Source organism: Oncorhynchus nerka, linkage group LG17, assembly GCF_034236695.1.
Source record: "Oncorhynchus nerka isolate Pitt River linkage group LG17, Oner_Uvic_2.0, whole genome shotgun sequence".
NCBI lineage: Eukaryota > Metazoa > Chordata > Actinopteri > Salmoniformes > Salmonidae > Oncorhynchus > Oncorhynchus nerka.
Genome location: NC_088412.1, coordinates 13,203,155 through 13,275,243, shown reverse-complemented (window position 1 = coordinate 13,275,243; position 72,089 = coordinate 13,203,155). Strand labels below are relative to the sequence as shown.

Here is a 72,089-nt window from a genome sequence, read left to right as displayed (position 1 = left end):
AAGTGGACAAGTTCACACTTAAACAGAAAGGAAAAATCATTGGGACACACCCCATGTGTACTGATAACTACTAGTAAAGCCCAGTATGGACTATCAATACAGATACTGTGTGTAGAACCATAGTAAAGCCCAGTATGGACTATCAATACAGATACTGTGTGTAGAACCATAGTAAAGCCCAGTATGGACTATCAATACAGATACTGTGTGTAGAACCACAGTAAAGCCCAGTATGGACTATCAATACAGATACTGCATGTAGAACCATAGTAAAGCCCAGTATGGACTATCAATACAGATACTGTATGTAGAACCATAGTAAAGCCCAGTATGGACTATCAATACAGATACTGTGTGTAGAACCATAGTAAAGCCCAGTATAGACTATCAATACAGATACTGCATGTAGAACCATAGCAAAGCCCAGTATGGACTATCAATACAGATGCTGCATGTAGAACCAGAGTAAAGCCCAGTATGGACTATCAATACAGATACTGCATGTAGAACCAGAGTAAAGCCCAGGATGGACTATCAATACAAAGTGACCCAGGCCCAGTTCAATGAGAGGATGTCTTAACAGAACTGGGGGATGACAGCAATGAAATGGGTGGGTGGAGATCTAATATTTTTTTTTGAGACAAAACACTAAAGCATGATATTGTAATACATCTACACACTATTCCCTATGTAGAACACTACTTTATACCTGGTCAGAAGCATCGTAGTGCACTTCGTAGGAACCATTTGGAACAGAGGCAGTATTTCCCCTGATTATCTTTCTCTTCCTCATCTGGTTTCTTTAACAGCCCTTCACTCCTCCCCTCTTCCTCCCCTCCTCCCTTTTCATTCTATTCTATCAGCCACACCACTAGCTCACATCCACACAATCCATTTAGAAGTTAAAGACACACCTTGGAATAAATAACAAAGGAAAACTATTACTAGATGAAGTTTAGTGTTGTATTTTTTATTTCCCATCACCATAAATCATATTTAATCACTGAACAGTAGCAGACCTAACTTCATCTGTTCCTGACTCTGGATCGTGGATTAAAAAGACCATCAATCTCCAATGATATTAAAGAACTATTCTGAACATAAACTGAGTGGCAAGTCAAGATATCTGCTAGTTTTATTGTTTGGTCAATACCACCACCTGCTGGACAGGTTTAATGTTGCTTCACTGAGCAGAATCGGAGGATGACAGATGCCAAATTTAGAGTCAGTTTCCTGGACATCAACATTGAACATTCTTTTTAGACCTACTCTGTGTCTGGGAAACTAGTCCATATAGTTTAGTTACTATCTGTTCCACTGAGGAAAAATACATAGAGACAGAGAACCAAACGAGAAAACATATCAATGGTTCTGAATGACAACCAATATACATCAACACCATGCATCATGATTCATGGAAATGTACAAGATTAAAACATAGCATTTCATTAAATATTATTACAAAGCATTTTAAATGGAGGAAATATCTAAAGATCAATTCAGTCAGAAAAACTGAATTGGAAAGAAAAACATCAGAATGAATCATCACATCTGAGGATGTTCACCACCAGCATGACTAGTATCTATGTGGACCCTACTACAGTTTAACCAGCTCAGCTATAGACTACACCAGCATGACTAGTATCTATGTGGACCCTTCTACAGTTTAACCAGCTCAGCTATAGACTACACCAGCATGACTAGTATCTATGTGGACCCTTCTACAGTTTAACCAGCTCAGCTATAGACTACACCAGCATGACTAGTATCTATGTGGACCCTTCTACAGGATAACCAGCTCAGCTATAGACTACACCAGCATGACTAGTATCTATGTGGACCCTTCTACAGTATAACCAGCTCAGCTATAGACTACACCAGCATGACTAGTATCTATGTGGACCCTTCTACAGGATAACCAGCTCAGCTATAGACTATAAAGGGTCCACATCAATGATGGTATCTGCTGGTGTAGTTTTGGTTATTATCTATGTGGACCCTACTACAGTTTAACCAGCTCATCTATAGACTACACCAGCATGACTAGTATCTATGTGGACCCTACTACAGTTTAACCAGATCAGCTATAGACTACACCAGCATGACTAGTATCTATGTGGACCCTACTACAGTTTAACCAGCTCAGCTATAGACCACACCAGCATGACTAGTATCTATGTGGACCCTACTACAGTTTAACCAGCTCAGCTATAGACTACACCAGCATGACTAGTATCTATGTGGACCCTACTACAGTTTAACCAGCTCAGCTATAGACTACACCAGCACGACTAGTATCTATGTGGACCCTACTACAGTTTAACCAGATCAGCTACAGACTATACCAGCATGACTAGTATCTATGTGGACCCTACTACAGTTTAACCAGCTCAGCTATAGACTACACCAGCATGACTAGTATCTATGTGGACCCTACTACAGTTGAACCAGATCAGCTATAGACTACACCAGCATGACTAGTATCTATGTGGACCCTACTACAGTTTAACCAGCTCAGCTATAGACTACACCAGCATGACTAGTATCTATGTGGACCCTACTACAGTTTAACCAGCTCAGCTATAGACTACACCAGCATGACTAGTATCTATGTGGACCCTACTACAGTTTAACCAGCTCAGCTATAGACTACACCAGCATGACTAGTATCTATGTGGACCATACTACAGTTTAACCAGATCAGCTATAGACTACACCAGCATGACTAGTATCTATGTGGACCCTACTACAGTTTAACCAGCTCAGCTATAGACTACACCAGCATGACTAGTATCTATGTGGACCCTACTACAGTTTAACCAGCTCAGCTATAGACTACACCAGCATGACTAGTATCTATGTGGACCCTCCTACAGTTTAACCAGCTCAGCTATAGACTACACCAGCATGACTAGTATCTATGTGGACCCTCCTACAGTTTAACCAGCTCAGCTATAGACTACACCAGCATGACTAGTATCTATGTGGACCCTACTACAGTTTAACCAGATCAGCTATAGACTACACCAGCATGACTAGTATCTATGTGGACCCTACTACAGTTTAACCAGCTCAGCTACAGACTACACCAGCATGACTAGTATCTATGTGGACCCTACTACAATTTAACCAGCTCAGCTATAGACTACACCAGCATGACTAGTATCTATGTGGACCCTACTACAGTTTAACCAGCTCAGCAGTACCACAGAGATGAAACCCAGGATAGAGGGGCTGAGTGAATGTGGTTTGGACTCTGTGGAGGAGGGTCATTGTGTCAGAGACACTGTAGAAGGACAGAGTACCTGCCTTGTGATCCAGGTACACTCCTACTCTGGAGGACTGAGGGCCAGATAGTTTAGTCTCAACATTATTGTGTCTGAACCAATAACCACCTCTATAGTATTGTAAACTCCAGGACTTGTCATTGTATCCAAATATATTATCTGTTTCTGTTCTGCTGATGTCTTTATATGAGACTGCTGTAATAACATAACTACTCCACTTCACCTCCCAGTAACAGCGTCCAGACAGACCCTCTCTACACAGAACCTGGTACTGGTTGGTGAATCTGTCTGGATGATCAGGGTATGGTTGGACTCGGCCTGTATAGGTCACCTTCCTGTTCCCTTCAGACAGAGAGAGATCTGTGTGTGCTGTGTTTGGGTCCAGTGTGAGCTGACAGGAATCTGGGAGAAGAGCAGAGCAGAGACCAATGAGGGGAGTTAAGTTAAGTCAGATACTGTATCTACCCTGTCTTTGATTAGAGCACAGCAGCAATCAAATCAGAGAAATATGAGGAGTCAGATAGATACCCAGTCTTTGATTTAGATCTACTATTGCTATATATTTCTAGAGGGATTGTTCGGAGTGTCAGTAAAAAGAGACTGTTAGTTACGTCACAAAAAGAGACTCACATTGTAACAACTGTTCTCTGGTCTTGGGCTCTGGAGGCAGTACAACATCCACTATCTTCACTACAGACACAGAAACACATTGACAGAGAGAAGGAATGTTATCATCATACCATATTCCACATGTATATGACTAGTAGGGAACTTTCAATGGTTGATGTTCTTATTATTTTCAACACACCTGTAGTGGAGATCTTGGTCCATTCTCCTTTAAGGAAGTCTTCTAGTTTCTCTCTCAGTTCAGACACAGTCTTACTCACATCTCTAAAGTACTGAAGAGGACGGACAACGATGCTGGGTAAGTCTGACGATACACTGATACTGGAGACAGACTGATAACTCTGGAGACAGAGAGAGAGGGACAGAGAGCGAGAGGAACAGAGAGAGGGACGGATAGAAAGATGGACGGACAGAGAGGGGGAGAGAGGGACGGGGGGAGAGAGGGATGGGGGGAGGGTGGAGGGACGACAGAGGAGGGGACAACATAATGATTGAGATGAATAGTTTCACATGAAGTTAATTTCATATCACATGTAACAAGGCAGTTTAGTTACCTGGAGGAAATGGATGTGATCCTCTATGTGTGAGAGCTGCTCCAGCTCAGTGCTTCTCTTCCTCAGCTCAGCTATCTCCTGCTTCAGTTGCTCCAGGAGTCCTTCAGCTTTACTCACTTGAGCCTTCTCTTGGGCTCTGATCAGCTCCTTCACCTCATAGCTCCTTTTCTCAATGTATTGGATCAGCTCAGTAAAGATCTGATCACTGTCCTCCACTGCTGACTGTGCAGAGTGCTGTTGAGAGAGAGAGAGGTACTGTAGCCTCAGAACCACTTTGATTCAGAACACTGCCACCCTGCTCTCCAGGTCCTGCAAGTGTTCTGCCTTGCAATAATAAAATAACTAATCACAAAAAAAAGTGCAAAATGCTTGGAGAGTATTTTGATTATTTTGTTACTATAATGGTATTTACTAACACATTATTACTAAAATAGTTTGTTCTAGGCTACCCTAGAATTAGGGTTCAGGCTAAAATAGTTTATATGTGGGGTTAGCGTTTCTGTATAGCAGTTTGTGACATCTGCTGATGTAAAAAGGGCTTTATAAATACATTTGATTGATTTGATTGTTAGGTTTAGGATATTTAAAGAGAAACTGTATGGGTTTATAGCTCTCTTGCTCCTCCCTGTGGCCTTCTGTGGGTACTACATACCTCATTCACTACACTTGATAGGCTCATAATCTGAGGGAGCAACTGCGTCAGAGCTACAAATCAATGAGCTACACCAGGGGTTCTTAAACTTTTTCAACCTGGGACCCAAATGAGAAATTCTGTGTTTTCCTGGGACCCAAGCTGAGGAACGTATGCAAATATACGTAAATATTGGTACATTTCATTGCCCTTATGCCTAAAACAAATGCAATATAGACAAACAAATAACAATTCAATTAAAATAGCTATTCATGTTTATTTTCCCCCATTTAAAACTGACATATCTGTCTTGGTTGGAACTGTTGCTGTTAAAATTCAATAAATAATTTTCATTCTGAACTGGAACAAATTGATTTATCACATCACACAGATGCATAACAGAACAGATATGCAGGCTTTTTGATAGTGCTAAGTAACTAAGTAACAGTACAGATGAAAATTATCAGGCCTACTGTACATCTTACTGTAGAAATTATTGTTGATAACAAGTCTAGTTCGGAGCTGCTGCTGTTAAAATAGCAGTCATAGTTTTAATTCTGAACTGGAATAAACTGATTGATCCAGGCCGTATCACATCCGGACGTGATCGGGAGTCCCATAGGGCGGCGCACAATTATCCCAGCGTCGTCCAGGTTTGGCCGGGGTAGGCAGTCAATGTAAATAAGAATTTGTTCTTAACTTACTTGCCTTGTTAAATAAAAGGTTCAATTTAAATAAAAAAAATATTTCAAAAAACAATCACACGGATGTAGACCAGAAAACACACAGTCCTAATGAGAGGTATGTGGCTGGTTGATGTTTTCAACAAGCATGTCTGTTCTGGGATCAGTTTGACAGTGCAACACTGCTCAGCATTGAGACTGTTTCTGTACTGTTTAAAAAGTAATCCAGAGTTGAGAATCCTGAATGACAGAGGTATGTGGTGCTAAACTGGACCAGGACATCTACTGCTTTCTCAGTTAGACAGGAGACCACTTCCTGCTGTAGATGAGCAACCCAGAACTGTGTGTGTTCTCAGTTAGGCAGGAGACCACTTCCTGCTGTAGATGAGCATCCCAGAACTGTGTGTGTTCTCAGTTAGGCAGGAGACCACTTCCTGCTGGAGATGACCAACCCAGAACTGTGTGTGTGTGTGTGTTTGGCTCAAAAAGTATCTCACTTTAATCAGTTTATCCCAGTTCAGAATAAAAATTATGACTTGTAATTTAACAGCAACGGTTCCAACCTAGACTTGTTTTCAACAATAATTTCTACAGTAAGATGTACATTAGACCTGATCATTTTTCATCTTCACCTGTACTGCTACTTAGGGTTGCACTCTCAGTAGCTAGCTAGCTTGCTTTGGCTAACGTTAGCTATAATCTGTGTACAAGGCCAGGGGATCGTTTTAAAGAGAAACTCACATCTACTACTGTGAGATAGTATTATTTCTTCTTATCATCACCTGTTATAAAATGACAATGCCTTGCTAGCAGACTTACTTCTCCACTGTGGAAGCACTGTTTCCTGAAGCATTCTGCCCTGTTCTAAAATAATTCCCTGAGTTTACCGTCATGCTGTGGATGTTTGGTCAGGACGTGTCGTTATATGAATTTGTTCATTTTGATTGACTCATTAATAACAAAGTACTTCCCCTCACAAAACACATTGAGGGATCTCCTCGTTATTTCTCACAGTTTGTATGGTTAGGTTAACGCGGGCTGGTCTCATTGATAACAACAGTGAAGCTGACATTGTGACACAGAACAATGGACTGGGAATAGAACTTTCAGAAGGTGAGTTGGTGTCACAGTTTTCAACACAACTAATAGGAGCTGGCAGGGCGAAAGGGGACCTTTTCGTGATTACTTCAAAACTACGGCAAACAGCTGGGAGATATGGTAATATTATATAACTGGGCTCCTTGGCGAATGCAATGAACTAGTTTTATCAGGAATTGTTGTTAAAAATGTCCAGCCTAGTCCTAGTCCCCGCTGGTAGCGCTTGTCTGCCCGAAACAAACCCTGTGTACCACCCCTCCCCCTGTTTTACTTTGAATCTTGTTAAGAAATAAACACTTGCCAATGAAAAGAGACACTTATCCGAGAGAACGAAACGAAAACCACTTGTAAATTTACCAAAACTAACCAACTCTTTACGGATCTGTTTGTACGTAATGTAACGACGGTTTATAAGCGTGGATATCGACTCTGCCGCACGGCATGCTTTTGCGGCACAGTCGATAGCGCGCTGGACATTGGGCTTGAAGGTCGAGGGTTCGAGGCCTGCTCCCTGCCAGTTCCATTACAGTAAGAAACGGAGGCAGATTAGCCAGCACTGCTCTTATCGAAACCAACACACTCCTCACAAAAATCCCACTGGTAACTAGCAGGGCAACAAGACTCACCTTTTTCATTACCACAACCACCTCCTTGTTCATTCTGGAAACAGAGTGTATATGTTCCGCTCCCACTTGCCCGACTAGCATCACCACACTGGATGGTTCCGACCTTGAATATGTGGACACCTATAAGTACCTAGGTGTCTGGCTAGACTGCAAACTCTCCTTCCAGACCCATATCAAACATCTCCAATTGAAAATCAAATCAAATCAACAACCAAACGAAAATAGAATAGTAACCCTCCTCACGAACCACAAAACCCCCACACGACCAACGTTAAAGGTGCATGGTGCAACCTACAATGCAAACTATTACAGACTATGAAGGGAAGCACAGCCGTGAGCTTCCCAGTGACACGAGCCTACCAGACGAGCTAAATCACTTCTATGCTTGCTTCGAGGCAAGCAACACTGAGGCATGCATGAGAGCACCAGCTGTTCCGGACGACTGTGTGATCACGCTGTCTGTAGCCGACGTGAGTAAGACCTTTTAACAAGTCAACATACACAAGGCTGCGGGGCCAGATGGATTACCAGGACGTGTGCTCTGGACAAGGCAGGTGTCTTCACTGACATTTTCAACATGTCCCTGATTGAGTCTGTAATACCAACATGTTTCAAGCAGACCACCATAGTCCCTGTGCCCAAGAACACAAAGGCAACCTGCATAAATGACTACAGATCCGCAGCACTCACGTCCGTAGCCATGAAGTGCTTTGAAAGGCTGGTAACGGCTCACATCAACACCATTATCCCAGAAAACCTAGACCCACTCCAATTTGCATACCGCACAAACAGATCCACAGATGATGAAATCTCTATTGAACTCCACACTGCCCTTTCCCACCTGGACAAAAGGAACACCTATGTGAGAATGCTATTCATTGACTACAGCTCAGCGTTCAATACCATAGTACCCTCAAAGCTCATCACTAAGCTAAGAAACCTGGGACTAAACACCTCCTTCTGCAACTGGGATCCTGGACATCCTGACGGGCCGCCCACAGGTGGTGAGGGTAGGTAGCAACACATCTGCCATGCTGATCCTAAACACTGGAGCTCCTCAGGGGTGCATGCTCAGTCCCCTCCTGTACTCCCTGTTCACCCACGACTGCATGGCCAGGCACGACTCCAACACCATTATTAAGTTTGCTGACGACACAACAGTGGTAGGCCTGATCACCGACAACGACGAGACAGCATATAGAGCGGAGGTCAGAGACCTGGCCGGGTGGTGCCAGAATAACAACCTATCCCTCAACTTAACCAAGACTAAGGAGATGATTGTGAACTACAGGAAAAGAAGCACCAAGCACGCCCCCATTCTCATCGACGGGGCTGTAGTGGAGCAGGTTGAGAGCTTCAAGTTCCTTGGTGTCCACATCAATAACAAACTAGAATGGTCCAAACACACTAAGACAGTCGTGAAGAGGGCACGACAAAGCCTATTCCCCCTCAGGAAACTAAAAGGATTTGGCATGGGTCCTGAGATCCTCAAAAGGTTCTACAGCTGCAACATCAAGAGCATCCTGACCGGTTGCATGACTGCCTGGTACGGCAATTACTCGGCCTTCGTCCGCAAGGCACTTCAGAGGGTAGTGCGTACGGCCCATTACATCACTGGGGCAAAGTTGCCTGCCATCCAGGACCTCTACACCAGGTGGTGGCAGAGGAAGGCCCTAAAAATTGTCAAAGACCCCAGCCACCCCAGTTTCTCAGACTGTTCTCTCTACTACCAAATGGCAAGCGGTACCAAGTGCCAAGACAAAAAGGCTTCTCAACAGTTTTTACCCCCAAGCCATAAGACTCCTGAACAGGTAACCACATGGTTACCAGGACTATTTGCATTGTGTGCCCCCCGCCAACCCCTACTTTTACGCTACTGCTATTCTCTGTTCGTCATATATGCATAGTCACTTTAACCATACCTACATGTACATTCTACCTCAACAAGCCTGACTAACCAGTGTCTGTATATAGCCTTGCTACTCTTATTTTCAAATGTCTTTTATTTTTTTACTTACCTACACACACACACACACACACACACACACACACACACACACACACACACACACACACACACACACACACACACACACACACACACACACACACACACACACACACACACACACACACACACACACACACACGGTCTACACCTGTTGTATTCGGCGCATGTGACATATAAACTTTGCAAATGTGTATGCCACCACCTACAGTGTTGGGGTGTTTAATCACGGTTTACAACATTTCTAAATCCTCCTACCTACCTCAGAACTTCTGAGAAGATAAAAAACAGCCCTACTAACTTCTAATAAACCCTCCCCCATCCCCAAAATCCCTTTCAATCCCCTCCAACCCCGTCCAACCTCAATGACCCTACACTTCAATCTTTCCCTCTCTTCAACATACTTACAACAATATAACAACACAAGCTCCAACGTTTCATTGACAAATACCCTCCAGACACAAACCATTCACATGCTGCCAACCAGATGTAAGGACCAGTTCAATGTACAAAGTCCTAAACACATTAGAGTAAACACCACCTCTTCCTTCCTAATCTGACCTTTGAATCTTGGTCCACCGACCTTTCTTTGGAGGGCATATAAATGTTGTCCCTTGTGCTCAGAGCCCCATCTCTTCTGCCACACATCTATCAAAATGGCTATGATCTTCTTCTCTGATCTTACATTTGGCCTCACCTCTACCCAGTGGAACATTAATATCAATTGCTGGGATCCAGCAGAATCTCACTACTACACCCAATCTCTCAATTCTCCATATTAACATCGATACCTCCAATAGAAGGTCACTCCTATTAGATAAACCAGATGATAAACTATTCAATATAGACAGAGAATCTGAGCATCCTATAATCCTAACAGGTTGTACGCCCTCCACCCACTGGAGGGCAACTACCAACAGATCAACTGTCAAGCAGTTTCCCTTCATCACTGACTTCTGACCAATCTTTCCTTTTCTCTACCAAGGTTAGATCAACAACAGGATCTGGGAGTAACCATGGAGGAACATCCCCTATCACCACAGAAGGGCCAACCTCCAACTCCCTCAAATCACTCTCATCAGCAAGCTTTCCAACTGTCCAACCAAAACCACTGCCTTGTCTACTAGTATATTCCCAACAGTCATCTAGAACAGTAGCAGTGGGATGCTCAACCTCACAGCCTTTCAACCCAATTAGCTAATGACAACTTATTACGCCGTATATCCAAAGGCATCTCACCTGCCTCCACTAGTAAGACACATACAGATGTTGATTTAAATGCACCAATACATATCCTTAAAGCTGTGTACTGGATTCTGTCCAGCTTCTGAACACAAGTCTGTGCTGCTGTTCCATAAACTATGCATCCGTAATCAACTGTTGTCCTGATCAGAACTCTATAAATATCCATCAATGATTGTCTGTCAGCACCCCATTCATAACCAGAGACCCACACAACCAACTACCATGAAAGTGATGGAACGAGAGAGACAAAGACATGTTACAACACTGTACACAGCCATAATACACTGCTCAAAAAAATAAAGTGAACACTTAAACAACACAATGTAACTCCAAGTCAATCACACTTCTGTGAAATCAAACTGTCCACTTAGGAAGCAACACTGATTGACAATAAATTTCACATGCTGTTGTGCAAATGGAATAGACAACATGTGTAAATTATAGGCAATTAGCAAGACACCCCCAATAAAGGAGTGGTTCTGCAGCTGGTGACCACAGACCACTTCTCAGTTCCTATGCTTCCTGGCTGATGTTTTGGTCACTTTTGAATGCTGGCAGTGCTTTCACTCTAGTGGTAGCATGAGACGGAGTCTACAACCCACACAAGTGGCTCAGGTAGTGCAGCTCATCCAGGATGGCACATCAATACGAAGGTTTTGTAAACATATGTTTCCCATGCCAATATAACCCATTTGACAGAGAGAGAGAGAGCTCCATGTTAATGTATAGGGGACATGAGTCAGTCATGGTTACTCAAGGTTATGTGATGAGGTAGCCATGCCTGCCACATCAAATTCAGCCCTCGGTCCAATAGGGAATGTGCTCTTGGTGTAACGGTCAAGATGTTGGTTTCTCCTGCAGTAGACCTGGGTTCATATCCTGTCAGTTACATTACATAGTCTATTCTCTGAAAGGGGTCCAGACAGCCTGTTCCCAACAGTGGGGTCAGTGGGATTGGAGAAGGGCCCCTCTCCCTCTCTCTGAATGGAGGAGAGAAGTGAAATGGTGTGTCTCCTCTGGTCAACAATACTCACCTTGAAAGACTCCACAGCCTGTTGGAGCTCCTTCAGCTCCTTCTCTCTCTCCTGGAATCTCTGCTGGACCTTCTGCTGACTCCTCCCCAGCTGCCTCTGTGGAGAATCACTCTTCAATGAGCTATCAAGCTTTATTTGTCCAGGAGATCAATAGTATAGTCATGTGACTATACATAGGGCCCGTAGAAGATATGTATTCAAATTGAGGATTTACTGTCTGAAATTATATTATAATGTTATGTGATTCTACTAGATTTTAGTCAACGCCACTCCGACGTTGCTCAATCTAAAATTTAAATATTTCTTAAATGCATTCTTTTACTTTAGATTTGTGTTTATTGCTGTGAATTGTTAGATATTACTGCACTGTTGGAGCTAGGAACACAAGCATTTCACTACACCACCAATAACATCTGCTAAATATGTGTGTGACCAATAACATGACATTTGATTTGATTTGAATTATTATAGTTTTGACAATACACAAATCAGGGGAGCTGATTGGGTGTTTGATAACAAATGATAATGGTGTTGGACTTTAGAAAATGGTGATACATTTGGAGAATCTGGGTTATCATATCTCCCGAGTGGCGCAGTGGTCTATGGCACTGTATCTCAGTGCTAGAAGCATCACTTCAGACCCTGGTTTGATTCCAGGCTGTATCACAACCGGCCGTGATTGGGCGTTCCCTAGGGTGGTGCACAATTGGCCCAGCGTTGTCGGAGTTAGGGTTTGGCCGATAGTAGGTCGTCATCGGGGTTGCAGGTAGCCTAGTGGTTAGAGTGTTGGGACAGTAACCAAACGGTTGCTGGATTGAATCCCCAAGCTAACAGGGTATAAATCTGTTGTTCTTCCCCTGAACAAGGCAGTTAACCAACTGTTGTTCATTGCAGGCCGTCATTGTAAATAAGAATGTGTTTTTAACCAACTTGCTTAGTTATTGAAAGGTAAAACATTTAATTGTATGAAATAATTTGTTTTTAACTGAATTGCCTAGTTAAATAAAGGATAAATAAAAATATATACTCAAGGTTTGTGTTCATATTTGTGCTGCTGTGGATCGATTTAATTTGAATGATCTCATATTCAAACAGTCTTAGTTTATACCTTATCTTTAATTATTTGTTTATCAGACAGTCACCAACAAGTTGTTCTAGTCTTACCTGTTTCTCAGTCCTCTCTGCTGCAGCTGACACTGTATCATGGCCATTATGTTCATCCATTGTACACAGCATACAGATACACTGCTGATCAGTACGACAGTAAACCTCCAGCAGTTTGTCATGATGAGAGCAGATCTTCTCCTGTAGTTGTGTGGTGGCTTTGACCAGCTTGTGCTTCTTGAAAGCAGGGGATTCATAGTGAGGTTGGAGGTGAGTCTCACAGTAAGAGGCCAGACACGCCAGACAGGACATGAGGGCTTTCTGTTTTCTGGTCCCAGTGCAGAAATCACACACCACATCTCCAGGTCCAGCATAGCACAGAGCAGGAGGTGAAGCAGCCTGGAGTCCTGTCTTCTTCAGTTTCTCCACCACTTCAGCCAGCACGATGTTTCTCTTCAGTACAGGCCTTGGGATAAAGGTCTCTCTGCACTGTGGACAGCTGTAGAAACCTTTCAGATCATCCTGATCCCAGCTTTCTTTAATACAGCCCATACAGTAACTGTGTCCACAGGCAGTAGTCACCGGATCCTTCAGTAGATCCAGACAGATGGAGCAACAGAACAGTTCCCGATTCTCTGCCATTTTGGTGCTCTCTCCCGTAGGTTAAGCAATGGCAGTGTCAAAGATGACTTTCTGTTCGGTGTCAAAGATTACTTTCTGTTTCATGGAACTCTACACCAGAGGACAGGGAGTGGCTTCCTACTGGGCTGAGTTTTCAGTATGTAGAGGGGGTGTGGTTTCTTTGATTAGGAAATATAACAGATTGTTGAGTAGTAGGCAGAGATGGTTATTATTTCTGTTACACGCATTTGAAACATGTATTTTAATTACTTCTGAGTATTTTGTCATTTGAATTACACTGGGCAGAACTACACTCCATTGCATGTTTTATTTTTAAAATACTAAATCGTTTTCTTTTCCATTTTTTTATAGTGTTCACATTTTGTGGCTGATATCTGCAATGATATCAGAAGTCTGATAGTACTATGGTGTGATAAGACTGTCTGCTAAATGACAACAATGATATCAGCAGTCTGATAGTACTATGGTGTGTCTGGTAAATGACAACATTGGTATCAACAGTCTGATAGTACTATGGTGTGTCTGCTAAATGACAACATTGGTATCAGCAGTATGATAGTACTATGGTGTGATAAGACTGTCTGGTAAATGACAACATTGGTATCAACAGTCTGATAGTACTATGGTGTGATAAGACTGTCTGGTAAATGACAACAATGATATCAGAAGTATGATAGTACTATGGTGTGATAAGACTGTCTGGTAAATGACAACAATGATATCAGAAGTATGATAGTACTATGGTGTGATAAGACTGTCTGGTAAATGACAACAATGATATCAGAAGTATGATAGTACTACAGTGTGTCTGCTAAATGACAACATTGGTATCAGCAGTCTGATAGTACTATGGTGTGTCTGCTAAATGACAACATTGGTATCAGCAGTATGATAGTACTATGGTATGATCAGTGTATGCTAAATGACAACATTGGTATCAACAGTCTGATAGTACTATGGTGTGATAAGACTGTCTGGTAAATGACAACAATGATATCAGAAGTATGATAGTACTATGGTGTGATAAGACTGTCTGGTAAATGACAACAATGATATCAGAAGTATGATAGTACTACAGTGTGTCTGCTAAATGACAACATTGGTATCAGCAGTCTGATAGTACTATGGTGTGTCTGCTAAATGACAACATTGGTATCAGCAGTATGATAGTACTATGGTATGATCAGTGTATGCTAAATGACAACATTGGTATCAGCAGTATGTGATAAGACTGTCTGCTAAATGAATTAAATATGAATGTACATGTAAAAATGTTGATAAATACTTTGTTGAGGTAAAATGTACTTGATACGATTGTAATATATTGTTGTCTCACCTAGCTGTCGTAAGATATACAGTGCCTTGCGAAAGTATTCGGCCCCCTTGAACTTTGCGACCTTTTGCCACATTTCAGGCTTCAAACATAGAGATATAAAACTGTATTTTTTTGTGAAGAATCAACAACAAGTGGGACACAATCATGAAGTGGAACGACATTTATTGGATATTTCAAACTTTTTTAACAAATCAAAAACTGAAAAATTGGGCGTGCAAAATTATTCAGCCCCTTTACTTTCAGTGCAGCAAACTCTCTCCAGAAGCTCAGTGAGGATCTCTGAATGATCCAATGTTGACCTAAATGACTAATGATGATAAATACAATCCACCTGTGTGTAATCAAGTCTCCGTATAAATGCACCTGCACTGTGATAGTCTCTGAGGTCCGTTAAAAGCGCAGAGAGCATCATGAAGAACAAGGAACACACCAGGCAGGTCCGAGATACTGTTGTGAAGAAGTTTATAGCCGGATTTGGATACAAAAAGATTTCCCAAGCTTTAAACATCCCAAGGAGCACTGTGCAAGCGATAATATTGAAATGGAAGGAGTATCAGACCACTGCAAATCTACCAAGACCTGGCCGTCCCTCTAAACTTTCAGCTCATACAAGGAGAAGACTGATCAGAGATGCAGCCAAGAGGCCCATGATCACTCTGGATGAACTGCAGAGATCTACAGCTGAGGTGGGAGACTCTGTCCATAGGACAACAATCAGTCGTATATTGCACAAATCTGGCCTTTATGGAAGAGTGGCAAGAAGAAAGCCATGTCTTAAAGATATCCATAAAAAGTGTTGTTTAAAGTTTGCCACAAGCCACCTGGGAGACACACCAAACATGTGGAAGAAGGTGCTCTGGTCAGATGAAACCAAAATTGAACTTTTTGGCAACAATGCAAAACGTTATGTTTGGCGTAAAAGCAACACAGCTCATCACCCTGAACACACCATCCCCACTGTCAAACATGGTGGTGGCAGCATCATGGTTTGGGCCTGCTTTTCTTCAGCAGGGACAGGGAAGATGGTTAAAATTGATGGGAAGATGGATGGAGCCAAATACAGGACCATTCTGGAAGAACACCTGATGGAGTCTGCAAAAGACCTGAGACTGGGACGGAGATTTGTCTTCCAACAAGACAATGATCCAAAACATAAAGCAAAATCTACAATGGAATGGTTAAAAAATAAACATATCCAGGTGTTAGAATGGCCAAGTCAAAGTCCAGACCTGAATCCAATCGAGAATCTGTGGAAAGAACTGAAAACTGCTGTTCACAAATGCTCTCCATCCAACCTCACTGAGCTCGAGCTGTTTTGCAAGGAGGAATGGGAAAAAATGTCAGTCTCTCGATGTGCAAAACTGATAGAGACATACCCCAAGCGACTTACAGCTGTAATCGCAGCAAAGTATTAACTTAAGGGGGCTGAATAATTTTGCATGCCCAATTTTTCAGTTTTTGATTTGTTAAAAAAGTTTGAAATATCCAATAAATGTCGTTCCACTTCATGATTGTGTCCCACTTGTTGTTGATTCTTCACAAAAAATACAGTTTTATATCTTTATGTTTGAAGCCTGAAATGTGGCAAAGGGTCGCAAAGTTCAAGGGGGCCGAATACTTTCGCAAGGCACTATACTAATGCACTAATTGAAAGTCTCTTTGGATAAGAGTGTCTGCTAAATGACTAAAATGTCAATGTAAAATGAATAAATGCAATCATTTCTACCCATCCCTAGTAGTAGAATACTGTCTGTAGGGTGTTTTCAGGGCCTGACCAGGACACTGGAGGCAAAGGACAGGTTTAAATAGGACAATGTCCTGGAGTTTTGTCAAAAATAGATGTTTCACAAAACACTTTCAAAAGGCATAATAAAATACATATCTCTCCTCAGAGCAGAATCCCTGGGCAATCACTTAACAACTCAGTTTAAAGGTTAAAGGGATACTTAGGATTTAGGCAATGAAGCTCTTAAACTACTGACCCAGAGTCAGATGAAGCCCTTAAACTACTGTCCCAGAGTCAGATGAAGCCCTTTATCTACTGACCCAGAGTCAGATAAACGGATGGATACCCTTTTTGTGTCTCTGCATCCAGTATGAAGGAAGTTAGAGGTAATTTTGGGAGACAGTGCCAACTAGTGTTAGAGCATACTACCATATGTAGTTAGAATGTCAATGGACACCCCATGTAGCTAGAATGTCAATGGACACCATATGTAGCTAGAATGTCAATGGACACCATATGTAGCTAGAATGTGGAGTGTTGGAACCAACTGCCATCATTGTGGACAGTATTCTGAACTCTGGAAGCTAGGGTTAGGATGACCCCTACTGGTGTATTAGAGACAGACAAGGGACATTTGAACCAAATTAATGCTTCTTTGTCTTCCCAGCCTTCCTCTCTTCTCTGTTCCAGGCTCTGTGATCTCCTTCCACCTGACACCCAGTCATATCAGAAGCATCTCCCTGCACTTCCTCACCCTGTCCTACGGAGGGGGCTGTTTCCTGGGAGCCCTCATCATCCAGCTGGTCTACCTACTCTCTGGAGGTAAAGACTTCACTAACAGATGCATTTTTTAATTTTTTTAAATTTTTTAAATGTATCCGTTATTTTACCAGGTAAGTTTACTGGGAACACGTTCTCATTTGCAGCAACGACCTGGGGAATAGTTACAGGGGAGAGGAGGGGGATGAATCAGCCAATTGTAAACTGGGGATCATCATTGTAACCATAGCAACTGAAGAGGAACACACATGCATGTTGGAATGGTTGATGGGGGTCTGCCTGCAATATGGTGATTCACTCCTATGGCCACTGATAGAACTGTTCTCCTGTCCAACTACAGGTAACTGGTACCCAAACACACTGCATGAAGGGATTCTGTTCTCCTGTCCAACTACAGGTAACTGGAACCCAAACACCCTGCATGAAGGGAATCTCTTCCCCTTTCCAACTACAGGTAACTGGAACCCAAACACACTGTATGAAGGGAATCTGTTCTCCTGTCCAACTACAGGTAACTGGAACCCAAACACACTGTATGAAGGGAATCTGTTCTCCTGTCCAACTACAGGTAACTGGTACCCAAACACCCAGCATGAAGGGATTCTGTTCTCCTGTCCAATTACAGGTAACTGGAACCCAAACACACAGCATGAAGGGAATCTGGAGCGTTTCTTCTTCTTAGCCATGTTGATGACCATAAACAATCTGGTGTTCTGCTGGATATCTGACAGGTACAGTATGAGAACCTCTCATGTATCAGTATAGTCATTACAGATGAGGCAAAGAACATGAGGAGGACAGAAGACACGAGGAGGACAGAAGACACGAGGAGGACAGAAGACACGAGGAGGACAGAAGACACGAGGAGGACAGAAGACACGAGGAGGACAGGAAGCCATTTTAGTTCTTTCAATCCTGGAATTTAATTGATACAAATTTGAGAATTTCCTTGAACTCGTGAGGTGACCTGAACAAAGTGTCAATATAGTCTGTGTAGATGAGACAGGTGACAGTATTGAGACAGGTGATATTTACATTTACATTTTACATTTAAGTCATTTAGCAGACGCTCTTATCCAGAGCGACTTACAAATTGGACAGGTGACAGTATTTAGACAGGTGACAGTACTGAGACAGGTGACAGTACTGAGACAGGTGACAGTACTGAGACAGGTGACAGTACTGAGACAGGTGGCAGTATTGAGACAGGTGACAGTACTGAGACATGTGACAGTATTTAGACAGGTGACAGTATTGAGACAGGTGACAGTATTGAGACAGATCCACCCAAGCAGTCTCCCCTGTGTCCCAGGTACCTAGAACTGAGTGTGGTGCAGAGTAGCCGAGTAGGAAGCAGCCTTCTGACAGAGAAGCTACTGCAGTAAAAGACCTGCCTGTGATTCTACCACACCATGGAACGCTCCTCCACAACGGTCTCCATAGAAACAGTGTTGTGACCTCTACACACCCTTTGTCCCCTGTAGAGCTGGAGTTCCTCTTGGTTTATTGATGTCTGTACTGTGGATTGTTTTCATTGACAGTCAGTTTTAGACAGTCACTTTAGATGATCGTTCCTTCCTACTGAAATATAATGTGGGAGTGTATTATGTACTGTCTATTAGTCTACATGGATATGATGTGGGAGTGTATTATGTACTGTCTATTAGTCTACAGGGATATGATGTGGGAGTGTATTATGTACTGTCTATTAGTCTACATGTATATGATGTGGGAGTGTATTATGTACTGTCTATTAGTCTACATGAATATGATGTGGGAGTGTATTATGTACTGTCTATTAGTCTACATGGATATGATGTGGGAGTGTATTATGTACTGTCTATTAGTCTACATGGATATGATGTGGGAGTGTATTATGTACTGTCTATTAGTCTACATGGATATGATGTGGGAGTGTATTATGTACTGTCTATTAGTCTACATGTATATGATGTGGGAGTGTATTATGTACTGTCTATTAGTCTACATGGATATGATGTGGGAGTGTATTATGTACTGTTTATTAGTCTACATGGATATGATGTGGGAGTGTATTATGTACTGTCTATTAGTCTACATGGATATGATGTGGGAGTGTATTATGTACTGTCTATTAGTCTACATGTATATGATGTGGGAGTGTATTATGTACTGTCTATTAGTCTACATGTATATGATGTGGGAGTGTATTATGTACTGTCTATTAGTCTACAGGGATATGATGTGGGAGTGTATTATGTACTGTCTATTAGTCTACATGTATATGATGTGGGAGTGTATTATGTACTGTCTATTAGTCTACATGAATATGATGTGGGAGTGTATTATGTACTGTCTATTAGTCTACATGTATATGATGTGGGAGTGTATTATGTACTGTCTATTAGTCTACATGGATATGATGTGGGAGTGTATTATGTACTGTCTATTAGTCTACATGGATATGATGTGGGAGTGTATTATGTACTGTCTATTAGTCTACATGGATATGATGTGGGAGTGTATTATGTACTGTCTATTAGTCTACATGGATATGATGTGGGAGTGTATTATGTACTGTCTATTAGTCTACAGGGATATGATGTGGGAGTGTATTATGTACTGTCTATTAGTCTACATGGATAGAATGTGGGAGTGTATTATGTACTGTCTATTAGTCTACATGGATAGAATGTGGGAGTGTATTTTGTGTCTATTATTCAACATGGATATACTGGTGCATTGATTATTGTAAATAACTGATTAATTGTGTCAATTCAATACTAGAGCATTTCTAATGTCATGATGACTTTTATTTTGAAAATCACATTGATTAACAAGGGCACTTACAAATCTGGGACCAGTCTAATTAGAATGTGCTGTCATGCCATCTGTTTATCAATAGCACTAACTGATCTGGGACCAGGCTAATTAGAATGTGCTGTCATGCCATCTGTTTATCAATAGCACTAACTGATCTGGGACCAGGCTAATTAGAATGTGCTCTCATGCCATCTGTTTATCAATAGCACTAACTGATCTGGGACCAGGCTAATTAGAATGTGCTGTCATGCCATCTGTTTATCAATGGCACTAACTGATCTGGGACCAGGCTAATTAGAATGTGCTGTCATGCCATCTGTTTATCAATAGCACTAACTGATCTGGGACCAGGCTAATTAGAATGTGCTGTCATGCCATCTGTTTATCAATGGCACTAACTGATCTGGGACCAGGCTAATTAGAATGAGCTGTCATGCCATCTGTTTATCAATAGCAATTACTGATCTGGGACCAGGCTAATTAGAATGTGCTGTCTAAACAACGATATTTCTGGTTTATTATCATTGTGCCAAAACCTACAATGGGGGGATAACACTCCTAAGTCCAGGAATGACTGGTACCTAGAAATGTACACTTTGGGCCTTTCCTTTTCCTCCTTTCCTTTTCCAGACAGGTCCTCTCTACCTCCCAGTATCAGACTCCAGACAGGTCCTCTCTACCTCCCAGTAGCAGACTCCAGACAGGTCCTCTCTACCTCCCAGTAGCAGACTCCAGACAGGTCCTCTCTACCTCCCAGTAGCAGACTCCAGACAGGTCCTCTCTACCTCCCAGTAGCAGACTCCAGACAGGTCCTCTCTACCTCCCAGTAGCAGACTCCAGACAGGTCCTCTCTACACAGCACCCCGTCTCCAGTAGGAACATCTCTGGTCAGGAGAGGGCTGAGCTTAATCAGTGGCTGTCACCTTCCTGTTTCCCTCAGACAGGCTGAGTTCTGGATCAGCTGTGTTCAGATCCAACGTCAGCTGGAGGACGTCTGACAGATGGTAAAAGAAAGAACATGTATGTTGTCTTTGAGAGGGTGTTTGAATATCTCTTACAGAGATACAACTCTTCTTTTGTCTTCAGCTCAGTAGACATTTGGAATTCTGTCACTGTTTAAAATCCAATGTAAATGAATATTAAGAGAAGAACGTGTTAGGAGGTTTTCACACTAAAACACAGTACACAATGAGCACAAATAGACAAGTGTTCAGCAATACACCTCAAATAAGTTGATTACATTCCATGATAAATATACCACATATTTTAATAGAGGATAAAAAACACATCTTGAGATCATATGTGTTAACTCCCTACCATTATTCACGTTGTCCAGTTGATTCTTTCAGTTCATTAGGAGAAAACATCATGCTGTCTAAAGGAGAGGTGTGAGATGACAGGCAGGATGAGAGAGGACACAGGCTCAGGAGGAGAAAACATCATTCTGTCTAAAGGAGAGGTGTGAGATGACAGGCAGGATGGGAGAGGACACAGGCTCAGGAGGAGAAAACATCCTGCTGTCTAAAGGAGAGGTGTGAGATGACAGGCAGGATGGGAGAGGACACAGGCTCAGGAGGAGAAAACATCCTGCTGTCTAAAGGAGAGGTGTGAGATGACAGGCAGGATGAGAGAGGACACAGGCTCAGGAGGAGAAAACATCATGCTGTCTAAAGGAGAGGTGTGAGATGACAGGCAGGATGAGAGAGGACACAGGCTCAGGAGGAGAAAACATCATTCTGTCTAAAGGAGAGGTGTGAGATGACAGGCAGGATGGGAGAGGACACAGGCTCAGGAGGAGAAAACATCCTGCTGTCTAAAGGAGAGGTGTGAGATGACAGGCAGGATGGGAGAGGACACAGGCTCAGGAGGAGAAAACATCCTGCTGTCTAAAGGAGAGGTGTGAGATGACAGGCAGGATGGGAGAGGACACAGGCTCAGGAGGAGAAAACATCATTCTGTCTAAAGGAGAGGTGTGAGATGACAGGCAGGATGGGAGAGGACACAGGCTCAGGAGGAGAAAACATCATGCTGTCTAAAGGAGAGGTGTGAGATGACAGGCAGGATGGGAGAGGACACAGGCTCAGGAGGAGAAAACATCATGCTGTCTAAAGGAGAGGTGTGAGATGACAGGCAGGATGGGAGAGGACACCGGCTCAGGAGGAGAAAACATCATTCTGTCTAAAGGAGAGGTGTGAGATGACAGGCAGGATGGGAGAGGACACAGGCTCAGGAGGAGAAAACATCCTGCTGTCTAAAGGAGAGGTGTGAGATGACAGGCAGGATGGGAGAGGACACAGGCTCAGGAGGAGAAAACATCATGCTGTCTAAAGGAGAGGTGTGAGATGACAGGCAGGATGGGAGAGGATACCGGCTCAGGAGGAGAAAACATCATTCTGTCTAAAGGAGAGGTGTGAGATGACAGGCAGGATGGGAGAGGACACAGGCTCAGGAGGAGAAAACATCCTGCTGTCTAAAGGAGAGGTGTGAGATGACAGGCAGGATGGGAGAGGACACAGGCTCAGGAGGAGAAAACATCATTCTGTCTAAAGGAGAGGTGTGAGATGACAGGCAGGATGGGGGAGGACACAGGCTCAGGAGGAGAAAACATCCTGCTGTCTAAAGGAGAGGTGTGAGATGACAGGCAGGATGGGAGAGGACACAGGCTCAGGAGGAGAAAACATCATTCTGTCTAAAGGAGAGGTGTGAGATGACAGGCAGGATGGGAGAGGACACCGGCTCAGGAGGAGAAAACATCATTCTGTCTAAAGGAGAGGTGTGAGATGACAGGCAGGATGGGAGAGGACACCGGCTCAGAAGGAGAAAACATCATTCTGTCTAAAGGAGAGGTGTGAGATGACAGGCAGGATTAGAGAGGACACAGGCTCAGGAGGAGAAAACATCATTCTGTCTAAAGGAGAGGTGTGAGATGACAGGCAGGATGGGAGAGGACACAGTGTTTGTGATGTCAAAGCGTTGACATGTGACCATGTTGTCTTCACCCAAACCAAGGGCTGGATTCCAATCATATCGCAGAAGTATCATGGAAGATCTGCATTAACATGTACAGGTCATCTACAACATATGCAACATTTACCATGAATGTCCAAGAACACTGGAACATTGCCTTTACAGTTAAATCTTTCATGTGGATCTTCCACGATACTTCTGCTGTACAGATTAAATCTCCATTTTTGATAAGTGAGTCCTGACAAGAACATCAGCTAATTAACCAAACGGACGGACAGGCAGACACACACAGACAGACACAGAATCAAATCAAATGTTATTGGTAACATACACATATTTAGCAGATGTTATTGTGGGTGTAGTGAAATGCTTGTGCTCCAAGCTCCAACAGTTAGGACACAGACGGACGGATAGACAGACACACACCACAGTAATATGATCACGGTGACCTCGCAGTAATCAGATCACGGTGACCCCACAGTAATCAGATCACGGTGACCCCACAGTAATCAGATCATGGTGACCCCACAGTAATCAGATCATGGTGACCCCACAGTAATCAGATCACGGTGACCCCACAGTAATCAGATCACGGTGACCCCACAGTAATCAGATCACGGTGACCCCACAGTAATCAGATCACGGTGACCCCACAGTAATCAGATCACAGTGACCCCACAGTAATCAGATCACGGTGATCCCACAGTGACCCCACAGTAATCAGATCACGGTGACCCCACAGTAATCAGATCACGGTGACCCCACAGTAATCAGATCACGGTGACCCCACAGTAATCAGATCACGGTGACCCCACAGTAATCAGATCACGGTGACCCCACAGTAATCAGATCACGGTGACCCCACAGTAATCAGATCATGGTGACCCCACAGTAATCAGATCATGGTGACCCCACAGTCCAGTATGGACTATCAACACAGGTACTGTATGTAGAACCATAGTAAAGCCTAGTATGGACTATCAACACAGGTACTGTATATAGAACCATAGTAAAGTCCAGTATGGACTATCAACACAGGTACTGTATGTAGAACCATAGTAAAGCCCAGTATGGACTATCAATACAGATACTGTATGTAGAACCATAGTAAAGCCCAGGATGGACTGTCAATACAGATACTGTATGTAGAACCATAGTAAAGACCAGTATGGACTATAAATACAGATACTGTATGGAGAACCATAGTAAAGTCCAGTATGGTTCTGCACAAAGTGACCATTTAGAATGAGGCCCAGTTCATTGAGAGGAGGTCTTAACAGAACTGGGAGATGACAGACATGAAGTGGGGGGGTGGAGATCTAATATTTTTTTGTGACAAACACTAAAGCATGATATTGTAATAAATCTACACCCTATTCCCTACGTAGAACACTACTTTAGACCTGGTCAGAAGCACTGTAGTGCACTATGCAGGGAATAGGGAACCATTTGGAACAGAAAAAGTAATTCCTCTTAACATCTTTCTCCTCCTCATCTGGTTTCTTTAACAGCCCTTCACTCCTCCCCTCTTCCTCTCTTTTCATTCTATTCAATCAGCCACACCACTAGCTCACCTCCACACAATCCATTTACAAGTTAAAGACACACCTTGGAATAAATAACAAAGGAAAACTATTACTAGATGAAGTTTAGTGTTGTATTTTTTATTTCCCATCACCATAAATCATATTTAATCACAGAACAGTAGCAGACCTAACTTCATCTGTTCCTGACTCTGGATAGTGGATTAAAAAGACCATCAATCTCCAAAGATATTAAAGTACTATTCTGAACATTACTGATATACTGAGTGGCAAGTCAAGATATCTGCTGGTTATATTGTTTGGTCAATACCACCACATGCTGGACAGGTTTAATGTTGCTTGACTGAGCAGTATGGGAGGATGAAAGAAGCCAAATTTAGAACTGGTTTCCAGGACATCTACATTGAACATACTTTTTGGTCCAGGACTAGGATTAATCTGTGTCTGTCTCATATAGTTTAGTTAATTAGATAGTGATACTACCTGTTCAATGCCACTGAGAAGAATTACAGAGAGACAGAGAACAGAAGACATTTCAATGGTTCTGAATGTCAACCAATATACATCAACACCACACATCATGATTCATGGAAATGTCAAGATTAAAACATTGTATTTGATAAAAATAAATATATTACATTTTAATTCAACTATACAGTCAGACAAATCATTGTACAGAAAAACAGCCTATTATATCTGGGCACCATCACCATCAGTTTAACCAGCTCAGCTATAGACTACACCAGCATGACTAGTATCTATGTGGACCATACTACAGTTTAACCAGCTCAGCTATAGACTACACCAGCATGACTAGTCTCTATGTGGACCCTACTACAGTTTAACCAGCTCAGCTATAGAATACACCAGCATGACTAGTATCTATGTGGACCCTACTACAGTTTAACCAGCTCAGCTATAGACTACACCAGCATGACTAGTATCTATGTGGACCCTACTACAGTTTAACCAGCTCAGCTATAGAATACACCAGCATGACTAGTATCTATGTGGACCCTACTACAGTTTAACCAGCTCAGCTATAGACTACACCAGCATGACAGCACCCTACTACAGTTTAACATGACTACACCAGCATGACTAGTCTCTATGTGGACCCTACTACAGTTTAACCAGCTCAGCTATAGACTACACCAGCATGACTAGTATCTATGTGGACCCTACTACAGTTTAACCAGCTCAGCTATAGACTACCAGCATGACTAGACCCTACTACAGTTTAACCAGCTCAGCTATAGACTACACCAGCATGACTAGTATCTATGTGGACCCTACTACAGTTTAACCAGCTCAGCTATAGACTACACCAGCATGACTAGTATCTATGTGGACCCTACTACAGTTTAACCAGCTCAGCTATAGACTACACCAGCATGACTAGTATCTATGTGGACCCTACTACAGTTTAACCAGCTCAGCTATAGACTACACCAGCATGACTAGTATCTATGTGGACCCTACTACAGTTTAACCAGCTCAGCTAACCACCAGCATGACTAGTATCTATGTGGACCCTACTAAGTTTAACACTCAGCTATAGACAGCATGACTAGTATCTATGACTAGTATCTATGTGGACCCTACTACAGTTTAACCAGCTCAGCTATATACACCAGCATGACTAGTATCTATGCCCTACTACAGTTTAACTACACCAGCATAACTAGTATCTATGTGGACCCTACTACAGTTTAACCAGCTCAGCTATATACTACACCAGCATGACTAGTATCTATGTGGACCATACTACAGTTTAACCAGCTCAGCTATAGACTACACCAGCATGACTAGTATCTATGTGGACCCTACTACAGTTTAACCAGCTCAGCTATAGACTACACCAGCATGACTAGTATCTATGTCCCTACTACAGTCTAACCAGCTCAGCAGTACCATAGACATAAAACCCAGGATAGAGGTACTGAGTGAACGTGGTCTGGACTCTGTGGAGGAGGGTCATTGTGTCAGAGACACTGTAGAAGGACAGAGTACCTGCCTTGTGATCCAGGTACACTCCTACTCTGGAGGACTGAGGGCCTGATACTTTAGTCTCAACATTATTGTGTCTGAAATAATAACTACCACTATAGCACTGTAAACTGTTATTGTCTCCAAATACACCACCTCTTCCTGTTCTGCTGATGTCTTTATATGAGACTGTTGTAATAACACCCCTACCACTCCACTCCACCTCCCAGTAACAGCGTCCAGACAGACCCTCTCTACACAGAACCTGGTAGTTGTTTGTGAATCTGTCTGGATGATCAGGATATGTTTGGACTTGGCCTGTATAGGTCACCTTTCTGTTCCCTTCAGACAGAGAGAGGCGTATGTGTGCTGTGTTTGGGTCCAGTGTGAGCTGACAGGAATCTGGGAGAAGAGCAGAGCAGAGACCAATGAGGGGAGTTAGAACAATAAGTTAAGTTAAGATACTGTATCTACCCTGTCTTTGATTAGAGCAGAGCAGAGATCAGATCAGAGACATATGAGGAGTCAGATAGATACCCAGTCTTTGATTAGATCTAATATTGCTATATATTTCAAGAGGGATTGTTCGGAGTGTCAGTAAAAAGAGACTGTTAGTTACTTCACAATAAAGAGACTCACATTGTTACAACTGTTCTCTGGTCTTGGGCTCTGGAGGCAGTACAACCTCCACTATATTCACTACAGACACACGAACACATTGACAGAGAGAGGGAATGTTATCATCATACCATATTCCACATGTATATGACTAGTAGAGAACTTTCAATGGTCTAAAGTTGATGTTCTTATTATTTTCAACACACCTGTAGTGGAGATCTTGGTCCATTCTCCTTTAAGGAAGTCTTCTAGTTTCTCTCTCAGTTCAGACACAGTCTTACTCACATCTCCAAAGTACTGGAGAGGACGGACAACGATGCTGGGTAAGTCTGAAGATACACTGATACTGGAGAGAGACTGAAAACTCTGGAGAGAGAGAGAGAGAGGGGGGACAGAGACCAAGAGAGAGAGAGAGAAGGGGGGGTGCAGAGACAGAGAGAGAGAGAGAGAGAGAGAGAGAGAGAGAGAGAGAGAGAGAGACGGACAGACGGACAGAGAGAGGTGGAGACAGAGGTGGTCAAGGAGAGGAGACAGACAGGACAACATAATGATTGAGATGAATAGTTTCACATGAAGTTCAATTCATATCACATGTAACAAGGCAGTTTAGTTACCTGGAGGAAATGGATGTGATCCTCTATGTGTGAGAGCTGCTCCAGCTCAGTGCTTCTCTTCCTCAGCTCAGCTATCTCCTGCTTCAGTTGCTCCAGGAGTCCTTCAGCTTTACTCACTTGAGCCTTCTCTTGGGCTCTGATCAGCTTCTTCACCTCAGAGCGCCTTCTCTCAAAGGAGCAGATCAGCTCAGTGAAGATCTGATCATTGTCCTCCGCTGCTGCTTGTGCAGAGTGCTGTTGAGAGAGCGCTGTTGAGAGAAAGAGCAAGAGAGACTGACTTCTTTTACTTTTGGGTTTTTACAACCCAAAAGAGCTGTGAGCATCCATCTCTCTCAAAATGGAAAATCTAGCTCTTGGCTTTCCCTTCATCCCACCACCGACTGAGAGACTCAACCTCCCCCTTCTGCTGTCCCCACCTCTCCCCAAAGCATTGGAAGCTTGAGAAAAAAGTGGCATCTTGTAAGAGCTTTACATGTCATTTCCAACAGGAACCCTGACTGGACTGGTGAAACAGAGAACTGAGCCATGGCAATATGATGGTCTGAAAACTGGGAGAATGGAGGCCCTCAATATCCTGCTGATGATTGTTGAATGTATAAATACGATCCCGGAGAGCTGTGCTCACCCTACACCCAACCATCTTCACCCACGTATACTGCTTTGAGGTGGGATACTTCATTCTCCGTATGTCCACTAGATGGAACTGATTCAGAACATCATTCAACACCCCGGCTGAGCACAAATATGGTTCCTCACGATTCCTGTATTTAGTAAAGTCAATGGTGAAGTTCCTACCCCCCCAACACAAGCACCTCGCCCCCCAAACGCAAGCACCTCGCCCCCAACACAAGCACCTCGTCCCCCCAATACAAGCACCTCGTCCCCCTCAATACAAACACCTCATCCCCCCAACACAAGCACCTCATCCCCCCCAATACAAGCACCTCATCCCCCCAACGCAAGCACCTCATCCCCCCAATACAAGCACCTCATCCCCCAACGCAAGCACCTTGTCCCCCTTAACACAAGCACCTCGTCCCCCCAACACAAGCACCTCGTCCCCCTCAACACAAGCACCTCATCCCCCCCAACACAAGCACCTCGTCCCCCTCAACACAAGCACCTTGACCCCCCAACACAAGCACCTCGTCCCCCAACGCAAGCACCTCGTCCCCCAACGCAAGCACCTCGTCCCCCAACGCAAGCACCTCATCCCCCCAACGCAAGCACCTCAGCCCCCCAACGCAAGCACCTTGTCCCCACCAACACAAGCACCTTGTCCCCCTCAACACAAGCACCTCATCCCCCCCACGCAAGCACCTCGTCCCCCCAACGCAAGCACCTTGTCCCCACCAACACAAGCACCTTGTCCCCCTCAACACAAGCACCTCGTCCCCCTCAACACAAGCACCTTGTCCCCCAACACAAGCACCTCGTCCCCCTCAACACAAGCACCTTGTCCCCCCAACACAAGGACCTTGTCCCCCTCAACACAAGCACCTCGTCCCCCAACACAAGCACCTCGTCCCCCCAATACAAGCACCTCATCCCCTTCAATACAAGCACCTCATCCCCCAACGCAAGCACCTTGTCCCCCCAATACAAGCACCTTGTCCCCCAACGCAAGCACCTCGTCCCCCAACGCAAGCACCTCGTCCCCCCAATACAAGCACCTTGTCCCCCAACACAAGCACCTCATCCCCCTCAACGCAAGCACCTTGTCCCCCCCAATACAAGCACCTCATCCCCCAAATATAAGCACCTTGTCCCCCTCAACATAAGCACCTTGTCCCCCCCCATACAAGCACCTCATCCCCCCAACACAAGCACCTCATCCCCCAATATAAGCACCTTGTCCCCCCCAATACAAGCACCTCATCCCCCCAACGCAAGCACCTTGTCCCCCCCAATACAAGCACATAATCCCCCAATACAAGCACCTTGTCCCCCCCAACACAAGCACCTCATCCCCCAACACAAGCACCTCATCCCCCCCAACACAAGCACCTCGTCCCCCAACACAAGCACCTCGCCCCCAACACAAGCACCTCGTCCCCCCAATACAAGCACCTCGTCCCCCTCAATACAAACACCTCATCCCCCCAACACAAGCACCTCATCCCCCAATACAAGCACCTCATCCCCCCAATGCAAGCACCTCATCCCCCAACACAAGCACCTTGTCCCCCTTAACACAAGCACCTCGTCCCCCAACACAAGCACCTCGTCCCCCTCAACACAAGCACCTCGTCCCCCCTCATCAACACAAGCACCTCGTCCCCCCAACACAAGCACCTTGTCCCCCCAACACAAGCACCTCGTCCCCCTCAACACAAGCACCTTGACCCCAACACAAGCACCTCGTCCCCCCAACACAAGCACCTCATCCCCCCAACACAAGCACCTTGTCCCCAAACGCCCCCCAAGCACCTCGCCCCAACACAAGCACCTCGTCCCCCAATACAAGCACCTCGTCCCCCATAATACAAACACCTCATCCCCCCAACACAAGCACCTCATCTCCCCCAATACAAGCACCTCATCCCCCAACGCAAGCACCTCATCCCCCCAACACAAGCACCTCATCCCCCCAACGCAAGTTCCTTGTCCCCCTTAACACAAGCACCTCGTCCCCCCAACACAAGCACCTCGTCCCCCCCAACACAAGCACCTTGACCCCCCAACACAATTACCTCGTCCCCCAACACAAGCACCTCGTCCCCCCAACACAAGCACCTCGTCCCCCAACACAAGCACCTCGTCCCCCCAACACAAGCACCTCGTCCCCCAACGCAAGCACCTCATCCCCCCCAACGCAAGCACCTCGGCCCCCAACGCAAGCACCTTGTCCCCACCAACACAAGCACCTCGTCCCCCTCAACACAAGCACCTCATCCCCCCAACGCAAGCACCTCGTCCCCCAACGCAAGCACCTTGTCCCCACCAACACAAGCACCTTGTCCCCCTCAACACAAGCACCTCGTCCCCCTCAACACAAGCACCTTGTCCCCCCCAACACAAGCACCTCGTCCCCCTCAACACAAGCACCTTGTCCCCCAACACAAGCACCTTGTCCCCCGCAACACAAGCACCTCGTCCCCCCAATACAAGCACCTTCTCCCCCAACACAAGCACCTTGTCCCCCTCAACACAAGCACCTCATCCCCCCACCTCGTCCACAAGCACCTCGTCCCCCTCAACACAAGCACCTTGTCCCCCCAACACAAGCACCTTGTCCCCCTCAACACAAGCACCTCATCCCCCCAACACAAGCCCCTCGTCCCCCTCAACACAAGCACCTTGTCCCCCCCCAACACAAGCACCTCGTCCCCCAAACGCAAGCACCTCATCCCCCCAACGCAAGCACCTCAACACAAGTCCCCCCAACGCAAGCACCTTGTCCCCACCAACACAAGCACCTCATCCCCCCCACCAACGCAAGCACCTCATCCCCCAAACGCAAGCACCTCGTCCCCCAACGCAAGCACCTTGTCCCCACCAACACAAGCACCTTGTCCCCCTCAACACAAGCACCTCGTCCCCCAAACGCAAGCACCTTGTCCCCCCAACGCAAGCACCTTGTCCCCACCAACACAAGCACCTCGTCCCCCTCAACACAAGCACCTCGTCCCCCCAATACAAGCACCTCATCCCCTTCAATACAAGCACCTCATCCCCCAACGCAAGCACCTTGTCCCCCAATACAAGCACCTTGTCCCCCCCCAACACAAGCACCTCGTCCCCCAATACAAGCACCTCGTCCCCCCCAATACAAGCACCTCGTCCCCCAATACAAGCACCTCATCCCCCCCCAACGCAAGCACCTTGTCCCCCCCAATACAAGCACCTCATCCCCCTCAATATAAGCACCTTGTCCCCCTCAATATAAGCACCTTGTCCCCCAATACAAGCACCTCATCCCCCCCCCAACACAAGCACCTCATCCCCCTCAATATAAGCACCTTGTCCCCCCAATACAAGCACCTCATCCCCCCCAACGCAAGCACCTTGTCCCCCAATACAAGCACATAATCCCCCTCAATACAAGCACCTCACCCCCCCCAACACAAGCACCTCATCCCCCCAACACAAGCACCTCATCCCCCAACACAAGCACCTCATCCCCCTCAATATAAGCACCTTGTCCCCCCCAATACAAGCACCTCATCCCCCAACGCAAGCACCTCATCCCCCAACGCAAGCACCTTGTCCCCCCAATACAAGCACATAATCCCCCTCAATACAAGCACCTCATCCCCCCCAACACAAGCACCTCATCCCCCAAACGCAAGCACCTTGTCCCCCCCAACAGGATCCCCCTCTCCAGCCCTGTACTAGGTGCAGACACATTGATGAAAGCAAAGACAAGGTCATTGAGTTTGGCTCTAACCACTAACAACCTACCCTTACACACCTCTTTTGCTACCCCTGCACTAAGATTAGTGCCATGGCTCAGCACCTGCATCCCCTTCCACCAGACCCCCAATACACTTCATTAATCACGTCACTGTGTGTCTCTTGCAAATAAATCACATTTAAATGTTTTACATATTCCTGCAGTCTTTACCGCCGTTCATGTTAAGGAAGTCTAACCTCCCAACTCAATAAGAGGTGGGAGGGAAAACACCACAATCAGAAACCAGTAGAGAAGCCCATAAATCCACCGTGCCAGAAGAAACTGATCCATTTAAGAAGATTCTGAAGACATGCCCCTAAGAACCCATGACCCATTTTCTCAGCCTATACCGCTTCCTGGGTGAGAGGCCACTAAACCCCTCATTCTTCATGGTGTGTTGTACTGACCTTACAAATCTTCCAGTATCAATAAAATAAGACTCCAGCAGAACCTTCTTTTCCCCTTTAGTCTCCATCAGGAACCTAGAAAGTTCTCTCACCGTATATACTGGGCCCTCCGCCTGACTGGCTGTCAGCTCTGGATCCAATGAACCGTCTGAAAACGAGGCCTCCTCCTCCGCTCCCGCAGACTCACCTCACTCTTTCTCCATTGGCGCAATACCATCCTCCTCCTCCCCAGTCTGCCCCCCTGGTCTTCCTCCCTGATCAGTGCCTCCTCCCCAATGACAGGAAATATTTCCTGTGATGAGCCCACCAAGTCTTTACCCACTGGAGTCTCCGTTACTACAGCAACCTGCCTCAACTCATGTACCCAGCTGCAACCCTCCTCACCACAGCTTTCTCCACAGCCTCTACCTCAACTCATGTACCCAGCTGCAACTCTCCTCACCACAGCTTTCTCCACGGCCTCTACCTCAGCTCATGTAGCCCAGCTGCAACCCTCCTCACCACAGCTTTCTCCACGGCCTCTACCTCAGCTCATGTAGCCCAGCTGCAACCCTCCTCACCACAGCTTTCTCCACAGCCTCTACCTCAACTCATGTACCCAGCTGCAACCCTCCTCACCACAGTTTTCTCCACAGCCTCTACCTCAACTCATGTACCCAGCTGCAACCCTCCTCACCACAGCTTTCTCCACGGCCTCTACCTCAGCTCATGTAGCCCAGCTGCAAACCTCCTCACCACAGCTTTCTCCACGGCCTCTACCTCTGCTCATGTAGCCCAGCTGTAACCCTCCTCAACACAGCTTTCTCCACGGCCTCTACCCTCAGCTCATGTAGCCCAGCTGCAACCCTCCTCACCACAGCTTTCTCCACGGCCTCTACCTCAGCTCATGTACCCAGCTGCAACCTTCCTCACCACAGCTTTCTCCACGGCCTCTACCTCAGCTCATGTACCCAGCTGCAACCTTCCTCACCACAGCTTTCTCCACGGCCTCTACCTCAGTTCATGTAGCCCAGCTGCAACCCTCCTCACCACAGCTTTCTCCACGGCCTCTACCTCAGCTCATGTAGCCCAGCTGCAACCCTCCTCACCACAGCTTTCTCCACGGCCTCTACCTCTGCTCATGTACCCAGCTGCAACCTTCCTCACCACAGCTTTCTCCACGGCCTCTACCTCAGCTCATGTACCCAGCTGCAACCTTCCTCACCACAGCTTTCTCCATGGCCTCTACCTCAGTTCATGTAGCCCAGCTGCAACCCTCCTCACCACAGCTTTCTCCACGGCCTCTACCTCAGCTCATGTACCCAGCTGCAACCCTCCTCACCACAGCTTTCTCCACGGCCTCTACCTCTGCTCATGTAGCCCAGCTGCAACCCTCCTCACCACAGCTTTCTCCACGGCCTCTACCTCTGCTCATGTAGCCCAGCTGCAACCCTCCTCACCACAGCTTTCTCCACGGCCTCTACCTCAGCTCATGTAGCCCAGCTGCAACCCTCCTCACCACAGCTTTCTCCACGGCCTCTACCTCTGCTCATGTAGCCCAGCTGCAACCCTCCTCAACACAGCTTTCTCCACGGCCTCTACCTCAGCTCATGTAGCCCAGCTGCAACCCTCCTCACCACAGCTTTCTCCACGGCCTCTACCTCAGCTCATGTACCCAGCTGCAACCTTCCTCACCACAGCTTTCTCCATGGCCTCTACCTCAGCTCATGTACCCAGCTGCAACCTTCCTCACCACAGCTTTCTCCATGGCCTCTACCTCAGCTCATGTAGCCCAGCTGCAACCCTCCTCACCACAGCTTTCTCCACGGCCTCTACCTCTGCTCATGTAGCCCAGCTGCAACCCTCCTCACCACAGCTTTCTCCACGGCCTCTACCTCTGCTCATGTAGCCCAGCTGCAACCCTCCTCACCACAGCTTTCTCCACAGCCTCTACCTTTTTATTTTCCCACTAAAACCAGTTCTTAGGACGAAACTGAATTTTTTTATTTTACTTGTGTAGAAATTAAACATCCACACCTCTGCATTACCAGGAAGCAGGAAAAAAACGGCAACTTCTGACTAATTCTGGTCTAGCGATCGATGACAGCAGAGGACGCTGTCCAACCTTATGTCATTAGAAAGAGGAGATTATCCTGATTAAAGTGGTTTCTGACATGAATACATCTAAATATACTCATTGAGATATTTGCGGAAATATACCAGCATGCTTCTCCATAGGAAAACAATGGGGGGAGCTCAGAGTTCCAAGGGCAAAATGTATTTTGGGGCGTTTAATGACGTCGGAGTACACTGCCCAGCCTTACATTACAGAAAGTAGATTATCCTGATTAAAATGGTGTCCGACTTGAAAAAGATCTACACACTGCGAGATACTTAGTGGCACACAGACATTTCTTTATTTCCCCTCTAGGAAACAATGGGATAACCTCAGAGTTCCATGAGTACATGTTTCTTATTGGCGTTTTAATTACCAGCAGTTGTTAACAGCATTGTACGCTGTCCAAACTTAGATCATTAGAAATAATAGGTTATCCTGATTAAAATCTTGGTAAACTTCAAACCATTAAAATAAATACATCTATAAGAGATAAGAGAAATAGACAGACATGTCCCTGTGGGTCAGCAGGGTAGCCTAGTGGTTAGAGTGTTGGGCTAGTAACCGGAAGGTTGCAAGTTTGAATCCCTGCGCTGTTGTTATGCCCCTGAACAAGTTAACCAACTGTTCCTAGACTGTCATTGAAAATAGGAATTTGTTCTTAACTTACTTGCCTAGTTAAATTCTGAGTAATATTACAACTGTAAGGATATACATTTTATTCAGTACTACTGCAGTTGCTAAATAATTCCAATAGATGGCAGCTTAAGAATGACATTTCAGAAGTTTAGTTGAGTTCTCCCCTGGATACACCTCTCCCCCTCCCTGGAAAACTCCTGTTGGTGTTTTGTTCTGTCCCCTTCCACACTGCTAACGCAAGAAGAAGAACTGAAAAAGCATTTGACAGATTACTGTGAAGTAGTATAATGATGATTCATGTTTATTATTACCTGTTTTATGCTCATGTTTTGAAGTTATACTTCATGACGAAAACGATTATCAATAAACCTGAACATTCATTCAGTCACCTTGGGACGACAGAAACATATTTTCCTAGTACACTCATAGTACATTCATCAACCAGCATCGAGCCACTCTGCCTTCTCTCACAAGTATCCAACTCAACAAGCCCCGCAAAAGCTTGTTCAATCAGCGGTCATCTAGTTAATCATTTGTTGATCTCCCAAAAGGGACACAGGACTAATACGGGATATAAAGCAAACTGTAAAGTAATGAGTGACCATTTTAGAAAATCATGGGACATATAGTCTTTGGTTGTATGCTATTTTATGTCAATCATATTGCTGTTTGTAGCCTATAACTGATGCTTTGTGGTCTTATTCTGCCATCTATTAGAATATTTAACAATTAAAAGTTATTTATTCACGTAAAGACATTGGTGAGGCAGTTTATTTATTCCAGAGATCAGTCTCAAACCTGCCCCACCTGTCCCACACCAATTGCTGGACTCTCTCATAGAGGTTACTAGGTCACCCAGTTAAAACCACATTTAAAAAATAAAACAAATGTTTATCAAGTGTTCTGCCTTGCAATAATAAATACAATTAAACCCCCCCCCCAAAAAAAAAACAGCAAAACGCTTACATAGGTTTTGATTTTTTTTAAATAACAAAATACTATTTAGTACTATAATGGTATTAACTCACATAATATTATTACTAAAATAGTTTCCAAATGTGTTCTAGGCTACCCTACCCTAGAATTAGGGTTCAGGATAAAATGGGTTATACGTAGGGTTAGAGTTTCTGTATAGCAGTTTGTGACTTCTGCTGATGTAAAAAGGACTTTATAAATACATTTGATTGATTGTTAGGTTCAGGGTATTTAAAGAGAAAAACTGTATAGGTTTATAGCTCTCTTGCTCCTCCCTGTGGTCTTCTGTGGGTACTACATACCTCATTAACGACACTTGATAGGCTCATAATCTGAGGTAGCAACTGTCAGAGCTACAAATCAATGGCTGCAGTGCAAACGCTTAAAAGACACACACTATCCCCTAAACCCTCAAATTAGGTGGACACATCTGATGTCATATTCAGGACCTGATTGGTCAAGAAGCATATTTGACGTGTCAAATAGCGCTATTCGACATGTATCTTTTTGACACGCAAAGACCCAAACGGCGTTCCATATTACCATGACGTTTGACTAGTATACACTTGCAGGGCAAGTAGCAAGGGATGATTTTTAAATGGACCGCCCTTGCCAGAAATTCATCACTCGTTCATCAACCGATGATTGTGTTTTCAGCCACTGGTAGCTTGTGGGTGCTTTATATGCACTACAGTCAATTATGTTTGCATGTCCACTTATATTAACGATATCATGATTAATATACGCCTATTGCATGATAGCTAGCAAATTAATTAGCTAACTAACGTTAGCCTGCCTAGCTACGTCTGAAGAAGGAAAACGTTTTATTTCTACAATTTCCAAACAAAAACATATTGTAAAGAAACAGCAGGAAGCAGATCTGGAACCCTCGACCTTCTAGCCTGAGGTCCGGCGCTCTATCGACTGTGCAGCAAAAGCTCAACCGGCATAGTCGATTTCCGCGCTTATAAACCCAGGGTCATTACAATATTTACTTTTTACGAGATGTGTTGTATAACATACACTTACTTGTATGTTGACTTCTCCATTGATGTTGTTTACAAGTTTTGGCTGACTTTTCTTAGCGGATGTACAATCGTTGAAAATGTAATTATGGAGCGTATCACAAGGGCTAAAATAGAAGTCATTCCTATTTCTGACGCAGATCGCACTGCAAGCCCTGCCTCTCCCATCTCCTCATTAGTTTATAGAAGCAGGTACCCACGTGCCATCTCCCCATTGGTTATACCCACGTGGGTGATTGAAAGACGATCTGTGTTGCCGGTTGTCGTGGTAATACTATTAAAGTGTAGATGCCAATCACCATATAAGTTCAAAGATGAAAAAGCCTGGAAGGAGGAGAGATGACTAGAAACGATTTGGTTGACTGTTTTATGTGTGGAATAATTGTCGGAGTAGAGGACCTTGTGCATTTCAGGTAATATAACAACTCAATGTTTATATCCCAGGGCAAATTAGCTCGCAACAGCAAGCTAGCTAAATAGGACAAATTAGCTAGCAACAGCAAGCTAACTAGCTAAATTGCCATACATGTTTAATGCTTTTCGACCTGTCTCCAAATTAATGTCATTGGTTCCGAGTTCGTTTTGATATTTTAACCTGCATGTCGTGATCGCGTTTGGTGTAGGGGACAAAATACATTTATGCACGATGGCACACGCGCGCAGACGGTTTGGGTTCGGTATTACGTTTTGCTCATTTCCCTTACTTAGCTAATCATTTGGACCGCCCTCCAAGATGGTGACGGGGATTCCCCCAAGGGCATAAAATAAGGGTAAGTGGGCGAAGGCGTGTCTTTTATGAGTTGAGAGCAGGAGCTGGTAGGGTGAAACATCACCTGAAATAAGGCCTGTTTTTTTTCGATACAACTAATAGGAGCTGGCAGGGTGAAACATCACCTAAATTAAGACCTGTTTGTTCAATACAACTAATAGGAGCTGGCATGGTGAAACATGACCTAAAATAAGGCCTGTTTTTTTCGTGATTACTTCAAAACTACGGCAAACAGCTGGGACATATGGTAATTTTATAAAATTGGGCTACTTGGTTTTATCAGAAAAAGATCCAGCCTAGCCCCAGCCCCCTGCTGCCGGCTGGTCGCGCTTGTCTGCACTGGCATTATGCCCTAAATCAAAACACTGACAACTCTGTGTTAACAAACACTGAGTACCACCTCTCCTCCTGCTGCTTAACCTTGAAGTTTTTTAAGAAACAAACACTGTTTCCTTTAAACAACATGTTTAACGGATTACGCTTGGCACCTAGCCGGGAACACATGAAAACCACTTGCAAATTTACCAAAACCAACCAACTCTTTACGGATCTGTTTCGTACGTAATAAATGGAGGCAGATTAAACACCACTACTCTTGTCGAAATCGGCACCAACACACCCTTCACAAAAATCCCACTGGTAGCCGGGCAACAAGACTCACCTTTTTCATTTACCACAACCACCGCCTTGTTCATTCTGGATACAGAGTGTATATGTTCCACTCCCTCCTGTTCTCCGACCACGATCAACAATTCCTCCACACCATTCTCCAGAACGCACCCGAAGCGACCGCGTTTCTTCTCCACTCGGCTGAAGCCATCACGCCGCCCAAACAAACTACTCTACTCCCCCCTCAACTCTAACCGATAGACAATAGAAACCAATAAACAAACCTTCCACCATGAGAAAATAAAGAAACAAACTAATAGTAGCCCTCCTTTCCAACCACAAAACAACCAACTTTTTCTTCTATGATATAATGGCGGTCCGCAAACTAAGATTAAAGGTGCATGCCGCCAACTACTGTGCTGGAGTGTGTTCAATCACGATTTTACCACATTTCTAAAACCTCCTACCTAACTCAGTACTTCTAACAAAATAAAAAGTGCCCTACTAACTTCTAATAGACCCTCCCCCATCCCCCAAATCCCTTACAACCCCGTCCAACCCCGTCCAACCTCAATGACCCTACACTTCAATCGTTCCCTCTCTATAACATACTTAGAACAATATAACAACACAAGCTCCACCGTTTCATCGACAAATACCCTCCAGACACAAACCATTCACATGCTGCCAACCAGATGGAATGACCAGTTCAATGTACAATGTCCTAAACACAATCAAGTAAACATCACCTCTTCCTTCCTAATCTGACCTTTCAATCTTGGTCCACCGACCTTTCTTTGGAGGAGTCCCATCTCTTCTGCCACACACCTTTCAAAAAGGCTCTGATCTTACATTTGGCCTCACCTCTACCCAGTTGAACATTAATATCAATAATATCTTGTTTCAAAGCTCTTTAAACATAATCGTAAACGCCTGCTCTATCTGGGTCCTTGGATCCATCTGTGGTAAGTGGTAAAAAAACATAACTTCTACCAATGTAATTGTCAACCAGTTTCCCTTTATCACTGACCTCTGACCAATCTTTCCTTTTCTCTACCAAGGTTAGATGAACAACAGGATCTGGGAGTAACCATGGAGGAACATCCCCTATCACCACAGAAGGGCCAACCTCCAAATCCCTCAAACCACTCTCATCAGCAAGCTTTCCAACTGTCCAACCAAAACCACTGCCTTGTCTACTAGTATATTCCCAACAGTCATCTAGAACAGTAGCAGTGGGATGCTCAACCTCACAGCCTTTCAAGCCAATAAGCTAATGACAATTTATTACGCCGTATATCCAAAGGCATCTCACCTGCCTCCACTAGTAAGACACATACAGATGTTGATTTAAATGCACCAATACATATCCTTAAAGCTGTATACTGGATTCTGTCCAGCTTCTGAAGCCAAGTCTTTGATGCAGGTCCATACACCAGTAATCAACTGTCTGTGCCACTGTTCCATAAACTCTACACCCGTAATCAATCGTGGCCCTGATCAGAGCTCTATAAATATCCATCAACGATTGTCTGTCAGCACCCCATTCATATCCAGAGACCCACACAACCAACTACAGCAAAAGTGTTTGAATGAGAGAGGGGGAGAGGCATCATTACAAAACTGTACATAGTTAAAATGTAACGTTTCTTCTTCTTTGGAGTTTAATGGCAGTTGGAATCCAATATGTTGCATTACTGCCCCCAACTGGACTATAGTATATATCCATTATACTTTGTGATAAAAAATGGGAAAAGGGGAAATTATGATAATAGTGAAAAACAACCTTCCAACTAACCCTACAGTCATTAAAAACCCACTACCCCATCCCACTACTTTGACCCTGTCTGCTCCTGCACCATGCCAACGACCTGGGAGGATGGGACACCACCACTCAACACACCCTGTAACTCTTCTGAAGTCAAATCTCATGTGACCAAATACTTCTCTGCAGCTGCCACCACAACATCTATTTTATGTGATTTACGTTCCATTTCTGCGGTACAGTTGATAACCATTGCTATGAACTCTAAGAAGCCAACCTTACTGAAGCATATATCACTCATTGGCCCCAGGTCTGATCCCCAGGAACATGGGCACCCCTACAGTTGACACACAACTGTATCCACCAAAACTAAACAATCCTCTATTCCATGACCTCCTGCACACTTCCCACATCTTGGAATCTCCCTCCTACAAACTGCTGCAACATGACCATAAACGTTGCACCTGAAACAGCTCAGTGGATTCAACACAAAGACTCTAACAGGATAACTGATATATCCTAACATGACTTTGTCGGGTAAAGACTCAAAACTCAAAAGGACTGACAGTGACTCCACTGTTTCACCACGCTCACCACCGGGTCTGCGTCGTACCAAACGGTGGTCATCACAAACACCAGGAGTCTTCAACTTCAATTGCTCCACCTCCACACTTAACGCTACCCCAGAAATCATTCATTTCAATAGTGTCCTGTTCCTGAGAGCAAAGCAAGAAACAGATCTTGACCCAAGTTGTGTGACACGGAGCGCCCACTCCCTCTGGTCAGGAGAAACAAACAAATATCAGAATTCCACTACAGGTTACCTTCACTGATTCAACTGCACCCAACTCCTTTCCCACCCACCCTGAAACCACACATGGATCTGCCAAAAGGTATGCATCCACTTCCTCCAACAATGTAACTCCTACTGCACCAGATTCTTCTTTATCATGTCCATTGATGTCAGACTCTGGTTCTGAACTCTTCACCACACCTTCGACCTCACTCAACTCTCCCGCATTCATTTCCATTTCACCTCCAGAACTCAGTCTGGCGCACGGCTCACTCTGTTTGCACTTGAATTATAACATTTGAAAAGTCTCTATTCATCTGAACATTTTGTGAGTCATGTTTACTGTTCATTTCTGATTGTTTATTTCACTTTTGTTTAGTATTTATTCCACCTGCTTCGGCAATGTTAACATATGTTTCCCATGCCAATAAAGACCTTTGAATTGAATTGAGAGAGGTATGTATAGGGGACATGAGTTGGTCATGGTTACTCAAGGTTATGTGATGATGTAGCCCCGCCTGCAACTTCAAATTCAGTGTTGGCCCAATAGGGAATGTCCCCTTGGTGTAACAGTCAAGATGTTGGTTTCTCCTGCAGTAGACCTGGGTTCATATCCCGTTGGTTACATTAACCAGTCTATTGTCTGAAAGGGGTCCAGACAGCCTGTTCCCAACAGTGGGGTCAGTGGGACTGGAGAGGGGCCCCTCTCCTCTCTCTCTGACTGGAGGAGAGAAGTGAAATGATGTCTCCCCTCTAGTAAACAATACTCACCTTGAGAGACTCCACAGCCTGTTGGAGCGCCTTCAGCTCCTTCTCTCTCTCCTGGAAACGCTGCTGGACCTTCTGCTGACTCATCCCCAGCTGCCTCTGTGGAGAATCACTCTTCAATGAGCTATCAAGCTTTATTAGTCCAGTAGATCAATAGTATAGTAATGTGACATAGGGCCCATAGAAGATAGAGATTAAAATGTTGAGGAAGTGTCTGTGTGAAATGATATTATTATGTTATATATTATTATATATATATATATTATATATTATTATGTTGTTATTTGAATGATTATAGTTTTAATAGAACACAAATCAGGGGAGCTGATTGGGTGTTGATTATGAATGATAATGGTGATTGATTATGAACGATAATGGTGATTGATTATGAATGATAATGGTGATAGATTATGAATGATAATGGTGATTGATTATGAATGATACTGGTGATTGATTATGAATTATACTGGTGATTGATTATGAATGATAATGGTGATTGATTATGAATGATACTGGTGATTGATTATGAATGATAATGGTATTTGATTATGAATGATACTGGTGATTGATTATGAATGATAATGGCGATTGATTATGAATGATAATGGTGATTGATTATGAATGATAATGGTGATTGATTATGAATGATACTGGTGATTGATTATGAATGATAATGGTGATCGATTATGAATGATAATGGTGATTGATTGTGCATGATAATGGTGATCGATTATGAACGATAATGGTGATTGATTATGAATGGTAATGGTGATTGATGATGAATGATACTGGTGATTGATTATGAATGATAATGGTGATTGATTATGAATGCTAATGGTGTTTGATGATGAATGATAATGGTGATTGATTATGAATGACAACGGTGTTTGACTTTAGAAAATGGCGATACATTTGAAGAATCTGGGTTAACATATCTATTTACTCAGGATTTATGTTCATATTTGTCCTGCTGTGGATCCATTTCATTTGAATGATATCATATTCAAACAATCTTAGTACCTACTGTATCTTTAATTCTTTGTTTATCAGACAGTCACCAACAAGATGTTCTGGTCTTACCTGTTTCTCAGTCCTCTCTGCTGCAGCTGACACTGTATCATGGCCTTTATGTTCATCCATTGTACACTGATAACAGATACACTGCTGATCGGTACGACAGAAAACCTCCAGCAGTTTGTCATGATGAGAGCAGATCTTATCCTGTAGTTGTGCGGTGGCTTTGACCAGCTTGTGCTTCTTGAAAGCAGGAGATTCATAGTGAGGTTGGAGGTGAGTCTCACAGTAAGAGGCCAGACACGCCAGACAGGACATGAGGGCTTTCTGCTTTCTGTTCCCAGTGCAGACATCACACACCACATCTCCAGGTTCAGCATAGCACAGAGCAGGAGAGGGAGCAGCCTGAAGTCCTGTCTTCTTCAGTTTGTCCACCATCTCAGCCAACATGTTATTTTTCCTCAGATTAGGCCTCGGAGTGAAGGTCTCTCTGCACTGAGGACAGCTATAGACCCCTCTCAGAACATTGTGATCCCAGCAGTCCTCAATACAGATTCTACAGTAATTATGTCCACAGGAAGTGGTGACTGGCTCCTTCAGTAGCTCCAGACAGACAGAACAACAGAACTGATCCTGGTCCATCAGAACTCCCTGCTGAGCCATTTGGACGGTTGTTCACTCGCACACAGACATATGAGACAGAGACTCAGATCAGTTTTGTTTCCTCAGAAAATAGTTTGTGGGAGGGACATCCTGGATCTGTCAGAGAGGTGTGGTTAGAGGGAGGGAGGGAGGGATGCAGAGAGGGAGCCAGTGAGGTTGAAGTCAGAGGGAAGGGAGGGAGAGAGAGAGAGAGAGAACTGCATGCAACATCTAGAGTGTGAGACAAAGAGTTTAGTTCCTAGGTTAGGGCCCTTAATATAGAATAAATCTAACAATGTTAATAGACAAATATTTTAATTCCCAGGTTTGGACACTTAATATTGAATACATTGGTTAGAATATATAACAGGTAACAGTTTCTATAAAGTTAATATTATAATTATTTTAATGAATAATCATGACTGATCATTGAGAATGAGGTAATACTTTACATTACAGTGTGGTTATTACTGTTAGGTCTAGGGTCAGGGTCAAAGTATTACATTCAGCAGTAACCCTAGACATATCCAGGACTAAAAATATAAGACGTTTTACCATCAGAGTTCTTTGTATTTCTGAAACCATTATATTCTAGTCATTATATTATATTCTAGTCAACCTGTCTGTCTGTCTGTCTGTCTGTCTGTCTAAAGCATTGGATTGGTGTTGGCATGGGGTAGAGGGAGTTTACATATACCAGTAATTTCCTTATAAATCCATGAAGGGAAGTGGACTAGTTCACACTTAGAAAGGAGAGATAATTGTTACACACCCCATGTGTCCTGATAACTACAGGAATTACACCATGTTGAGGTTGTCTACTTTCTATACGTTTTGAGGGTGGAGGGGGATGTTGAGTGGTGAGAGATAATCAGATAATTCTGTGGAGATAAAGGAATATTTGAGCAGAACCCCTCCAGGTGCAGATACTGTATGTAGAACCATAGTAAGGACCCGTATGGATTATCAATACAGATACTGTATGTAGAACCATAGTAAGGACCCGTATGGATTATCAATACAGGTACTGTATGTAGAACCATAGTAAGGACCCGTATGGATTATCAATACAGGTACTGTATGTAGAGCCATAGTAAAGCCCCGTATGGATTATCAATACAGGTACTGTATGTAGAACCATAGTAAAGCCCCGTATGGATTATCAATACAGGTACTGTATGTAGAGCCATAGTAAAGCCCCGTATACATTTACATTTACATTTAAGTCATTTAGCAGACGCTCTTATCCAGAGCGACTTACAAATTGGTGCGTTCACCTTATGACATTCAGTGGAACAGCCACTTTACAATAGTGCATCTAAATCTTTTAAGGGGGTGAGAAGGATTACTTTATCCTATCCGTATGGATTATCAATACAGGTACTGTATGTAGAGCCATAGTAAAGCCCCGTATGGATTATCAATACAGGTACTGTATGTAGAGCCATAGTAAAGCCCCGTATGGATTATCAATACAGATACTGTATGTAGAACCATAGTAAAGCCCCGTATGGATTATCAATACAGGTACTGTATGTAGAGCCATAGTAAAGCCCCGTATGGATTATCAATACAGGTACTGTATGTAGAACCATAGTAAAGCCACGTATGGATTATCAATACAGATACTGTATGTTTAACCATAGTAAGGACCCGTATGGATTATCAATACAGGTACTGTATGTAGAACCATAGTAAAGCCCAGCATGGACTATCAATACAGGTACTGTATGTAGAGCCATAGTAAAGCCCCGTATGGACTATCAATACAGGCACTGTATGTAGAACCATAGTAAAGCCCAGTATGGACTATCAATACAGGTACTGTATGTAGAACCATAGTAAGGACCCGTATGGATTATCAATACAGATACTGTATGTAGAACCATAGTAAGGACCCGTATGGATTATCAATACAGGTACTGTATGTAGAACCATAGTAAAGCCCAGTATGGACTATCAATACAGGTACTGTATGTAGAACCATAGTAAGGACCCGTATGGATTATCAATACAGATACTGTATGTAGAAGCATAGTAAGGACCCGTATGGATTATCAATACAGGTACTGTATGTAGAACCATAGTAAAGCCCAGTATGGACTATCAATACAGGTACTGTATGTAGAACCATAGTAAGGACCCGTATGGATTATCAATACAGGTACTGTATGTAGAACCATAGTAAAGCCCAGTATGGACTATCAATACAGGTACTGTATGTAGAGCCATAGTAAAGCCCAGTATGGACTATCAATACAGGCATTGTATGTAGAACCATAGTAAAGCCCAGTATGGACTATCAATACAGGTACTGTATGTAGAGCCATAGTAAAGCCCAGTATGGACTATCAATACAGGTACTGTATGTAGAGCCATATTAAAGCCCAGTATGGACTATCAATACAGGTACTGTATGTAGAACCATAGTAAAGCCCAGTATGGACTATCAATACAGGCACTGTATGTAGAGCCATAGTAAAGCCCAGTATGGACTATCAATACAGATACTGTATGTAGAGCCATAGTAAAGCCCCGTATGGACTATCAATACAGGCACTGTATGTAGAACCATAGTAAAGCCCAGTATGGACTATCAATACAGGCACTGTATGTAGAACCATAGTAAAGCCCAGTATGGACTATCAATACAGGTACTGTATGTAGAACCATAGTAAAGCCCAGTATGGACTATCAATACAGGCACTGTATGTAGAACCATAGTAAAGCCCAGTATGGACTATCAATACAAAGTGACCATTTAGAATGAGGCCCAGTTCAATGAGAAGATGTCTTAACAGAACTGGGAGATGACAGACATGAAGTGGGTGGGTGGAGATCTAATATTTTTTTGTGCCAAACACTAAAGCATTATATTGTAATACATCTACACACTATTCCCTATGTAGAACACTACTTTAGACCTGGTCAGAAGCACCGTAGTGCACTGTGTAGGGAATAGGGAACCATTTGGAACAGAGACAGTTATTCCCCTGAACATCTTTCTCTTCCTCATCTGGTTTCTTTAACAGCCCTTCACTCCTGCCCTCTTCCTCCCCTCCTCCCTTTTCATTCTATTCTATCAGCCACACCACTAGCTCACCTCCACACAATCCATTTACAAGTTAAAGACACACCTTGGAATAAATAACAAAGGAAAACTATTACAAGATGAAGTTTAGTGTTGTATTTTTTATTTCCCATCACTATAAGTCATATTTAATCACTGAACAGTAGCAGACCTAACTTCATCTGTTCCTGACTCTGGATAGTGGATTAAAAAGACCATCAATCTCCAATGATATTAAAGTACTATTCTGAACATTAATGATATACTGATACTTCTATGATTAATCTGTGTTTGTTCCATATAGTTTAATTAGTTAGTGATACTACCTGTTCAATGCGGCAGGTAGCCTAGTGGTGTTGGACGAGTAACTGGAAGGTTGCAAGTTCGAAACACCGAGCTGACAAGGTAAAAATCTGTCGTTCTGCCCCTGAACAGGCTGTTACCCCACTGTTCCTAGGCAGTCATTGAAAATAAGAATGTGTTCTAAACTGGCCTAGTTAAATAAAGGTAAAAAAAAAAAATGCCACTGAGGATAATTACATAGAGACAGAAAACCAGTTGAGAAAACATATCAATGGTTCTGAATGTCAACCAATATACATCAACACCACACATCATGATTCATGGAAATGTACAAGATTAAAACATTGTATTTGATAAAAAATAAGTACATGACATTTTAATTCAACTATACAGTCAGACAAATTATTGTACAGAAAAACAGACCATTATATCTGGGGACCATCACCACCTGCATTACTAGTATCTATGTGAACCCTACTACAGTTTAACCAGCTCAGCTATAGAATACACCAGCATTACTAGTATCTATGTGAACCCTACTACAGTTTAACCAGCTCAGCTATAGACTACACCATCATGACTAGTATCTATGTGGACCCTACTACAGTTTAACCAGCTCAGCTATAGACTACACCATCACGACTAGTATCTATGTGGACCCTACTACAGTTTAACCAGCTCAGCTATAGAATACACCAGCATTACTAGTATCTATGTGAACCCTACTACAGTTTAACCAGCTCAGCTATAGACTACACCATCATGACTAGTATCTATGTGGACCCTACTACAGTTTAACCAGCTCAGCTATAGACTACACCAGCATTACTAGTATCTATGTGAACCCTACTACAGTTTAACCAGCTCAGCTATAGACTACACCATCATGACTAGTATCTATGTGGACCCTACTACAGTTTAACCAGCTCAGCTATAGACTACACCGGCATTACTAGTATCTATGTGGACCCTACTACAGTTTAACCAGCTCAGCTATAGAATACACCAGCATGACTAGTATCTATGTGGACCCTACTACAGTTTAACCAGCTCAGCTATAGAATACACCAGCATGACTAGTATCTATGTGGACCCTACTACAGTTTAACCAGTTCAGCTATAGACTACACCAGTATGACTAGTATCTATGTGGACCCTACTACAGTTTAACCACCTCAGCTATAGACTACACCATCATGACTAGTATCTATGTGGACCCTACTACAGTTTAACCAGCTCAGCTATAGACTACACCGGCATTACTAGTATCTATGTGGACCCTACTACAGTTTAACCAGCTCAGCTATAGAATACACCAGCATGACTAGTATCTATGTGGACCCTACTACAGTTTAACCACCTCAGCTATAGACTACACCAGAATGACTAGTATCTATGTGGACCCTACTACAGTTTAATCAGCTCAGCTATAGACTACACCATCATGACTAGTATCTATGTGGACCCTACTACAGTTTAACCAGCTCAGCTATATACTACACCAGCATGACTAGTATCTATGTGTTCCCTACTACAGTTTAACCAGCTCAGCTATAGACTACACCAGCATGACTAGTATCTATGTGGACCCAACTACAGTTTACCAGCTCAGCTATAGGCTACACCAGCATGACTAGTATCTATGTGGACCCTACTACAGTTTAACCAGCTCAGCTATATACTACACCAGCATGACTAGTATCTATGTGTTCCCTACTACAGTTTAACCAGCTCAGCTATAGACTACACCAGCATGACTAGTATCTATGTGGACCCAACTACAGTTTACCAGCTCAGCTATAGGCTACACCAGCATGACTAGTATCTATGTGGACCCTACAACAGTTTAACCAGCTCAGCAGTACCAGAGAGCCAAAGTCCAGGATAGAGGTGCTGAGTGAATGTGGTCTGGACTCTGTGGAGGAGGGTCATTGTGTCAGAGACACTGTAGAAGGACAGAGTACCTGCCTTGTGATCCAGGTACACTCCTACTCTGGAGGACTGAGGGCCTGATACTTTAGTCACAACATTGTGTCTGAAACAATAACCATCACTATAGCACTCTAAACTCCAGGACTTGTCATTGTCTCCAAATCCACCATCTGTCTCTGTTCGGCTGATGTCTTTATATGAGACTGCTATATCAACATAACCACTCCACTCCACCTCCCAGTAACAGCATCCAGACAGACCCTCTCTACACAGAACCTGGTAGTAGTTGGTGAATCTGTCTGGTTGGTCAGGATATGGTTGGACTTGATCTGTATAAGTCACCTTTCGGGTCCCTTCAGACAGAGAGAGTTGTGTGCCTGCTGTGTTTTGGTCCAGTGTGAGCTGACAGGAATTTGGGAGAAGAGCAGAGCAGAGACCAATGAGGGAAGTTAGAACAATAAGTTAAGTCAGATACTGTATCTACCCTGTCTTTGATTAGAGCACAGCAGAGATCAGAGAAATATGAGGAGTCAGATAGATACCCAGTCTTTGATTAGATCTACTATTGCTATATATTTCAAGAGGGATTGTTAGGAGTGTCAGTAAAAAGAGACTTCACAATAAAGAGACTCACATTGTAACAACTGCTCTCTGGTCTTGGGCTCTGGAGGCAGTACAACATCCACTATTTTCACTACAGACACACAAACACATTGACAGAGAGAGAGGGAATGTTATCATCATACCATATGTATATGACTAGTAGGGAACTTTCAATGGTCTAAAGTTGATGTTCTTATTATTTTCAACACACCTGTAGTGGAGATCTTGGTCCATTCTCCTTTAAGGAATTCCTCTAGTTTGTCTCAGTTCAGACACAGTCTTACTCACATCTCCAAAGTACTGAAGAGGACGGACAACGATGCTGGGTAAGTCTGAAGACACACTGATTCTGGAGAGAGACTGATAACTCTGGAGAGAGAGAGAGAGAGAGAGAGAGGGACAGAGAGAGAGAAAGAGAGACAGAGAGAGACAGACCGAGAGAGAGGGACAGAGAGAGAGAGAGGAAAAGAGAGAGGGAGAGAGAAAGAGGGACAGAGAGAGAAAGAGAGCGAGGGAGAGAGAGAGAGAGACAGAGAGAGGGGGACAGAGAGAGTCATGCTCAACATGAGTTCCTGATATATTTCATTTTTGTTTTGTTTTTAGAATGAGATAAACACTCTAATCGAAAAAGCTAGCTACACAACAAAGACCTAGCCAGCATGCTAACAAGCTAGCCAGAAGAAACCTAGCAAGGGGAGTTAATACAACTACATCAAACGACCAAACTGAGTGAGTAAACCAAAAAGGAGACAGACTAACTTTAAACATATCTTCTGTTTGTTTGTGTGAAGATTTGTCACTCTTTTTGCTGGTTTTTGAGCTAAATTACAGCTAGCTGGCAACAGCAGCAGACGAACAAATCGGTTGCCATGGCAACGGGGCAGCAGAACAGATCAGCAGCAGTAGTAGCAGAGCCCACAAGCACCATGTCCCCACTCCCCCTCAGCGCTGAATCCATTCCCTACCCTCCAGAGGCCAAAAATGGAAGCTTTTAATTAAACAGACACTACTAAAGGGGAGGCCAGAAACCCTTTTCGCAGACCTCTACAAAAACGGTGATGTGAGTAATCTCATCTTCCTCACTGACCAGCCAAATGCATGGCGCTCAGCAGTGTGCTCTCACTACCCATCCATAAAGAAAGAGGGAATCTGTAATGGGTGGAAGCTGAAAGTCAAAGAGACAGACGACCTTGACAGCACCACGATAACAATCAACCTCTACAAGACTGGGACTGTCATGGTGCAAGGTAACATTAGGCTGTTTGAAACAGACTTTCAGACCATTAAGGAGAGAGCAGAGAGAGGGCACCACCAGTGGCATGCCCTCCCACAAGACAAACTCCACCAGCGCCACCCTCACCCCTACTCTCCCCACCCAAAAAGGCACATCCAGCACCTCTCTTCCCACCATAACGAAGGACACGCCCCAGGAGGAGAGCAACCCCCTCAGTGCAGAGCAGGCTCAGGCCCTCCTCACCACCATGGCTGCCATGAGGGATGAGTTCACCAGACTGGAGGGGGAGGTGGCCCTGCTCAGGGTGAGCGTAAGCAAACAGCAACCAGACAACAACACCTTAGAGGAGCTCCTAACCAAGGTGATGACAGAGCAGGACAGCAGCCTTGCAACACAGCTGAAAGAGGTTCAGCAAGAGAGAGACGGACTCAAGAGAGAGCTGGCTGATCTAACAAAGGAGGAGAGAGAGCTGGCTGATCTAACAAAGGAGGTGAGAGAGCTGGCTGATCTAACAAAGGAGGCGAGAGAGCTGGCTGATCTAACAAAGGAGGTGAGAGAGCTGGCTGATCTAACAAAGGAGGTGAGAGAGCTGGCTGATCTAACAAAGGAGGTGAGAGCTGGCTGATCTAACAAAGGAGGTGAGAGAGCTCCAAAAAGACAGGCCGAACAGTAATAACGATCTGACCACACTAAGAGAGGAGCTGCAGAAGAGAAAGTGAACAGGGGACAGACTGCAGGAGCAGCTAGAACACCACTCTATGACCTGCCCTCACACAGCAGAGGAGCCCAGCTCAACCAGCCAGGCCTCCCCAGCCCTGCCTGCTGCACCCCTCCTTCCCAAACCCCAGAACAGCCTCCCATTGACAGCGGCACCGGCACAGCCAGCCACACCTCAACTCCAACACCCACCAGCCCACCCTCTGCCCCCTCCAGTCCAGAAGAAACACTGGCTGACATTGTCCTGTTGATGGACTCAAATGTACGCAGATGACCTGGTGCTGCTGTCTCCCACTAAAGGGGGGTTACAGCAGCACCTAGATCGTCTTCGCAGGTTCTGTCAGACCTGGGCTCTGACCGTTAACCTAAAAAAAAAACAAATATGATGATATTCCAAAAAAGGTCCGAAAATAAGGATGACAAATTTAAATATGTTATATATTGTGAGCGTACCAAGTAATTAGGCGTCACTCTAAAGCGGGAAGGTGGAATAAACGAGTCAGGAAAAAGGTTTTTCTGATTGAACACGGTTCTCTATTGAGAGTATTTTGTCAACAAAAACATTCAAACATAATCAATGAAAAATCTTCCAAGGAAAAACACACATCTTCTTCTCCAGATGAAACAAGAACACAATAGGATAATCTTTAAACTACAACAAACATAAATCACGGTTTTGTCACCGTCTTAGTGGTTCTTTCAGCACAGCTTCTCTCTCTCTCGGTGGCCATCTTCCAGAGATAGTTTCCCCCTTCTCTTCTGGTTCCATTCTCTCTTTTATAGGGGAAGGAGAGTATCTCATTAGTACCGTCAGCTGTGCTTAATTGACTCTGGTTACCTTGTCTCCCAGGCTCTGTTGGGCAACTATCCATGAGCCCAGCCTGCCCTCTAGTGGTCCGTCCACAATATGTTCTTTTTGGACACAGTTCTATTAGAACACACCAAAAACTACACATATCTAGGACTAAATATCAGCAACACAGGTAGCTTTCACACAGCTGTGAATGAGCTGAGAGACAAAGCAAGAAGAGCATTCTATTCCATTAAAAGGAACATCAAAATCGAAATTCCAATTAGAATCTGGCTCAAAAATGTTCAATCAGTTATAGAACCAATTGCTCTATATGGCAGTGAAGTATGGGGTCCAATCTCTAATCATGAATTCACCAAATGGGACAAACATCCAATCGAAATACTGCATGCAAAGTTTTGCAAGACTGTATTGCAAGTGCAAAGAAAAACTCCAAATAACGCATGTAGAGCAGAATTGGGCCAATACCCCCTCCTCATTCGAATAGAAAAAATAACCATCAAATTTTACAACCATCTAAAAACAAGTGACCCCAAAACATTCCATCACACAGCTCTACAATGTCAAGAGATGAAACAAGAGAAGAGTCCCCTCAGCCAGCTGGTTCTGAGGCTCAGTTCACCAACCCAAACCAACCCCAAAGTGCCTCAGGACAGCACTCAGAAAATCTGGCCCAACCAAATCATCACAAAGTCTAAGTAAACTTCAAAGCTATTTGGCTCTAAACAGACAGTACATGGTGGCAGACTATCTGACCACTGTGACTGATAGAAAACTGAGGAAAACATTGACTAGGTACAGACTCAGTGAGCACAGTCTGGCTATAGAGACCGGTCATCACAGAGAAACCTGGCTTCCCAGAGAGGACAGGCTGTGCTCACTCTGCTCCAGGGGAGAGTTAGAGACAGAGCTGCATTTCCTATTACACTGTGATAAATACTCAGACTTAAGAGAATATTTCTTTCCCCAAATTATAATTCAATACAAAGAATTTGACACTATAAAAGATGAAGAAAAAATGAAATATTTATTGGCTGAAAAGCCAAAATGTGCAGTTTAGGCAGCCAAATATGTGTCCTCCTGCCACCTGAGGGACAGCCAGTGAAAAGTGGCTGTCGATAATATTTCCCATCTTGTTTTGTTTTGTCTTTCATACCATGTCATGTGTCTTGAGTTTGAGTTTATTTTGTTTTTACAGAGACAGTGCACATGTCACGCTCTGACCTTAGTTCCTTTTTATGTCTCTATTTTGGTTTGGTCGGGGCGTGAGTTGGGTGGACATTCTATGTTGTTTTTCTATGTTTTCTATGTGTTTGGCCTGGTATGGTTCCCAATCAGAGGCAGCTGTCTAACGTGGTCTCTGATTGAGAGCCATACTTAGGTAGCCTGTTCCCACCTGGTGTTTGTGGGTAGGTGCTTTCTGTTTTTGTGTCTGCACCAGACAAAACTGTTTCGGTTGTTCTCTTTGTTATTTTTGTTAATTCAGTGTTCAGGTAAATAAACAAGATTAACACGTATCACGCTGCACCTTTGGTCCTCACCTTCTTCCACCAACGGCCGTTACAGCACATTAATCAACTTTTCAGTAAAAGTGCCGGTTTTAGCCAGCCGGCTAATTTTCAACTGCAATCCCTGGTCAGGTTATTAAAAACAATTACAATATAGACAATCATTGAGCAGTGAGCACACACAGAGCAACATAGGACAAACGAGACATAGCATACAGACAGAGCAACATAGGACAAGCAAGACGTAGCATACAGACAGAGCAACATAGAACATAAAGCAAAAAGACAAAATTCATAAAAGCAACAAAGTGTTTCCACACCTCACAAGCTACAGACAACAGACAACATGGAAAGCGGCAATACACAGCTAGGGATTATGATCACAAATCTGATTGACCTCTTGCCATTTATTCATACATTTTGTGAAAGTGTGATAGATGGTGCAGTTATGTGTTTCTGATGAAGAACATGCAAACAGTTTTTTTCACATTGATATGCAAACACAAGTCACTGAGCCACTTTGTAACCTGGACCATTACAGTAGTGAGTTCTTGTGCAGCTTGTTGTTTGCTCTTTGCATGCACATATATCACTGTATCATCTGCATACATTTGAACTTCATACCCAGTACAGACAGAAGGCAGATCATTAATGCACAGGTTGAACAGGAGGGGCCCCAGTATTGACCCTTGGGGCACGCCCACATCATATCTAAGAGTGGGCGACAGCTCATTGCTCACTCTGACACACTGAGTTCTGCCTTCAAGGTATGATTTCATCCATCTCAAGGCATCGGGAGAAAAGATGAACTTGGACAATTTGTGATGAGAATCTCATGGTTAACAGTATCAAAAGCCTTCCTTAGGTCCAGAAACACAGCCCCAACAACGCCCCCTTTGTCCATCTTGGACTTCACATTTTCCAGAAGAAAGCAGTTGGCCGTTTCTGTGGAGTGTTTCGCTCTGAAGACAAACTGCATGGAGTGTAATGTGAAGGGGTTGTTGTTGAGGTGGGCAATCAGTTGTTCTGATACACACTTTTCAACAACCTTTGACACCACAGGTAGTATACTAATGATTTAAAGATGGCCGTTATTGTGGCCGACTTCTATACACTTGGAAACGCCCCGAGACCAATAGATGTGTTGGTGACCTTAGTAATGGGGCCAATGAGTGACTCTTTGTAGTTTTTAAGAAAGGTAGAGTCCAGCCCAAACACATCTTTGGCTTTAGAGTTCTTTCGTGAGCTAATCACCTTGTTCACCTTTGACTCAGGTTGAGCGTCATTCACTAGCACTGAGCCCATGAAACCAGTGAAGGAGTTCTGTGTCAGTACCCTGACAGAGTCAATAAAGTAGTAAATGAAGGCTATTGCTGTTTCGACTGCATCCTGTGTTAGATTGTTATTCACTATGATTTCTTGTCTTTTTGCAGTGTTACTATGGTCTTTCCCTGTTAATTTTTTTAGATTCTCCCAGATCAGTTTAGAATTTCCCTTTGCTTCACCAATACCTGACCACTGTGACTGACCCAAACTTAAGGAAAGCTTTGACTATGTACAGACTCAGTGAGCATGAGCTTGCTATTGAGAAAGGCCGCCATAGGCAGACATGGCTCTCAAGAGAAGACATGCTATGTGCACACTGCCCCAAAAATTTGGTGGAAACTGAGCTGCACTTCCTAACCTCCTGCCCAATGTATGACCATATTAGAGACGCATATTTCCCTCAGATTACACAGATCCACAAAGAATTCGAAAACAAACCCAATTTTGATAAGCTCCCATATATACTGGGTGAAATCCCACAGTGTGCCATCACAGCAGCAAGATTTGTGACCTGTTGCCACAAGAAAAGGGCAACCAGTGAAGAACAAACACCATTGTAAATACAACCATATTTATGCTTATTTATTTGCTCTTGAGTACTTTAACCATTTGTACATTGTTACAACACTGTATATATATATATATATATATGACATTTGTAATGTCTTTATTGTTTTGAAACTTCTGTATGTGTAATGTTTACTGTTCATATTTATTGTTTATTTCACTTTTGTATATTATCTACCTCACTTGCTTTGGCAATGTTAACGCATGTTTCCATGCCAATAAAGCCCCTTGAATTGAATTGACAGAGAGCGAAGAGCGAGAGAGAGGGACATAGAGCGAGAGAGAGAGGGGGACAGAGAGAGAGGGACAGAGAGAGAGAGGGAAAGAGAGAGCGAGAGAGGGACAGAGAGAGAGGGACAGAGAGAGAGAGGGAAAGAGAGAGCGAGAGAGGGACAGAGAGAGAGGGGGACAGAAAGAGAGGGGGACAGTGAGAGAGAGAGGGACGGACAGAGAGAGAGAGGGATGGACAGAGAGAGAGAGGGACGGACAGAGAGAGAGGGACGGACGGACGGACAGAGAGAGGGACAGAGAGAGAGAGGGAAAGAGAGAGCGAGAGAGGGACAGAGAGAGAGAGGGAAAGAGAGAGCGGAGAGGGACAGAGAGAGACAGAAAGAGAGGGGGACAGTGACAGAGAGAGGGACGGACAGAGAGAGAGAGGGACAGAGAGAGAGAGGGACGGACAAAGAGAGAGGGACGGACAGAGAGAGGGACGGACAGAGAGAGAGGGATGGACAGAGAGAGAGAGGGACGGACATAGAGGGGAACAGAGAGAGAAAGACAGAAAGAGAGAGAGACGGGACAGAGAGGGGGAGGGACAGAGATGGACAGAGAGACAGGGACGGAGACTGACAGAGAGAGGGACAGGACAACATAATGATTGAGATGAATAGTTTCACATGAAGTTCAATTCATATCACATGTAACAAGGCAGTTTAGTTACCTGGAGGAAATGGATGTGATCCTCTGAGTGTGAGAGCTTCTCCAGCTCAGTGCTTCTCTTCCTCAGCTCAGCTATCTCCTGCTTCAGTTGCTCCAGGAGTCCTTCAGCTTGACTCACTTGAGCCTTCTCTTGGGCTCTGATCAGCTCCTTCACCTCAGAGCGCCTTCTCTCAATGGAGCGGATCAGCTCAGTAAAGATCTGATTTACTGTCCTCTACTGCTGCCTGTGCAGAGCGCTGTTAAGAGTACACAAACAAAACAAGCGTGCGGTTAAAATTGGCAAAAAACACACACATTTCTTCACACAGGGTCGTGGGGTGAGACAGGGATGCAGCTTAAGCCCCACCCTCTTCAACATATATATCAACGAATTGGCGCAGGCACTAGAAAAGTCTGCAGCACCCGGCCTCACCCTACTAGAATCCGAAGTCAAATGTCTGCTGTTTGCTGATGATCTGGTGCTTCTGTCACCAACCAAGGAGGACCTACAGCAGCACCTATATCTTCTGCACAGATTCTGTTAGACCTGGGCCCTGACAGTAAATCTCAGTAAGACCAAAATAATGGTGTTCCAAAAAAGGTCCAGTCACCAGGACCACAAATACAAATTCCATCTAGACACTGTTGCCCTAGAGCACACAAAAAACGATACATACATTGGCCTAAACATCAGCACCACAGGTAACTTCCACAAAGCTGTGAACGATCTGAGAGACAAGGCAAGAAGGGCATTCTATGCCATCAAAAGGAACATACATTTCAACATACCAATTAGGATTTGGCTAAAAATACTTGAATCAGTCATAGAGCCCATTGCCCGTTATGGTTGTGAGGTCTGGGGTCCGCTCACCAACCAAGACTTCACAAAATGGGACAAACTGAGACCAAATTGAGACTCTGCACGCAGAATTCTGCAAAAATATCCTCTGTGTACAACGTAGAACACCAAATAATGCATGCAGAGCAGAATTAGGCCGATACCCACTAATTATCAACATCCAGAAAAGAGCCGTTAAATTCTATAACCACCTAAAAGGAAGCGATTCCCAAACCTTCCACAACAAAGCCATCACCTACAGAGAGATGAACCTGGAGAAGAGTCCCCTAAGCAAGCTGGTCCTGGGGCTCTGTTCACAAACACAAACACACCCTACAGAGCCCCAGGACAGCAGCACAATTAGACCCAACCAAATCATGAGAAAACAAAAAGATAATTACTTTACACATTGGAAAGAATTAACAAAAAAACAGAGCAAACTAGAATGCAGTCAGCAGGAGCAGCGACCATCCTTCTCCCCACGATGGAGGAGAGAGTTCTTCATCACACGTCCATCCTCCATCGCATCGGATCAGTGATGGATCAAATGATGGAGAGGATGGACCGTTGGGAGAGGAGTGGTCTCCCTACTACCCCACCTACCCTCCCACCAGCAACTCTACCATCTCCCCCAGCGGGATCCGGTACCAGTGCTCTGCGCATTACGCCTCCGAGGGAGTACGATGGAGCGGCGGCGGGGTGCCAGGGATTTCTACTACAACTAGATCTCTACCTGGCCACCGTTCGGCCGCCTCCCTCGGACGAGGAGAGCGTGAGTGTCCTCGTCTCTTGCCTTACGGGTAGAGCCCTGGAGTGGGCCAATGCTGTCTGGAACGGGCCCGACTCAGCGAGGGGCGACTACCCGGAGTTCACCCGCCGTTTCCGGGCGTGTTCGATCATCCTCCGGAGGGCCGAGCAGGGGGGTGAGAGGTTGTTCCATCTCCGTCAGGGGACGAGGAGCGCGCAGGACTTCGCGCTGGATTTCCGGACCTTGGCCGCTGGAGCAGGGTGGAATGACAGGGCCCTGATAGACCATTACAGGTGTAGCCTGAGAGAGGACGCCGCAGGGAGCTGGCTTGTCGGGACACTACGCTCAGCCTGGATGAACTGATAGACCTGTCAATCCAGTTAGACCATCTGCTAGCTGCTTGCGGACGTTCTGAAAGGGTCCTGTTAGTTCCACCTCCTGACCCTCCCGCTCCTATCCCGATGGAGCTAGGAGGGGCTGCATCTAGGGAGATCGGAGGAGGAAGCTCCTCCTGTACCAGTTGTGGCCGGAGAGGGCACACTTTCAGGTCGGTGCTGGAGGAATTCATCTGGGAGTCGAGAGGGCAGGCAGAACACTCCTCGGTTACCCCAGGTGAGGCAGCACCACACTCTCCCAGAGTTTCCTGTTGGTCACATGTTTTTATTAATATGTTTCCTTAAATTTTTTCCCTCTCTCCAGCATAAGGCGCTAGTCGATTCAGGCGCAGCTGGGAACTTTATAGATCGCGGACTCGCTCAGAGGTTGAGGATTCCGTTAGTTAAGGTAGACCCCCCTTTTCCCGTGCACTCGTTAGATAGTCGACCGTTAGGGTCAGGGCTGGTCAGGGAGGCCACTATTCCTTTGGAGATGATTACGCAGGGGAATCATAAGGAGCGGATTAGTCTGTTCCTTATCGATTCACCTGCGTATCCGGTGGTGCTGGGGATTCCCTGGCTGGCTATTCACAATCCAATGATTTTGTGGAAACAAGAAACTCTCCAGGGGTGGTCTGATGAGTGTTCAGGCAGGTGTGTAGGAGTTTCCATCGGTGCGACCACGGTGGAGAGTCCAGACCAGGTTTCCACCGTGCGCATTCCCGCTGAGTATGCCGATTTGGCTATCGCTTTCAGTAAAAAGAAAGCCACCCAATTACCACCCCATCGACAGGGGGATTGCGTGATAAACCTCCAGGTAAACGCTGCACTCCCCAGGAGTCATGTGTATCCTTTATCCCAGGAGGAGACGTTGGCTATGGAGACATATGTCACGGAAGCTCTGGGACAGGGGTACATTCGGCCCTCCATGTCACCCGTCTCCTCGAGTTTCTTTTTTGTGAAAAAAAAGGATGGTGGTTTGCGTCCATGTATTGATTATCGAGGTCTCAATTCCATCACGGTGGGTTTTAGTTACCCACTACCTCTCATCGCTACGGCAGTGGAATCATTTCACGGAGCGCAGTTTTTCACGAAACTGGATCTCAGGAGAGCGTATAATCTGGTGCGTATTCGGGAGGGAGATGAGTGGAAAACCGCATTTAGTACCACATCTGGCCATTATGAATACCTCGTCATGCCGTACTGGTTAAAGAATGCTCCAGCTATCTTTCAATCCTTCGTTGACGAGATTCTCAGAGACCTGCACGGACAGGGTGTGGTGGTGTATATGGACAATATTTTGATCTACTCCGCTACACGCACCATGTGTCTCTGGTGCGTAAGATTCTAGGGCGACTGCTGGAGCATGAACTGTACGTGAAGGCGGAGAAATGTGAGTTTTCTAAACTAACCGTTTCCTTCCTGGGTTATCGCATTTTCAGCTCGGGGGTGGTAATGGAGGGTGACCGCGTCAAGGCCGTGCGTAATTGGCCGACTCCGACCACAATAAAGGAGGTGCAGCGGTTCTTAGGGTTTGCCAATTACTACCGGAGGTTTATCCGGGGTTTTGGTCAGGTAGCAGCTCCTATTACCGCACTGCTGAAGGGGGGGCCGGTGCGTTTGCAGTGGTCAGCAGAGGCGGACAGAGCTTTCCGTAGGTTGAAGGCGCTGTTCACTGAGGCGCCGGTGTTGGCGCATCCGGACCCTTCTTTGAGGTTCACAGTAGAGGTGGACGCAGCCGAGGCTGGGGTTGGAGCGGTGCTCTCACAGCGCTTGCTCCGCCCCTGTGCTTTTTTTTAGAAGAAGCTCGGGCCAGCGGAGCGGAATTATGATGTGGGGGACAGGGAGTTGTTGGCTATGGTTAAGGCTCTGAAGGTGTGGAGACACTGGCTTGAGGGGGCTAAACACCCTTTCCTCATCTGGACTGACCACCGTAACCTGGAGTATATCCGATCAGCTAGGAGACTGAATCCTCGTCAGGCAAGGTGGGCCATGGATTTCACCAGATTTCGTTTTACGATCTCGTATCGACCAGGTTCCCTCAACACTAAGGCCGACGCGCTGTCCCGCCTCTATGACACTGAGGACCGGTCCATCGATCCTACTCCCATCATTCCGGCAGCTAAGCTGGTGGCACCAGTAGTATGGGAGGTGGACGCGGACATCGAGCGGGCGCTAAGAGAGGAACCTGCGCCTCCACAGTGTCCGGAGGGTCGTAGGTACGTGTCGCTCGCTGTTCGTGATCAATTGATTCGATGGGCTCATAGTCTACCCTCGTCGGGTCACCCGGGTATTTATAGGACAGTGCGAGGTCTTAGGGGGAAGTACGGGTGGCCTACCTTGGTGAGAGATGTGCGATTCTATGTCTCCTCCTGTTCGGTGTGCGCCCAGAGTAAGGCTCCTAGGCACCTGCCACGAGGGAGGTTACAACCCCTCCCCGTTCCACAACGACCATGGACCCATCTATCGGTGGATTTTCTTACTGACCTTCCCCCCTCTCAGGGGAACACTACGATCCTGCCGCCTTATCCCGTTGCCCGGTCTCCCTACGGCCCTGCAGACCGCGGAGGCTCTTTTCACCCATGTCTTCCGGCACTACGGGGTGCCCGAGGATATTGTTTCTGATCGGGATCCCCAGTTTACCTCCCGAGTGTGGAGGGCATTTATGGAACGTCTGGGGGTCTCGGTCAGCCTCACCTCAGGGTATCACCCGGAGAGTAATGGGCAAGTGGAGAGAGTGAACCAGCAGGTGGGTAGGTTTCTGCGGTCGTATTGCCAGGACCGGCCAGGGGAGTGGGCGAGATACATCCCCTGGGCTGAAATGGCCCAGAATTGATTAAGCCACTCCTCTACCATCATGTCACAGTTTCAGTGCGTGTTGGGGTACCAGCCGGCTCCTGCGGACTGAGGCTCCTGCGGTGGAGGAGTGGGTGCAGCGCTCTAATGAGACCTGGAGGGCGGTCCAGGAGTCATTACGTCAGGCCAGTGGATGGCAGAAGAAGAGCGCTGACCGTCACCGCAGTGAGGCCCCCGTGTTTGCACCAGGGGACAGGGTCTGGCTCTCGACCCGAAACCTGCCCCTCCACTTGCCCTGCTGGAAGCTGGGTCCGCAGTGTATAGGGCCATTTAAAGTCCTGAGGAGAATAAACAAGGTTTGTTATTACTCCTTTCGTATTATCGCATTAACCCTCTCCTCAGGCCGGTGGTAGCTGGTCCCATGCAGGAAGGTGAGGTTCCGGAGTTCCCTCCGCCCCTCTGGACATCGAAGGGTCCCCGGCGTAGAGAGAGTTCCATTGCCTCCATCCGGATCGCCCTGCGCCTCGGCCCCCGGGTCGTCCTCGAGGCCAGCGTCGGCACACTGCGGGAGCTGCGCGTCAGTGGGAGGGATACTGTCACGAATATTACCGAAGGTGGCTCCCCTTCTTGTTCGGGTGGCGCTCGGCGGTCGTCGTTACCAGTCTACTAGCTGCCACCGATCCTTTGTTCTGTGTTCGTTTGGTTTTGTCTAATTGGTTTCACCTGTTTATTGTTTGGTTGTTAGGGTGGGGTTATTTAAGTTCGTTTAGCCCGCTTCTGTTTGTGTGGGCTTGTTCTCCTGTATGTCTGAGAGGTGTTAGTGTTTTTTGTTGGGTTTTTGCGCTGTCCTAGTATTTCACATCAGGGGACTATTTTGTTTTATAGTTACACCTGTGTTGGGTATACTATTTTTGTTCCTGTTCATTTTTGGACATTAAAGCGTGTTTTTCCCGAATCCTTTGCTCTCTGCGCCTGACTCCACACCCATTCACTCATCGACTGTTACAAGTGAGGCAGCTGAGAAATAAGGTGTATTTTTCTCATTCATTCCAGAGATCAGTCTCGAACCTGCCCAACGCCAATTGCAGCCATTTAGAAACAACATATCACCAAAACGTTTTTTAAAATTAATTTAAAAAATGTCTCCTGGCTGTTTAAATTGGCCACGTCTTGAAAAATAGAACAGGGACATGCGTTTTGTTTCGGTTTTACACCTTTTTATAAACATTTAAAACAGGATGACCATGATGAAAAAAATCTAACGTTTGATGGCTATGCGCCAACCATCGCTATCACTGTGAGTCACTACAACGTGTAATCAGGTGAACAGTGAGCTTCCTCACCAAGTAGCTGTTACCTAGTTAATAATAAGTTACCTGAGGTAAACCAACAAGGTTAACGCGGGCTGGTCTCATTGATAACAATAGTGAAGCTGACATTGTGACGCAGAACAATGGACTGGGAATAGAACTTTCAGAAGGTGAGTTGGTGTCACAGTGTTCAATACAACTAATAGGAGCTGGCAGGGTGAGACATCACCTAAAATAAGACCTGTTTTTACTATACAACTAATAGGAGCTGGCAGGGTGAAACATGACCTAAAATAAGGCCTGTTTTTACTATACAACTAATAGGAGCTGGCAGGGTGAAACATGACCTAAAATAAGGCCTGTTTTTCAATAAAACTTATAGGAGCTGGCAGGGTGAAACATGACCTAAAATAAGGCCTGTTTTTCGCGATTACGACAAACAGCTGAGACATATGGTAATATTGGTAATATTATATGTTGCTTGGCGGATGCAATGAACTAGTTTTATCAGTAAATGTTAAAAATGTAGTGTCCATCCTAGTCATTGTCCCCGCTGCCGGCTGGTAGCGCTTGCCTGCCCTCAATCCCCACACTATCTTTGTTAAACTTTTAGGGATAGGGGGCAGCATTTTCACTTTGGATGAATTGCGTGCCCATAGTGAACTGCCTCCTACTCTGTCACAGATGCTAATATATGCATATTATTATTGATATTAGATAGAAAACACTCTGAAGTTTCTAAAACTGTTGGAATTATGTCTGTGAGTATAACAGAACTCATAGGACAGGCAAACTTCCAAACAGGAAGTGGAAATTCTGGGGCTGGTTGATTTTCAACTCATCGCCTATTCACATCCAAATAAGATATGGATCTGTTCGCACTTCCTACACCTTCCACTAGATGTCAACAGTCAGTAGAACATGGAAGGAAGCCTCTAGTGTGATGTGGGACCGGATGGCAGCTATTTGAGTCACTGGTCTAGCAGAATGCCAGTTCCTGGTTACACAGAGCAGTCATTATATCGCATGCGTTCCATTACTCTGTAGACAAAAACAAATGCTCCGTTTGGAATGTTATTGATATATATGATAATAACATCCTGAAGATTGATTCTCTACTTAGTTTGACCAGTTTATTCGACCTGGAATATAACTTTTTGAAGTTTTCGTCCGAGTTCGCCTGGACCAGCGCAAAAGTAGCTAATTGGACACTAGAATGGACATTATGGAACAAAACAATGATTTATTGCGGAATTCGGATTCCTTGCACTGCATTCTGATCAAAGATCATCAAAGGTAAGGGAATATTTATGATGTCATTTCGTATTTCTGTTGACTCCAACATGGCAGAGAAATATATTTACGTCTGAGCGCTGTCTCAGGTTATTGCATGGTATGCTTTTTTCGTAACGTTTAAAAAAAATCTGACACAGCGGTTGCATTAAGAACCAGTGTATCTTTAATTATATGTAAAACATGTATCTTTCGTCAAAGTTTATGATGAGTATTTCTGTTATCTGGCGTAGCTCTCTGTAATTACTCCGGATATTTTGGAGGCATTTCTGAACATGGTGCCAATGTAAACCGAGATTTGTGGATATAAATATGCATATTATAAAACAAAGTAGTAATGTATTGTGTAACATGATGTCATATGAGTGTCATCTGATGAAGATTATCAAAGGTTAGTGATTAATTTTATCTCTAATTCTGCTTTTGGATCTTTGGCTGGGAAAAATGGCTGTGTGTTTTTTGGGATTTGGTGGTGATCTAACATAAATATATGTTGTGTTTTCGCTGTAAAACATTTTAAAAATCGGACATGATGGGTAGATTTAACAAGATGTTTATCTTTCATTTGCTGTTTTGGACTTGTTAATGTGTGAAAGTTAAATATTTCTAAAAAATATTTTTGAATATCCCGCGCTGCCTTTTCAGCAGAATGTTGGGGGGGTGCGAAGTTAAGAAACAAACACTTGTCTACGAAAAAAGACACCTAGCCAAGAGCAAATGAAATGAAAACCACTTGTAAAGTTACCAAAACGAACCAACTCTAAACGGAGGCAGATTAGACACCACTACTCTTGTCGAAATCGGGCACCAACACACCCCTCACAAAAATGATACTGGTAACTAGTCGAGTAACAAGACTCACCTTTTTCATTAACAAAAACCTCCTTGTTCATTCTGGATACAGAGTGTATATGTTCTGCTCCCACCTGTTCGCCGACCATGATCAGAAATTCCTCCACACCATTCTCCAGAATGCACCTAATGCAAGAGCGTTTCTTCTTCACTCGGTTGAAGCCATCACGCCGCACAAACAAACTACCCCTACTCCCCCTCAACTCTAACCGATAAAGAGTGGAAACCAATAAATAAACCCTCAACAAGAGAAAATAACATTGGAAAATACGCTAAAAGAAAAAAGAATAGTAACCCTCCTCAGGAACCACAAAAACGTCACACAACCAACTACTTCTTCTATGATATAATAGCGGTCCGCAAATCAACGTTAAAGGTGCATGGCGCCACCTACTGTGCTGGAGTGTGTTCAATCACAGTTTACAACATTTATAAATCCTCCTACCTAACTCAGTACTTCTGAGAAAATAAAAAAGAGCCCTACTAACTTCTAATAGACCCTCCCCAATCCCTAAATCCTTTCCAAACCCCCCAACCCCGTCCAACCTCAATAACCCTACACTTCAATCTTTCCCTCTCTTCAACATACTTACAACAATATAACAACACAAGCTCCACCGTTTCATTGACAAATACCCTCCAGACACAAACCATTCACTTGCTGCCAACCAGATGTAAGGACCAGTTCAATGTACAATGTCGTAAGCACAATCGAGTAAACACCACCTCTTCCTTCCAAATCTGACCTTTCAATCTTGGTCCACCGACCTTTCTTTGGAGGAGTCCCATCTCTTATAAGGGCATATAAATGCCGTCCCTTGTGCTCAGAGCCCCATCTCTTCTGCCACACATCTATCAAAATGTCTCTGATCTCACATTTGGCCTCACCTTCTACCCAGTGGAACATTAATATCAATTATATCTTTTAGCTAACTGGTGTACAATTCCATTCCCTTCCACACCTGAATGTGCTGGGACCCAGCAGAATCTCACTACTACACCCATTCTCTCAATTCTCCATAACAACATTGCTACCTCCAATAGAAGGTCACTCCTATTAGATTTACCAGATGATAAACTATTCAGACAGAGAATCTGAGCATACTATATTCCTAACAGGTTGTACGTCCTCCACCCACTGGAGGGCAACGATTATTACCAACAGTTCAACTGAGTATACTGACAGTTCATCTGTTAGTCTTCTACATATCTGCACATCAAATCCAGGAAGGTAAGCTCCTGTTCCTGGGCTCCACTATCTGGGTTCTACATATCTGCACATCAAATCCAGGAAGGTAAGCTCCTGTTCCTGGGCTCCACTATCTGGGTCCTTGATCCATCTGTGAAAAGCGGTAAAAAAACATAAAAACTTCTACCAATGTAATTGTCAACCAGTTTCCCTTCATTACTGACTTCTGACCAATCTGTCCTTTTCTCTACCAAGGTTAGATGAACAACAGGATCTGGGAGTAACCATGGAGGAACATCCCCTATCACCACAGAAGGGCCAACCTCCAAATCCTTCAAACCACTCTCATCAGCAAGCTTTTCAACTGTCCAACCAAAACCACTGCCTTGTCTACTAGTATATTCCCAACAGTCATCTAGAACAGTAGCAGTGGGATGCTCAACCTCACAGCCTTTCAACCCAATAAGCTAATGACAATTTATTACGTCGTATATCCAAAGGCATCTCACCTGCCTCCACTAGTAAGACACATACAGATGTTGATTTAAATGCACCAATACATATCCTTAAAGCCGTGTACTGGATTCTGTCCAGCTGCTGAAGCCAAGTCTGTGCCGTTGTTCCATAAACTATACACCCGTAATCAACTGTTGTCCTGATCAGAGCTCTATAAATATCCATCAACGATTGTCTGTCAGCACCCCATTCATAACCAGAGACCCACACAACCAACTACCATGAAAGTGATGGAATGAGAGAGAGAGACATATCATTACAACACTGTACATAGCCATTATATAACGTTTCTTCTTCTTTGGAGTTTAACGGCGGATGGCTTCCAATATGTTGCATTACTGCCCCCAACTGGACTATAATATAAATCTATTTTACTTTGTGATACAAAAAGTAAAATCCTTCCAACTAACCCTACACTCATTAAAAACCCACTACCCCATTCCACTACTTTGACTCTATCTGCTCCTGCACCATGACGACGACCTGGGAGGATGGGACACCACCACTCAACACACCCTGTAACTCTTCTGAAGTCAAATCTCGTATGACCAAATACTTCTCTGCAGCTGCCACCACAACATCTATTTTCTGTGATTTACGGTCCATATCTGCAGTACAGTTGATAACCATTGTTATGAACGCTAAGAAGCCAGCTTTACTGAAGCATATATCACTTGTTGGCCTATCCCTCTGTGCTGCACAGATCTACTACTCACAAGGATCCTCTCAGGATCCCTCACCCTTGACCCATCCTCCTCTACTTTCTTCACTGCCTCAGCAAACGTGCAGGCATCACAAACAGCATGAGTCTTCAACTTCAATTGCTCCACCTCCACACTTAACGCTATCCCAGAAATCACTCATTCCAATGGTGTCCTGTTCCTAAGAGCAAAGCAAGAAACAGATCTCGACCCAAGTTACGTGACACAGAGCGCCCACTCCCTCTGGTCAAATGAAACACAAACAAATATCAGAATTCCACTACAGGTTACCTTCACTGATTCAACTGCACCCAACTCCTTTCCCACCCACCCTGAATCCACAAATGGATCTGCCAAAAGGTATGGATCCACTTCCTCCAACAATGTAACTCCTACTGCACCAGAGTCTTCTTTATCATGTCCATTGATGTCAGACTCTGGTTCTGAGCTCTTCTCCACACCTTCTATCTCACTTAACTCTCCCTCATCCATTTCCATTTCACCTCCAGAACTCTGTCTGGCGCACGGCTCTCTCTTTTTGTACTTGAATTATAACATTTGAAATGTCTCTATTACTTTGAAACTTTTGTGAATGTAATGTTTACTGTTCATTTCTTATTGTTTAATTCACTTTTGTTTATGTTTCCCATGCCTATAAAGCCCTTTGAATCGAATTGAGAGTGAGCTCCATGTTAATATATAGGGGACATGAGTCAGTCATGGTTACTCATGTTTATGAGAGGAGGTAGCTCCGCCTTTGACTTCTAAATCAGTGTCGACCCAATAGGGAATGTCCTCTTGGTGTAACGGTCAAGATGTTGGTTTCTCCTGCAGTAGACCTGGGTTCATATCTCATCAGTTACATTAAGCAGTCTTGTCTGAAAGGGGTCCAGACAGACTGTTCCCAACAGTGGGATTGGAAAGGGGTCCCTCTCCTCTCTCTCTGACTGGAGGAGAGAAGTGAAATGGTGTGTCTGCTCTCGTCAACAATACTCACCTTGAAAGACTCCACAGCCTGTTGGAGCTCCTTCAGCTCCTTCTCTCTCTCCTGGAATCTCTGCTGGACCTTCTGCTGACTCAGCCCCAGCTGCCTCTGTAGAGAATCACTCTTCAATGAGCTATCAAGCTTTATTTGTCCAGTAGATGTGACATAGGGTCCATAGAGAGGAAGGTCTAAGATATTGATGGTGCCTTTAAAATATGATATTATGTTGCTCTGTGAATTATTATAGTTGTTATGGTAGGCCTACAGGTATCAAGGGGTTGAGACTGAACGTTTGACTCATAAAAGTGCATTCAGAAAGATAATAGTGTTTGACTTTAGAAAATGGTGATACATTTGGAGCAACTCAATATACTCAAGGTTTGTGTTCATATTTGTTCTGTCCCGTTACGATATCATTTGAAAGATCTTATATTCAAACAGCCTTAGTTCCTACTGTATCTTTAATTCTTTGTTTATCAGACAGTCACCAACAAGTTGTTCTGGTCTTACCTGTTTCTCAGTCCTCTCTGCTGAAGCTGACACTGTATCATGGCCTTTATGTTCATCCATCAGACACTGATAACAGATACACTGCTGATCGGTACGACAGAAAACCTCCAGCAGTTTGTCATGATGAGAGCAGATCTTCTCCTGTAGTTGTGTGGTGGCTTTGACCAGCTTGTGCATCTTGAAAGCAGGAGATTCATAGTGAGGTTGGAGGTGAGTATCACAGTAAGAGGCCAGACACGCCAGACAGGACATGAGGGCTTTCTGCTTAATGGTCCCAGTGCAGACATCACACGCCACATCTCCAGGTCCAGCATAGCACAGAGCAGGAGGTGGAGCAGCCTGGAGTCCTGTCTTCTTCAGTTTCTCCACAACCTCAGCCAACATGTTATTTTTCCTATGAGTAGGCCTTGGAGTGAAGTTCTCTCTGCCCTGAGGACAGCTATAGACCCCTTTCAGAACATCCTGATCCCAGCAGCCCTCAATACAGCTTCTACAGTAACTGTGTCCACGGGGGATGGTGACTGGTTCCTTCAGTAGATCCAGACAGACAGAACAACAGAACTGGTCCTGGTCCAGCAGAACTCCCTGCTGAGACATTTGGACGGTTGTTCACTCTCACACAGACAGACGACACAGAGACTCGGATCAGTTTCATTTCCTCAGAAAATAGTTTGGGGGATTGGGAGGGACTACCTGGTACTGGGGTTAGAGGGAAGGAAGGAGGGAGGGAACTGCATGCAACGTCAGAGGGAGACAAATTTAGTTGCTAGGTCAGGAACCTTAATTTGGAATAAATCTAACAAATGTGAGTTGTTGGAATATATAAAGGGTAACAGTTTCTCTGAAGTACATATTATATAATTATTTTAATGACCTATGTGTTATAACACTGATTATAAGTGTCTATAATAATTCACAAGTGTTTCTAATGGGGTGGGGAACTTGTTATTGATACAATGTACTGTAGTTGAAATGAATACTGTATGTATTGACTGATCATTGAGAATGAGGTAATACTTTACATTACATTGTGGTTATTACTGTTAGGTCTAGGGTCAGGGTTAGAGGTATTACATTCAGCAGTAACTCTAGACATATCTAGGACTAAAAAGAGAATACGTTTTACAATCAGAGTTCTTTGTATCTCTTCTTAATCATACAGATACCCCCCACATCTTATAGGTGGACGGGGTTATGAACACATCCAATACATTATTTCTGAAACCAGATGAAATGAAACTGTCTTTCAGCAGGAAAAGCTTCTCTAATAATCCTAACCATGGCTGGGTGTCTTCAGAGACTGAGAGGTATAGAGACACACTGTCAAGTCAAAACATCTTGCTGTGCTTTCATGTCAACACACGTATTCTATTCTAGTCATTATATTATATTGTATAATATTATATGATAATGTATTATATCCATAGGTTCCACTCATTATAGTGTTAATGATGACTGTTTGTTGTGTACATTGATTGAATGGTTAGGACTATCTCACTGTATTCACAGTTTAAATCCCAAGAGACCAGGAGATCTAAAGGAAGCCTTCAACACTGCATCCCTTCATCCAGACATAGTAAACAACCTGTCTGTCTGTCTGTCTGTCTGTCTGTCTGTCTGTCTGTCTGTCTGTCTGTCTGTCTGTCTGTCTGTCTGTCTGTCTGTCTGTCTGTCTGTCTGTCTGTCTGTCTGTTGTTATCAGCATTAAAAAGCCTTACAACTCTATGCACAAGGAATATTTAAACAATCTTTTAATTTTTTTGTTTTTACATTTACCTGAACAGTGCAGATGCAACGTTTAAGACTCCACTGAATCCACTGGTCTTCTAGAACCAAGAGGGTGACCTGCAGGTAAACAAGACACTACTTAATCATCTGGTCTTCTAGAACCAAGAGGGAGGCCTGCAGGTAAACGAGACACCACTGAATCCTCTGGTCTTCTAGAACCAAGAGGGTGACCTGCAGGTAAACAAGACACTACTTAATCATCTGGTCTTCTAGAACCAACAGGGAGGCCTGCAGGTAAACGAGACACCACTGAATCATCTGGTCTTCTAGAACCAAGAGGGTGACCTGCAGGTAAACGAGACACCACTGAATCCTATGGTCTTCCAGAACCAAGAGGGTGGCCTGCAGGTAAACGAGACACTACATAATCATCTGGTCTTCTAGAACCAAGAAGGTGGCCTGCAGGTAAACGAGACACCACTGAATCCTCTGGTCTTCATGGACCAAAAGGGTGGCCTGCATGTAAACAAGACACCACTGAATCCTCTGGTCTTCAAGAACCAAGAGGGTGACCTGCAGGTAAACAAGACACTACTTAATCATCTGGTCTTCTAGAACCAAGAGGGTGACCTGCAGGTAAACGAGACACCACTGAATCCTCTGGTCTTCTAGAACCAAGAGGGTGGCCTGCAGGTAAATGAGACACCACTGAATCCTCTGGTCTTCTAGAACCAAGAGGGTGGCCTGCAGGTAAACGAGACACCACTGAATCCTCTGGTCTTCTAGAACCAAGAGGGTGGCCTGCAGGTAAACGAGACACCACTGAATCCTCTGGTCTTCTAGAACCAAGAGGGTGGCCTGCAGGTAAACGAGACACCACTGAATACTCTGGTCTTCCAGAACCAAGAGGGTGGCCTGCAGGTAAACGAGACACTACATAATCATCTGGTCTTCTAGAACCAAGAGGGTGGCCTGCAGGTAAACGAGACACTACTTAATCCTCTGGTCTTCTAGAACCAAGAGGGTGGCCTGCAGGTAAACGAGACACTACATTTATTACATTTACATTTAAGTCATTTAGCAGACGCTCTTATCCAGAACCAAGAGGGAGACATCCTGTGGAACAGTGCATCTAAATCTTTTAAGGGGAGGGGGTGAGAAGGATTACTTTATCCTATCCTAGGTATTCCTGAAAGAGGTGGGGTTTCAGGTGTCTCCGGAAGGTGGTGATTGACTCCGCTGTCCTGGCGTCGTGAGGGAGTTTGTTCCACCATTGGGGGCCAGAGCCAGTTTTGACTGGGCTGCGCGGTGGCCTCAGTGGTAGGGAGGCGAGCAGGCCAGAGGTGGATGAACGCAGTGCCCTTGTTTGGGTGTAGGGCCTGATCAGAGCCTGGACTGAATTCCCCTCACAGCTCCGTAGGCAAGCACCATGGTCTTCGGATGCGAGA

The 72,089-nt window shown here is 44.5% G+C and overlaps 2 protein-coding genes and 1 pseudogene across 2 annotated transcripts; all 3 read right to left on the bottom strand.

Moving 5' to 3' along the window:
* Nucleotides 1-1,984: 1,984 nt before the first annotated feature.
* LOC115144724 (tripartite motif-containing protein 16-like) lies at nt 1,985-13,600 on the bottom strand. Its single transcript, XM_029685765.2, has 6 exons — nt 12,958-13,600; nt 11,794-11,889; nt 4,469-4,702; nt 4,096-4,255; nt 3,918-3,977; nt 1,985-3,689 (listed from the first exon to the last, which is right to left on the bottom strand). The coding sequence occupies exons 1-6, from the start codon at nt 13,537-13,539 to the stop codon at nt 3,181-3,183; spliced, it is 1,641 nt and encodes a 546-aa protein (XP_029541625.1). The 5' UTR covers nt 13,540-13,600; the 3' UTR covers nt 1,985-3,180.
* A 29,064-nt stretch (nt 13,601-42,664) lies between these two features.
* On the bottom strand, nt 42,665-43,856 carry LOC115119890 (E3 ubiquitin/ISG15 ligase TRIM25-like). Its single transcript, XM_029648778.2, has one exon. It carries the CDS (start codon nt 43,831-43,833, stop codon nt 43,177-43,179), a length of 657 nt encoding a protein of 218 aa, XP_029504638.1. The 5' UTR covers nt 43,834-43,856; the 3' UTR covers nt 42,665-43,176.
* Nucleotides 43,857-46,984: 3,128 nt separating this feature from the next.
* LOC115119701 (tripartite motif-containing protein 16-like) lies at nt 46,985-69,530 on the bottom strand (annotated as a pseudogene).
* Between the last annotated feature and the right edge of the window lie 2,559 nt (nt 69,531-72,089).

Bases quoted from the DNA above. Each gene is read 5' to 3' on its own strand.
- LOC115144724 (XM_029685765.2), bottom strand. From the start codon at position 13,539: ATGGCAGAGAATCGGGAACTGTTCTGTTGCTCCATCTGTCTGGATCTA. The intron at 4,703-11,793 runs GTGAGTATTGTT...CTCTCTCAACAG, and splicing joins AGGCTGTGGAGTCTTTCAAG to CACTCTGCACAGTCAGCAGT. The intron at 3,690-3,917 runs GTGAGTCTCTTT...CTCTTCTCCCAG, and splicing joins CAGAGAACAGTTGTTACAAT to ATTCCTGTCAGCTCACACTG.
- LOC115119890 (XM_029648778.2), bottom strand. From the start codon at position 43,833: ATGGCTCAGCAGGGAGTTCTGATGGACCAGGATCAGTTCTGTTGTTCT.